We start from the raw sequence: 72089 nt of genomic DNA, 5'->3' as shown, positions 1-72089 counted from the left end.
ATTTGTTTTAGTTGCAATGCATGTTTGGGGATCTATTTATCTTTTCTTCTATTCCATTACACCTAGAGCTCTTCCTTAGCTCTGGAACTGTTTGCCTCTCTATTTATTCATTAGTTGCTGGGATCTTTGGCATGAATCTCTCATATACATGGAATCTAAACCATGGATATCTATTTAAATGGGTACATTTTCTCCTTTTTTTTCTTTCAAATAGACAATCTGTGCTTCACCAAACACATGATGTTTTCGTATATAAATCAAGTTTCTTCATGTGGTCCCAAATAGTCAACATGCATGTGGGACCAGCCTGAATTATGGGCCAGGGCATCTATACATATAGGGTTCATCTGATGCATGGATTGTGCTGATTTTTGCACAAGGTGCTCCTCATGGTAGGCCCACCTTTTGGACAAGTTGGATGTTGTATACACGACAGGTTAGAAGTTGTCCACTGGCTGGACAATAACCTACGGTCCAACTTAGCTGAACTTGATGCATTATCCCTGCTCATAAAAGAGTTTGGATTGTTGGGAAATAGGAATTTCCCAGTTCCTACACTTTCCTTTGGTCATGTCATTAGACACTAGTGCATTAAATGCAGATTGCATTGAACTGTTATGTATTGATTCCAACATCTAAAGATCCTTTCAAACTGTATTGTGCTCTCCTAGTGAATGCTATGAAGTTAAGAAACACTCTTACCTGAACCTCTAATGGCTAGGATGAATTCTAATATTTTATTATGTTAATTGGTTTCAGTTGATTAAACTATTCACATTTCATGGATTTGAGCTGGTTATTGGTAATATATGAAGGGTTGAATAAACTATTCTTTTCTTGGATTGAATCTGGTTGTTTGTAATATATGTAGGAAGGGCTTAAAAGAAGGTTAAATAAGAGCAAATACTAAGTAGCCAATTCAAGGCAAGGCATAGCCAACAGTTGAAGTTCCAGGTAATTTCTTTTGTATGGGTCCTAGTTTAAGAGGGGGAAGTGTTTAGTTAGGAGGGTTAAAGTCAATTTTTGTTGGAGTGGGCCACTTGGGTCATTTCCTCTTTTATTGAATTGAGTTACCAATTTTGTGAATAGGATTCTTATCAAACAATAGTGTGAATTATTTTTTGAATGACTATCAGGTGCAAGATTAAAAAAAATAATAATAATTTATCGATATTTTGTTTTATTTATAGATATTTTAGCGACGGACCAAATCCGTCGCTAATTTTTGAACATTGAAAACCAACAATGGATTTGAGGTTCGTTGTTTACTCATATTAGCGACGGACCCTATCCATCGCTAATTTCTGACCGTTGAAAATTAACGACGGATTTGAGGTCCGTCGCTTACTCATATTAGCGACGGACCTTATTCGTCGCTAATTTTTTAGTGACGACTAATTTTTTGAATTTTATCGACGAATTTTTTATTTTTTATGATGAATCTTATCCGTCGCTATGAAATGACGGACGTTATTCGTCGTAGATTAAATGACAGATTTTATCCGTCGAAAAAAATTTAACTTAGTAAACAGCGACGGACCGAGCGACGAACGAAATCCATTGTTTATTTGGTTTTACGACGGATTTGGTCTATCACAAATTGGCGATTTTGGCATAATGTAGGATGATATTTGATTGATCTTAGTTCAATATTGACTAGACTAGATGAGGAGTCAGGTTTCTCAATTACATTGACTTCATCGTCTTCTGAACTAGATGAGGGTGTGTTCAGGTGATCATCAATTACACATTAATAGATTCCTGAATTACACTTGTTCTCTTGTTAAGAACATGATATGCTCGACTATTTAGAGCATAACTTAGGAATATCCCTTAATCACTTTTGACTTTAAACTTCCCTAAATTTTCACGGTCACGTAAGATGAAGCACTTACTTCTAAAAATTTGAAAGTATTTAATAATTGGTTTCTTATTAAACCACAACTCATAAGTTGTTTTATCTTTAGATTTTCTTTTGTACACATAGTTTATAATATAGCATATAGTATTTACAGCTTCAGCCGACAAATTTTTGGGTAACTTCATGCTATTTAGCATAACATTGGCCATCTCTTGTAGCACTCTATTTATCTTTCAACAACCCCATTTTGTTGAGGTGTTTTAGGAGTGAAAAACTCATGCGATATACCATGATCGGTAGAGAATTTCTCGAAATTGCTATTTTTGAATTCAGTCCCTTGATCACTTCTGATCTTAATAACATTAATTTCTTTTTCAGTATGAATTCATTTTAGTATCCTTTTAACTTCATCGAGAGTCTTAGATTTTTCTCTCCTGAATGCTACCCAAGTAAATCTGGTAAAGTCATTAATATTAACTAGGAAATACTTCTTACCACCTCTACTCTCCATTCTGGTTGGTCCAACAAGATCCATATGGAGAAGTTCAAGGGGTTTGGATGTGGCAGAGGAGTTCACTTTCTTATGACTACTCTTTGTTTGTTTCCCAATTTGGCATGCCCACATATTTTACCCACTTTCTTTAGTTTGGGTAGACTTCTAATAAGATCAATTTTGCTCAGTCTATAGAGATTTTGGTAGTTAACATGTCCAAGGTGTTTGTGCCATAATTCAGTTTCATCAGTTTGGACCTTGTAACATGAGAATATAGACGAGAAAGACTCATTAATGATATAGCAATTTTCAGACGTTCTACGACCATTTAATATCACACAACCTTTCTCATTTGAAATCTCTCATCCTTAATTAGTAAATTTAACACTATGTATGTTATTGCAGATTTAAGATATACTTGAAAGATTGTGCTTAAGACCTTCAACATATAAGACATTTTTAAAAGGAGGAAGGTTAGAAATTTGTACAGTACCTTGGCCAATAATCTTGCAGTTGCTTCCATCACCAAAAGTAACTAAGCCATTAGTCATTTCATTGTAGTTGGTGAACATATCTTTGTTACCTGTCATGTGTCTTGAACAATTGCTATCTAGGTACTACTTTGAATGGCTAGAAGCCTTGAAGGTGGTGTAGGTAACAAGACAAGTAACTTTAGGAACCCATTTCATTGTTGTTCTGGGTTTAGGAGTAGTATTGGTTTTCCTTGACTTAGTAGAATTAAAATTTCTCTGTCTATCAACTCTGATATTAGAGTTAGATTTGAGAAACTCTTTAAGTCCACTATTTTTTCAGCTAGGGGGTTATAACTTTATTTTCTAAAGCTGATATTATTAGGATTGACTTTAGAAGCTTGAAAGGGTTTTGAATTTTTAAAGTTGTTTTTGTTATTATTTTTCAAGCTCTTTCCTTTTGAATTTGAGGATTCTCCTTTAACAAATGTAGGGGATACATTCTTATTTTTTAGAGGTGTATCTTTTATATAGTCCAGACCTATTTTATTGCCACATTTTCTGGATGCGGTTAATAATTTTTCATGCTTAGGGTCAACTTCAAGTTTTGGTTTCTCATTTTCTATTCTGAGTTTTCAAGTTCAGAAGTTTTGAAACTTAAATCACATTTAGCTTTTTCATAACAATCAGAAAGATGAGATTTTTTTGAAACAAAATTTTCATGTTCTGCTTTTAATTTAAGAAAATTTTCTTTTTGAAGCTTTAATTTGACAACAATCTTACAACTTTCCCTATGTAGGGCATTATAGGCATCCTGAAGATCTTCTTCATTTTCATTTTCAGGGTCATTCCTGAGATTCTCATAATCAGATAAATTGCAACTATTTGAGGAAGTGACTCTGACTATAGTTATTAGAGCCTTTACTTCATTTGAAGTTTCTTGTTCTGATTCATCTGACTTAGAAGAAACTTCAAAGCTGGGTGATTCATTCCAAGTAGCTAGCATGCCTTTTCTTTTTGGCTTGTCCCTTTTTGGACACTTATTTTCCAAATGCCCATATTCATGGCTGAAACATGGACTTTCTTTTAGAGATTTCTAATTTTTAGATTTTCCCTTTCTCTTTTCGGAAGGTTTTTGAAAATTAGCTCTTTTCTTACTTTTGAAAATCGTATAAAACTTTTTAGCAAGTAAAGTCATATCATCCTCGGTGTCTTCAAAATCAGAATTAACATCACTCTCTTTTGAAATAGATTTGGATGATTTAAGAGCTATGGACTTACCTTTGGGAGCTTTAAAATTTAACCCAAAGGTTTGAAGTGAACCAACTAACTCCTCAACCTCCATTTGATCTATGTCTCTTAGTTCCTGAATGACAGTAACTTTGGAATTAAACCTCTTAGGAAGAGATCACAATATTTTAGCACAAACTTTGCTTTCTGGGATATCATCTCCTAGACCCCACATATAATTGACTATCATTTAGTTTCGTATAGAAGTCCATGAAAGAATAATTTTCTTCCATACGAATTTCCTCAAACCTTGTAGTGAGGATCTGAACTTTAGACTTTTTGACAATAGTCGTTCCTTCGGGTGTCATTTCAAGAATGTCCCAGGCTTGTTTAGTTATAACACAAGAAATGATTCTTTTGAATTCATCAGGTGATAAAGCACATGTAATTGCATTTAAAGCCTTAGCATTTGCACTGCTTTCATTTTTTTGAGGTATAGTCCATAAATAAAAAGGAGTTTCTTTAATGGACTTTATTCCATCACTGCCTAGAACCTCAGACACTGGTGGTTTCCATTTGGTTACCGTGGCTTGCCATACACTTTGATCAATGGATTTCAAGAAAATTCTCATTCTGCCTTTCCAATAAGCATAATTTGAGCCATCAAAAGGTGGTTGCCTAGTAATAGACAAGATATCAAAATTTGACATAATAAAAGCTCTAGATCGATTAACTCAAGGAAATTAATTCAAGTAAATGAGCAACTTAGCTCTGATACCACTTGAAAAGGGTGAGCTCTCATCTTGGAGGGGGGGGGGGGGGGTGAATAGGACTCTACCAAAATAAAAATTGCTGAACAAAAATATTAAATATAACTGAATCAATCAAAGATCTCAATTGTAATAGTATTGAGAAATTGATTCAAACCTTGTTCAAAGGACAACCTTACACCAAACACAAATGTTTATGGTAGGACAACCTGATTTCTTGAACGTAGTAAGGATCAAGATCGCAAACTAAAACAAGAGGCAAATAAAGGAAGCTATCTATTACAAGCATTCACCACATGTACATGAATGAGAAGATTACAAACATTCAACACACATCCATCACATAAATCATCATCCACCACAAACACCAGGAGTTATAGTGGTTTAGTGTGTACACCAACTATTCTTAAATAGCCACACCTACTCCACTCCCAATAATCATAACTCACGTGATATTGACGTTCACTATAAAATAAGGTTTTCTCAGGTTCACCTTAAAACCTATACAGTTGTGTTTTCAATTGGTCTATCACAATCAAAATCCCTCGCTGAGATTTTCTGGCTGATCTCAGTCTAAACCAATATATAGATTTTCTGGCTAATCTCAAAAATTAAAAAGTAAATGAATAAAAGTACTTATCTTCTTCTTGAAGATGCTAGTTGATGTAGCCCGTAGAACTGCTTCACTTGATGTGTAGATGTTTAATGTCCAACAAATATAATCAAGGGTTATAAGTTCTAAACAAATGTTAAATTATCTCAAACCTTGGGCTACTTATTTGAATTCTTTGGATCTCAAAGGGTATAGTAAAAATTCCCTTTAAAAGAAAATTAAATTCACTATAAAGAGATCAAGGAATTACAAAAACAAATAAGTTATTAAAGGATCTAAATTTATCGGACTATAGCTTGATAATGACGGGGACTTTTTTCTCAAAGTGGAGGCTTTCTATGGCTTTTCTGAATCATTTAGAATGAGAAAAGACCTCTATTTATAGGATGAAAAATGGTTCCTTCAACTGGTCTAAGGTCTCCTTCGACTGGTCTAAGATTCAACCAAATTTCAAAATTTTTGGCGCGATCGGATAAAAGTAACCTTTGACTGGTCGAGTGGCCTGCTCGACTGGTCGTGGGAGCCAAAAATATGTTACTGAGGTTCGAGTCGAGCTCCCCACGACTGGTCGAGCAAGGTGCTCGACTGGTCGAGGATCTACTAGAAAATTTTTGAATGTGAGTTTGAAACTTGGACTGGTCGAAGCAATTCTTTCTAACAATCCAAAGTAATAAAACTTGTAAATAATATGCATAAGAAAGGACCTAAACCTAGGGTGTTTCTAGGGTCACTTATACCTGAAACATTGGACATTAAACTCAAATCTTCAGTAGCTTCAAATCTTCTGCGTGAAGTAGATTTACATTGGTAGCTTAATCTTGAAGTAGACTTGCATTAGTAGCTTGATCTTGAAGTAGACTTACATTAGTAGCTTGTTCTTGAAGTAGACTTTCCATCATGCTTCACTTGAAGGTGAACTTTCCATCATACTTCACTTGAAGGTGAACTGTCCATCATATGAACAAATCACACTCTAAATTGTTTTGTCTCATCAAAATTTGACAACAAAGGGTGCTTTATACATCATAACACTTACAACCTTGTCCTCTGACCCTCTAGAGACGTGCCTGGATCACTCCTATGATTTTGAGGATTATATGATTAAGGAGATGGGGACCATGCTGGATATCATGCTGGTACTTGAAGTTAAGTTAACTGGTGGAGGCCACAATTTGAAGAATTGCCCCAAACTGATGTAGTGTCTCTACTATTTAACCTCAAGGCACTGAAGCTTGACTTAAAAGTTTTGCTCTCTGATTTGAAATATGTTTATTGAGGTTAAGATGAGACATACCCGGTGGTGATTTCATCCCACCTTAAACAAGAACAAGAGAGTATGCTCATATCTACTCTCATTGAGCAAAAGGAAGCCCTTGGATGGTCGATTGCAGACCTCAAGGGAATTGATCCTTCGATTTGTACTCACTGCATTTATCTAGAGGATAATGTGAAGACCTCCCGACAACCACAATGTAGATTAAATCCAAGCATGAAGAAAGTGGTTAAGGCTGAGGTTCTTAAGCTATTTGATGTGGGTATCATATACCCTATATCTGATAGTCAATGGGTGAGTCCAACTCAGGTGGTTCCTAAGAAGTCCGGAAACACCATTGTAGCCAATGCTAACAATGAACTCGTGTCAACTAGAGTTACTGCTGGTCGGAGAATGTGCATTGAATATAGGAAGTTGAATACCGTCACAAGGAATGACCATTCCCCTTTGCCCTTCGTTGATCAAATCTTGGAAAGGCTAGCTGGTCACTCGTACTATTACTTCATTGATGGGTATTCGGGCTACAACTAGATAGACATAGCCCTTGAAGATTAGGAAAAAACCACATTCACATGTCCCTTTGGAACCTTTTCTTACCGAAGGATGCCATTCAAACTATGTAATGCCCCCGCCACTTTTCAGCAATGCATGATGAGTATTTCTTCTGACATGGTGGGGCAATATTTAGAGGTCTTCATGGATGGCTTCTCTATGTTTAGTCCATCCTTTAGTGATTGTTTGGAGAATCTTAAATGTGTGCTGAAGCGATGTGAGGAAAAGAATTTGGTACTAAATTAGGAGAAGTGCCATTTAATGGTTCGTAAGGGAATTGTCCTTGGACACATAATCTCGTTTAAGGGAATTGAGGTAGATAAGGCTAAGATTGATCTTCTTTCTAATTTACCTCCACCCAAGAACATATAAGACGTGCGATCCTTCTTACGACACGCCAGTTTTTACAGGAGATTTATAAAGGACTTTAGTCACCTCTCTCGTCCTTTATGCAATCTACTTCAAAAGGATGCACCATACGAGTAGACTGAGCAATGCCAGGAAGCTTTTACTAAGCTCAAGGGCATGTTAACCATTGCACCTATCATGCAGCCACTTGACTGGAGCCTTCCTTTTGAACTTATGTTCGATGCATCTGATTATGCTCTTGGGGCAGTTTTATGCCAGAGAAAAGAAAAGAAATCCTACATTATTCATTACAAAAGTAGAACTCTAAATCCTGCCCCAGTAAACTACTCTACTATAGAAAAGGAACTCTTAGCCGTAGTGTTCACTTTGGACAAATTTAGGTCCTACTTGATCGAATCCAAGATCGTCATTTACACAGATCATGTGGCGCTCAAGTATCTTCTTTCTAAGAATGATGCAAAGCCCCGCCTGATAAGATGGATCCTCCTACTCCAAGAATTTGATTTGGAAATAAAAGATAAAAATGGAGTAGAGAACGTAATGGTTGACCATCTTTCCCACCTTGATATCTCTGATTCCCTTAAGACCACACATATAAATGACATGTTCCCTGATGAATAATTGTTCAAAGTCTCCCATTTACCTTGGTTTGTGGATATTGCTAATTATCTTGCTACAGGTTTCATGCCAACACATTGGACTGCACAAGATAAGAAAAAATTCTTCACCGAGGTACGCAAATTCTTCTGAGATGATCCATATCTATTTAAATATTACCCAGACCAAATCTTAAGGAAATGTATGCTAGACAATGAACACTAAAGTATTAACTCCTTTTGTCATTCTCAGGCTTGTGGTGGTCACTTTTTCACCAAAAAGACTATGGTCAAAATTCTACAGTGTAGCTTTTACTGGCCCACTATGTTCAAGGACACTCATGAGTTTTATAATGCTTATGAACGTTGTCAGAAATTGGGAGCATTATCTCGTCAAAACATGATGCCTTTAAACCCCATTCTGATTATTGAAGCATTTGATTGCTGGGGCATTGATTTCATGGGACCATTCCCTCAATCTTTTAAAAATTTATATATTTTGCTTGCCATAGACCAAGTCACTAAATGGGTCAAAGCGATCCCGTGCCTGAACAATGATCATCAAACGGTCATTAAATTCTCAAAAGAGTATCCTTTTCCGGTTTGGAACGCCTCGAGCCATCATTAGTGATGGAGGTTCACCTTTTTGTAATAGGCCATTTGTGAACTTAATGAAGAAATATGGCATCTCCTACAAAGTGAGCAAGCTGAGATTTTCAATTGAAAAATTAAACACATATTGGAAAACACGGTTAACCCTGACCGTAAGGATTGGTCAATCCAATTGACCGATGCCCTATGGGCTTACCGTACCGTATTTAAGACCCTTATTAGAATGTCTCCCTTTAGACTTGTCTATGGGAGGGCTTGTCACTTGCTCGTGGAGTTGGAACATAGAGCCTACTGGGCTATTAAAAATCTAAATTTCAATTTGGACAACGCTGGCTCGCTACGCAAACTTCAGTAAAAAGAACTTGAAGAAATTTGAAACGATGCATACAAGAACTTGAGAATTTACAAGGATGGGATGAAAGTGTTTCATGATCAACACATTCTTCGAAAATCATTCACACCAGGTCAGAAAGTCATCTTGTACAATTCTAGGTTACATATCTTTCTGGGGAAGCTCCGATCTCGTTGGACTAGCCCTTTTGCTATTATTACGAATAGTTATGTTTACTGCTTTGCGCTGATAGTTTGCTTTTCACCGTTTTAGGATAGTTTACTTTTCGTTGTCTTAGGATAGTTTGCTTATCATTTGTCTGAGTCATTTGTGTTAACCCATCTTCACACTGAGATCATTGGAAAAGCCTCAAAATTTCTTCTTCAGGTATTATCTTTCCATCACTTCCCTTTTTCTTTTCATTTCCTCTTTTGCATTACATGCTTATTTCTTTTTCATTGAGGACAATGTATATTTTTCGGTTGGGGATGGGGGATTAGGTAACCTAATCAGTGTACAGTGTTTTCCTAGTTTTGAGCAAAATTTTTGAGAATTTTCAATGTTTCAAGTTGAAATTTGTTTGGGAAGCGATGAGTTGTGTACTTAAGAATGCTTTGAGTATGATAAGATAGAGATTAAATTTTGAATTACTAAAGTCTAGTCATCTAAGTAATTTATCACTTAAGTACTTGCGCTCAATTGATTAAGAGGAAGTTTGAATATCATGTTAAATCACAAAACACATTCAATTTGTCTTCTGTAAGATATACTAGAAGTTCTGATTGTTAGTATGTGAATCATTGATAGATGGTGAGAATCAGGTCTGGAGAATTTTATCCACCTTAAAAGAAGAAAAGAACCAGTTAAAAAACAGGAGATCGACAGATAGGTCATGAAAAAGAATGAAAAATCTGGAAAAGAATGTAAAAATAAAAAGAATGAATAAAAACTAATCGTCGATATAAAATAAAAACTGGAAAAAGAAGGAAAATGGGATAAGTTCGGAATCAGTACTTGAGTTTCAAGCTGATCTTGATGTGATGAGCGTAGCTAACATGATGAATTGATAATATTTGTACGGGAAGTAAATTGAGTTTCACTGAGCACATTAAAAAACTTGATATACAAATTATGCTTCAATTTTGTAGATAAAGAACTTATTTGATCGGTTTCTTATGTGATTGGGCTCTAGGTTTTCAAAATCTCACTTTCGTATCTTATTTCTACCCATCCTTGAGTGCATAAAAGATATTTTCTGAAAAAGATTTCTAACATTAAGCATTGAGATTTAGTTTTCACATACTTTGCTCGAGACTAGCAAAATGCTGGTTAGGAATTTTGTTAAGGGTTAAATATTGCATATTATATCCCATTTTTTACTTGGTTTCATGAACATGATAATGCTTAATGTTTTATTTTAATCATGTTTGTGTTGCAAGGTGAATTTAAGAGCTTGGATTGAAAAAGATGTTTAAAGCATAGATTTAACGCTCAAGAATCACTAAAGCAAGGATGGATCTTATGAGGCCAAAACTGAAGAATGCACATGGCAAAGATCCAAGAAAACCAAGTGAGGAATGAAGAGAATTGAAGACTTGAAGTGAAGAAAACGAACACTAAAAATCTGCCTGCTTCGACTAGTCTAAGCCATCCTTCGACCAGTTTAAGGCTCTTGTTCGACTAGTTGAAGAATCCTCGATTCGAACTCTAATAACAAAATCCTCTAATTTCCCATCATCATCAACCACTTGAAGGAAACCCTCGACCATTCGAAGGTTTTCCTTGACTTGTCTAAGGTTACACAGACAGCACACAGACTATGTAAATTTGAGGCAGTTTCTGAATTTTCTAACTCGGTGTGAAAGTTGGAGTTGTAAAACTATAAATAGGAGTCCCTAGGATGTTCTTAGGCATCTTCTAGGGTTTGAGGAGTGAAGCAAAAGGGTGGAGAAGCCATCACCAAGAGTTTTTCTTCATTTTTCATAGTTGTTTTTATGCTTTTCTTAAAAGATTTTAATTTAATCAAGTCTATGGTTGGCTAAACCTCTTAGTTAGGGCTAAGAGGTGAAGCTTGTAGCATGATGGGATGTTTCTTTTACTTTAATTCATGTTTATATTGAACCTTCTTTGATTCTAGTTTGATTTTAAAGGAATACTTTTAGTTCTTAATGGTTTATTGTGACTCAAATTACAATAGATCTGCAATAGCTTTGAGTATCTTCTTTTCCTGATTTTGAGATTGTGGGATTGGTAAATCTTGTTGTTAGCCATCATCCCAGGGCATCGTTCAGTGATGGAATCTCTTTCAATTATCACAATTCTCCTTCATTGAGAATTAGTTCAAGGAAAGTTCAGATTGATATTAATTATATATCTTCCAATTGGATAGGATAGGACTCCACTTCCAATCTTGTGACTTAAATCAAGTAAGAGGGCTCCTTGATCTCTACAAGTGGATCCTTGGAAACCCTAGTTACCACCTTTAAATTTGTTAGTTTTAATCACTTTAATCACAATAACTCTTTCAATTATTTAGATTTAGCTTTAGTTCTTCATCTAGTTCTAGTTCAAGTTAAATTCAGAAGAAACGTACAAGTTCAGTCCATGTGGATTCAACCTCAGTCTTACTAAGATTATTACTACATCGCGACCCTACACTTGGGATTGTGAACAATAACATCATCTCTGAGTGGTTGGCCTCCAAAGGGCTCGAGGTCAGTGACCGAGTCCGACCTCAAAGGCTTGGTAGTCGAGGTCCATGGTTAGTTTCAGATGACTGAGTCTGACCTCAAGGTCGAGCTGGTGGGGGTCCTACGAACTGAGTATAATTGTTGATTGTGGTTGCTATCCTCCTTCAAGGTCAAGTCGGTATTCAACTGTTCATTGGTCACGATAGTGGGTGTTAGTTGGACCTAAGGTCGCACCTTTTGAGCGCTCTTCGAAAGCTCAGGAAGTAAGCACGGACTAACACTCGTGCCGGAGCTCATGCGCAAGTGGTCAGTAGATCGAGAATGCTTGTCATTATGGCAGAAGGTGGAAAGATGGCAACTGCGGGAATTGAGGGGAATCCCCTGATGATCGCGATAGGTTGTACGAGGAGACATGTGCTATAAAAGTACCTGTTTGGCTTTCGATATATAAGGTGAAGACATGTGGTCCTTCCTTGGTAGCCGAGTCAGTTGGCGAACAAGTAGATGCCACGAGGAGGAAGGCGTGAGCTGTAACGCCTCTTTAGGTTGCGACTTTAAATGTGAACAATTAATGCACGCAGCATAGGAATCTATAAAAGGGGGGGAGGGGGGGGGGGAGGTAGCTTGAAACCAACTTCATTTGCAATTTCTGCTCTTGCTGCTCTTCCATACCACGGGAGCAAGCGATTTTCGGTAAGTTAGAAATCCTATCTTTGATAAGTTCTTTTTCTTCTCTCTGATTCTCTACTTCCATTCCCTTCTCCTTTTTACTCCTTTTCTTCTCATAATGTCATCAGATTAGTCTGATAGAGTATCCATTTTTAGGCCATTTCACGGTGAGTCCGTATTGAAAAGTATGGACTCTTAATTGGGCACCCATTTTGAGCCCCCTTCTTTGGTGCTATTAGGTTGGGAGGATGTAGTGGAGTCTACCCCAGTTGAAATGGCAACAACTCAACCTGTTGTGGAACAACCATTAGACATTGACACTTTTGGGTCATGGTTGTGAAGCGTTGATCTAACTCAAATCTAGGCGAAGTACCAGATTCTAGAATCGTTGGTACTTCAAGCTCTTGAGCTCGGTGAAGTTCCTGGCCATCCTTGAACTTGTGAGGTGTCTTGGGTTGCATGATCTTCTCTCTTTCGTGCTTGAATCAGCTCCCTGATTCTCCCCCGATTGCTATGCTATAGTTTACTTGTTGTTTCAGCTTCACGATCAAGAACCTTGCATATGACGTTCCTATTAAGGTAACCAAGGTAATGAGAGTTGGTTGTATTTGTAACAAAAGTTATGAATGGATTTCCTAAGAGATTCAACTGATGGATGCACTAGAGTATAGTTGAGATTGAGGATATACTTATAGGTTTGGTCTCAATACTCTAGTGAAGGCTTATATCATGTTCTTCATTAAAGTGAGCTTTAAATGCTTATTGAGATGATGGATTATAATGAAAAGAACATGAATCTTATGTGGATAGACTCTAGGATGAGTGATTAAAGCTTAAGACACCCTAAGGACTTTGAAATGCCTAAATCCACACTTTCCATAAAGTTTTGGATCTTATATTTATAAAGAAAAGACCCCAATGGATCTATAACGACTAGTTACCAGTGCTACTGAGTGAACCTTCGGTAGTACTGAAATATCACTCAGTGCTACCGAATTAAATCCTGAAGTTGCTAGATGATTTTTGACACTTTCAGTAGTACCAAAAATTGTTCTTTGGTAGGAGTCGGTGGTACTGAATTATCTTTGAAACCTTCTAGACTGCTTTGGGTACCTTCAGTAATACCAAAGGTATCTTCAGTGCTACCGAAGGTGCTATTCGGTGACAGCTACTCCTGCCGAATTTGGATAGATTTTCTTGTTTTATTATCTTATCCTTTAAATCATTCAACAACTTGGAACTTCCTAAAGACATATCTAGAAAGTTAGAAAATATGAACTTAGAATGACTTAAATAGATGATCTAAGTGGGTTTTCCTATTTGGGTTAGGATCCTTTATAGGCAAGATCCAGATCATAGCAGTTTCTTCGTATTCTGACTTTGTAGCTTAGGCTTCTGCTCCAGTTGCATTGTCGGTCTTCATTTGACATGGACTCATCTGACTACTTGACACAACTAGTCATGTGATTGATAAACATATGTGCAAATGTGTGCACTAACATATTTCAGGCCATCCTTGCCCTTCTAGCTACTTGCCAATCGTTCCGATGAGTGGGAGAGGCATGCCAGAAAGTGAAGGTGGAGCTCTAGGCCAGCAAAGCTACTGAGGTTGAGACCCTCTAATGGGCGTTATAGACATTTGGGGAGGAGCAAAATGCTCTGAAGATCTAGTTGGACGAAGCTTAATGGAAGGAGGTCGCTTCTTGGGCTGAAGCAGAGGGGCTAAGGTTGTGCCTTTCCAAGTCTGAGGCAGAGCAGGCTGAGGCAGAAGCCAAGGCTGCAAGGTCGAAGGTCGAGCTAGCCGAGCTATCGACCAGGTTGGTGAAAGTTGTGACCAAGCTAGCCGAAGTCAAGGCCTCCATCCTATCATTTCGGGCAGCAATGGTGGAGGAGTACATGGCCTCCAAGGAGGAGGTATACTATAGCCTTAGATATGAGCGCTGCCTCGAGGATGATAGGGGAAGGTGTCACAAGCTTAATCTGGAGGGCTTGTGCGAGGAAACTATTCACAACCTCAAGTTCAGGGTCACGATGTAGTAATAACTTAGTAAGACCGAGGTCGAATCCATAAGGACTAAACTTGTACGTATTATGAAAATAACTAGAACTATAACTATAAAAAGATCTAAATTAAAATCTGAATAATTAAGAGTAATGGTGAAAAATGTTGATTAAAACTTATGAATTTAAAAGTAGGAACTAGGGTGCCAAGGATCAACTTGTAGCTATCAAGATGCTACCTTACTTGATTCAAGGAACACAATTGGAATTGGAGTCCTATCCTATCCAATTGGAAGATAAAGTAATTTATATCAAATCTGAACTTTTTATTGACCTAATTATCAATGAAGGAGAATTGTGATGATTGGAAGGGATTCCATCACCCTACCATACCCAAGAGATGATGGTGAACAACAGGATTTACCAATCTCACAATCTCAAAACAAAAAAGAAGATATCCAAAGCTATCACAACATCTATTGTAATTTGAGTCACAATAAATCATAGAAAATTAAAAATATTCTTTTAATATCAAACTATAAATCAATGAGGTTCAATAAGAACAAGAATCAAAGTAAGATCATCGTCCAAACACGCTATAAGCTTCACCTCTTAGCCCTAGCTAAGAGGTTTAGCCAACCATAGACATGATTGAAACCAAATCTCTTAAACAAAGCATGAAAAATAAACTGGGGAAGAAGAAAAACTCTTTGGCGGCTGTTTCACCCTTGTGCTATGCTCATTGAAACATTTCCAAACCCTAAAAGATGTTTTGGAGCATCCTAGGGAGTCCTATTTATAGTTGTGGAACTCCAACTTTTACACCGAGTTGGAAAAATCTAGAAATCACCTCAAATTTATGCACTCTGCGTAGTTTTCCAAATAGATTTTTAGAACTTTCCTTTTTTAGACTCAGAGTTTCAGAATATATATTTTTCACGAATATGCTTTTTAAAATCTTCGATTATCTTCATTCCTAACTTGGTTTCTTTAGATCTTTGGCATGTGAATTATTCATTAATGACTTCTAAATCTCCAAATCTTCATTTAGTAATCTTTTGAGTACAAATCTTCCTTTTGGCTTCAATTTCACCTTTAACTCTTGAAATCACCTTGCACATGAAAACATGCATAATTAAATCGATTAAGCACTATCATGTTTATAAAACCAAGGCATATATAAGGGAAAATATGTAATATTTCACACTCGACACATCTCCCAACCAGCATTTTGCTAGTCCCGACCAAAACATGCGTGAAGTGATTTTCAATGTTCAATGTTCAAATCACTTTTAGAAAATAATCTTTTGTGCAATCAAGTATGAATGAGTACGGTCTAAAGAAGCGAGAGTGCAATTTTGAAAACCTAGAGCCAAATCATACGAGCAATCAATCAAAAAGTTTCTTTATCAATCATTTTAGAGCATAAGTTCATATATCAAAAATTTCCAATGTGCTTTGTGAATTCTATTTACTTTCCATATCATACTACTATTTCATAATGTTAGCCACGCTCATCACCTCAAGTTTTATTGAATAATCAAGTACTGATTTTGAACTTATTACATTTTTCTTTTTTTTCTAGTTTTAGATTTTATATGGACGGTCCCTTTTATTTATTCACTTTTTTAGACTTTTCACTCATTTCCAGTCTTTTCATCATACATGACCTTTTTATCAATCTCTCTATTTTTTAACTGGTTCTTTTCATCTTTTTAAGGTGGATAAAATTCTTCAGACTTAATTCTCAGTATCTATCAATGATACACATATTAACAATGAGAAATTCTAGTACAATTCATAGAAAGCAATTTGAATGTGGTTTGTGACTTAGATTAACATGATATTCAAACTTCCTCTCAATCGATTAAATGAAAGAACTTAAGCAATAGTCTTATTCAGTTGATCAAACTCTAACAATTTTAAATTCAATCTCTTATCTTGTAACTCCTTGTGTTGGAGCATAAAAAAGGAAGAAGGAAGATTAAAGATCAGAATATGGAGTGAAGAAATGAGTGTTTTGCAGTTGCACGGGTCGTGCAATCAGTTGTAGTTATGCAGATCATGCAATATGGTAGTTACGCTGCATGAATAAATTAATCCATTGCGCAGATCATGCAAATGATTTCATCGTTGCGCGGGTCGCGCAACCAATTTAACCATTGCGTGGGTGGCGCAATCAAGAGCAAACAGTAATTGAGATGAACGGTCAGATCTGATGCAAAGTGGGCCCCATGTCACAAAGATCGAGGGTTGACACGTGTGGAGGCCTATAAATACCCCACTCCCCCTCTCGTTTTGGACAGAAGAAGAATTTTGGAAGAGGAGAAGAGTTTTGAAGGAAGACTAAAGGTGAGAAGGAAGTAAGAGAATGGTTGCGCGGGCCACACAACCAGCGGATCAGTTGCGCGGGTCGCGCAACCAGGTCACTATGTGGCCAGTCATAAAAGGGGTCAAGATGCTGCTGAAATCATCCAGTTCGACCTGCATTGCTCCAAGCTCTCCTTTACATAAAGGACAAGCTCAAAAGGGGAAAAGTTAATCAACACTACATTCCTCATAAGGAGATGACTGAAGCGGCTGTCGAACTGCTTCTGGATTTAAGATTCGACATTTAAACTTTATTAATTTCAATTTATGTATTTCAAATGATTTATCTTAGAATCAAGGGATATTAGAGGGATGTAAATGAATGCAGTAGTTATAATATGATGATTGTTCTATATCTATTCTCTTCGTTACGTTCGAATAAGATAATTTTCCCAAATCGAATGCATTTGTTTCTTATTCGAAATAAAATGGCGACTCTGCTAGGGCCTATTATCGTTATTTTGATACTAACATTGAGAGTAATACAAAACTTTCATTGTAATTTGGCGTCTTTCGATGCCAAAATGGCGACTCTTAATGAGAACATCCCCCCCTTCATCTCTAAGATAGATTATTCGATTCTTCAAGTATTAACTACAACTATACTTTGAATTTAAAGGTTTTTGAATCCAACTACAAATTACAACTAATGACAATTTTTACAAGGAAAGTGAGCTTCCGTTTCACTCCAACCGGATTCATGATAGAATACGCACCGAACCAACCCTCGGAATACATGACTCGACTTCCTATAAGCAAAAAAAACTTGACTCGAGCAACAGCTAGGGTTGTATCTGCTTCACCTTAATCGCTGGAGGAAGATAAGGGCTGGACTGTTGTGATGTCTCGTAGATGAGAGCATTGAATACAAGAAGCCACAGAATGAATCCGCCTTCGCCAAGAGTTAGAGGGCCGATAACGCGTAATGCGGCTAGGAGGAATCCTGAACTAGCCCCTCCTGCAATATATCCCGGGCAAATAGTTCCACAGTTAATGTCGCGCAACTTCCCGACTTTGGTCACCCCAAGGGTTAGATGGACGAAAGAGCAAAAAGGTAAGGCATTATTAGCAAGTTCACCAATGTCTGTATTGCCCCAATTGATCAATGGCAATGGAAGCATAGAGAAGTCGAATGAAACTCTATCCTCCCCTCTCTTCGTAAGTCCTATTACGTCGACATATTCCCGTCCCACTCCCACCACAGCTTCGTCAAACAATGGAGAAGTTGTAGTACATATGGCCGGGACAAATCAGGAGAATATGCCAACTACGGAGGATGGCATGAACGAGATGGCAGAAGCATAAAGGGCACTAATGGAAGAGTGCAGAAATCTTAGAGAAGCCTTAGCGACTCTCATGTACAATGTAGCCCAGGTAGCAATGAATGGACAAGAAAACCAACCCAAAGGCTTTCAACCACATGGGGCAGGATTGCTGGGGTCTATCCCAACAGCAAGAACCATGACATAAGATGAGGTGATACAAGTCATAAAAGAAGCTGTCAGAGTAGAGAGAGAGCGTGAGAATACTGGCCATTTCAGATGCCGAACGCTATATCCAAGAGAGGTAGAAGACATCCCGTTTCTAGCCAACTTTAAACATCCAGATTTTCAGAAGTTTAATGAAGAAGGATCACCGAAGGAACACCTAATGCACTTCATTACTAGCATGGGGAATTTTTCTACAATACCGCAGTATTGTTTACGATTATTCGGATCATCCCTGATAAACAAAGCATTCCTATGGTATTCAAGCCTAACCCGGGGTCGATATGTACCTGGGAACAAATGCATGCTGCCTTCATGTTGAGCTTCTTCTCTTCAGAGCATGATGTTAGTATTACAAAATTGGCTTTCGTGTGGCAGAAGAGGAAGAACCAGTAGAAAAGTTTATAGATAGAAGGAAGATGTTGGGAGCTTCGTGTAGGTAGCTGCCGGAAGAAAAGAAACAGGTCAAGATGTGTCTGAACTCCATGGAAATGGGAATCACGTTTGGACTCACCAGTGCTGATATCAGAACTTTCCGTAACCTAGCCACTAAGGGTCTTGCTTTAGAGTTGATGACTCGAAAGATGCCAGTGTTTCACTTTGAGACACCTAGGAGGGCACCCAGCAGGATGGCTACAAATACCGTTGATTGCGAAAAGAGAAGTAAAGATGCAAGAGACTCAAGAGATAAAAGGCCAGAATGGAAAGAAGAATTGAATCAATCAAGAAATAGATACAATGGAAAAAGGCCTAAAATGCTCAATTCTCATGAAGGGTTCCCGTTCGATAGGGAAGATGTTGTTCCTATGATGAACCAATTACTGAAGGCCGGTACCATAGAATTACCAGAACCCAAATGCCCTGAAGATATGACAAGAACTAGAGAGAGATATTTTTGTTGCCATCATCGCCTAGTGGGACATCTGATGGAGAATTGTTATACGTTGAAATGTATAATACAACGAATGATAGACAGGGTGAAATAGTGATTGTCAAAGAAAAAGAGGGGTACAATGGTGACAGTAAATATGCTCACGACCCAAGAAAAGGCCTAAGAAATGAAAGAGAAAGAGGACTGTAAGACGACAAAGAAGGTAGCGGTGATTACGTTACGATTGGGAAAGAAGATAACAAGCCCTATGAAGCAAAAAGTAAGGATTATAAGAAAAGAAGTCATAGAAAGGCAGAGCGGTGATGATGAGAAGGAAAAGAAGAATGAGACAACAAAAGTGACCTATGATGTAGTAAATCATTTAAAGGGCATACTGGCTCGATTAAGCATCTATGATGCGCTTAAGTTATCAGAGGAATTTCGGCAGAGCTTAGTTTAAGCATTGTCCAATCATGATATCAGAGAAACCTTACTAGCAGATGTAAGACCCGTATCCTAGTCCGTACTGTTCCGTCGACTCTCGCGATCCTTCCCGGTGAATTCCGGCAACCTGCGACTTATAATCAACGTTTGCGCACGACCCTAAGTCGTATCCTATAGAATTGAGTCGGCTTAATCCGAGAATTGTAACATTGCGGCAGCACCGTCGCCGCAGTTCCAACGCCGCGACTCATGCACCGATGCGATACCCTGGCTGGAAGATGTGGGCCGGCGTTTATTTCGAAGAAAACACCACGCGTTGCAATCCCAAGAGAATCTCTACAACATGTCCGATCAATCAATCAATCCATCACCTCATGTCAAGTACAAGAGCACTCATGCTTTCTTTCTTCACAAGTTAAGCAACCACCAAAGTCAACCCATCACTCACCTCACCCATCACTCACCTCACATCCATCACCCTATCACCCATCACTCTCTCCTTACATCCTCTTTCTCTCTCTCTCTCTCTCTCTCTCTCTCTCTCTTTCTCTACACAATTTCCAAGCAACCAAAGAGAGAAAAAGTTGGACGTCCAAGCCATCCCAAGTGAGAAAAAAAGTGATTTTGGTGGCCCACCTTCCCATCCCATAGAACCTTCATCCTAGTCATCCATTTCCCATCACCCTCCATCAAGGTGGAGCACAAGGAGACTGGCTTTCTAAAGGACCAAGAAGATCGAACAGTGGGTGTTTATTAAGATAGATTTTTCATGCTTTGATGATGGGCCAAGTGAGGCCTACCGATTGATGGTATGGATCTCACTTTGGACCCTAGGTGTGGCCGATGGCCCACCTTGATGCTCATGATCATTCCATGATGGGGCCATTCTCCATGGACCCCATCATGATGTTTATTTTCTAGCTTGAAAAGGGGTCATCTAGACCTTCTATTTCGGTGGAGAAAGGATCTCCACCGTTGATTTTGATCGGTGGGCCCATATGAAATGGGACCCACTTGTTGTATGTTTTAAATCATGCAAGGGAGGGCCCATAATGTCGGGGTCCCTCCATCACGCGTGTGTCCCACCATTTCTTTCTCTCTCTCCCTCTCTCTTTCATTTTCTTTTATTATTGTGTGATGATATGGCCCTGTGGTCAACCCGGATGGACCCCACCATGAAGCATATATTTTAGCCAAGCCATTTAAAGGTGGGGCCCACTTTATATATGTGATGAACCCACACCATCCTCCATTTGGTGGCCCACCTGAGCAGGGCCCACCTTATGCACGTGGGTTGCCCAGACCGTCCAATGTCCCTGGACGCTGGACGTCAATTAAAAACACAAACATTAGCTTAGTTCTCAAGCCTTGGAGAGGGCTGTCCATATAGGCCCCACCTTGATATATATTTTTAATCCAAGCCGTTCATCCACTTTCGTATCTCATTTTAGGCGTTGAACTGAAAAATGGAGCCAATCCGAGGTTCTGTCGGGCCCTAGCATAGCAAATGGTGGTTTCCACCGTTAAAACTCACCCTGATGTTTTGGTACACCAAAACATGCCCAATATTGGGCTTGATGGGTCTGTCTTGAGCCCTGGAATCCAATGGCTGGGTCGGATTCCCCTGATGCGGACCCCACCTATGAAAAACCTTAAAAATTCATATTTTAAATAAAAATAATAAAATAAAATATTTAAGCAGCAGAGGCTGCTGCCGCTGCTGACAAGGAAGGACGCCCAGCAACGTCCTGGGCGTTGGAAGCAGCAGGGGTCTTATACGTGGGCCCCATCATGATGTGTGTTCAACATCCACACCATGCATCTTGTAGGGCCCTTTTTGAAGTGGGCCCCCTCCAAAAATCAACCCTATCTGACACTCAGGTGGCCCACATCATAGAAGATAGTGGGATTGAATCGTCTGCCATTGAAACCCTTTTTGGGGGGACAGAAGTTTTGGATCACAGTGAAATTTGTTTTCCCTCTTCACCTAGGTCTACGTGACCTTACCAACGGATTGGATGGCATATAAACATTATGGTGGGCCACACGTGGGACCCACAATGATGTATGTGTTTTATTCACACCGTCCACTGCCATGGACAGTGGACCTAGAATAGTGTGTGTGTTTTATTCACACCGTCCAGGCGGACGGTGGAACCCACCACACTGTATGTGTTGTATACACGCCGTCCACCCATTCTATAGGGACGATGGGTCCCACTGCTGTTGACATCAGCAAGGTCTGTGGGACCCATGTATGGTATATGTGTCCTCTCTATCCTTATGGGACCCACCATGATGCTTGTGTTGCATCCAATCTGTCCACCCATTTTGAAAGCTCATTTTATGACATGAGCTAAAGGATGAGTTAGATCTATAGTTCAAGTGGACCCCACCTTGATATATACAGCCCACATGAGGTATGTAAGTCCCATGTGCGAAGCCCGTCGTTACGGCCCACCTTGATATATGTATTTTATATACACGCCATCCATTTGGACGGTGCTGTACGGGCCGACCATGATGTATGTGCTTTGCAGCAACGCCGTCCATCTGTTTTGTGGGACGGTGGGCCCCTTGATGCATGCGTTCTATACCCAGCTGTCCATTTATTTTGTCATAGGATGGGTAGGGCCCACCTTGAGATGTGTTGTATATTCACACCGTCCATCCATGTGGACCCCATGTGACATATGTGCTTGATCCAAGCAGCCCGACGTGATGTATAAGGCCCATTGATGCGGCCCATTGCGATGGGTAAGACCCATACAATGCGTCCCACTTGATGTATATGATGCCCATGTTTGAGGCCCAATATGAGGTGTACTTGGCCCATGTGTTGGGGCCCGATGTGATGTATTTATGGCCCATGTGCAGGGCCCAGCTATTGCGTATTTTTGGCCCATTTAGCAAGGCCCATTGTGATGTATTCCCAGCCCATATGACAAGGCCCATTGTAATGTATTTTTGACCCATTTGGTAAGGCCATTTTGATGTATTAGGGCCCATGGGTTGAGGCCCATTGTGATGTATTCAAGGTCTGTTATTGGGGCCCGCCTTGGTATATGTATGAGGCCCATCTTGATTTATTTATGGCCATCCATTGAGGCCCACCTTGATATATACATGAGGCCCATGTGTGTAGGCCCATCTTGATGCATTTGTGGCCCGTTGTTGAGGCCCACCTTGATATATACATGAGGCCCATGTGTTTAGGCCCATCTTGATGCATTTGTGGCCCGTTGTTGAGGCCCACCTTGATATACATGAGGCCCATGCTGTGAGGCCCATTTGATGTATTGGAGGCCCATGGGTCGAGGCCCAATGGGATGTACCTAAGGTCCATTGAATGTGATTCCACCATGGTATATATGTTGACCTTTATGGCAGGTCATGCCTTGGGAGCAATGTTGGTTTAACGTCCACATTGTAAGAATAATGTTGGTTAAATGTCCGTATTATAACTCTCCCTAGGGCCCATTGATAGGCCCATATTTGTTGTGTGTAGGCCATCAAGGCCCATCTTCGTTGTGAGGATAGTTCATCACCATATAAAATGCTTAGTATAACTCCATGATTCATGCCCATACACATCATATGTATGCCTGATATGAAGAATGTTTGATCATAGCATACGCTATTCGACAGACTATTTACGGGACTCCTTATGAGATGGAGTGCCCGCATTATCGCGCCGTATGCGTAGGATTGCTGCATGATTGGATAGTGTGACTTATGCATCTCACATATATGTGACTTGATCATTATACGCCCTAGCGACATCAGGGCCATGGCCTCCACAGACACATCTTGGATGGCCAGATGGGGCACCGAAAATGCTTGGTTCTAGCACTATGGGCACGTAGGATGTCCTTGGGTGAAAATCACAGAACCTCCTTGGTACCAAGAGATGCTCCAATGTCTAAACCAAGTGGAATATGAGCGCCGGTGCCTATACCATGAGGTCGTGTCTCCCACTGTGTCGTGGTCGGTTGGAAGGGGGTGTGGCCTTATCCGCCCGAGTGAGGGGGCTGTAAGCTAGGCTGAGTATGACCGGCTCATAAATGGGTCCGCTATTGACGAGCCGGGCCAGATATTGGTAGGCAGATAGTGAGGTCTCTTCCACTCACTGGGCTGTGTAGCTAGGGAGGAGGCAGTCGGAGTGGAGTGTAATAGACCCCGGTGATTTCTCTAGAGAGCAACCGTATTGATATGTGGACCTATTGAGCAGGAATTGCATATCCATTCATTCGTTCATTCACTATCCACTCAGGCTAGTGGTGCGTAAATATTTGTTATGTGTACCTTCGCATGGCCAGGATTTCGGTTGGGCTCGTGACTAACCTGAGATCAGGAGTTTACCACATTGAGTCGGACTATCCAAATTTAAGTATGGGACTGGTTTGGATAGAAGTCCCTTGTGGTGGACCCCGTAGCCTGCGATACTATGTACTATCATCCCGACTTCACACTACAGCATGGTCATTTCATTCGCACTGCATATTACATTGCATCCACGGTACTTGACATTTTGGATTACTATGTTTTTGCACTTATATGGCCTAGATGAGGTTGATGGTATTCGTGGCTCGTCAGGATTTTTATATTGCATTATGTCCCTAGCATCTATTATTATCTTATTATGTTTTGCATCGCATAGACTTGGTACGACTGATAGCACTCATGGACTTACCAGTATATTTCTGCTTACTCTGATATCATATGATTCATGATCTTGTCAGTATTTCCTCTTATTCCGTTGATGTATGATTTATGGGCTTTATGGTATACTTGTCACTTATCTTGTGCACACACTTTCACCACCCTCTAAGCTTTTGTAAGCTTATGCACGATAGATGCGTGCAGGTGACGTTAGGTTGCAACAGCATTGAGCTTGGAGCATGCAGCTGTCCTCTGGAGCTTTGATTTCGATATATGTATTTCCCTTTCAGCATTGTACTTAAATGATTATATTAGTGGATATGTGATGATGATGTTGCCTTTATGACTTGGTTATACTTGTGGTTATGCTCCATTACAAAAAAAAATTCATACTGAAAATCCTCCTTGTAGGATCCCAGGATTGAAATCGGGCACGTGAGTGCTGGGATCCGATAATTGGGCACTACGGAGGCTGTTGGCACTAGATTCGGCGATCGGGAATTTTGTAAGCCCGTTTTCCGAGTTTGGGGCTTGACAGCAGAGATGGAACACAGAGAGTACGATGAGTAAGAGAATTGCCTACCAATCGTTTCCTTCTCCAATGATGATTTGATCTGCGATGCAGGGCATAAGAGGCCATTAATGATGGAATGCCATATCCGTGGAAAGAAGGTTAAACGGATTGTGATAGATAATGGCTCCGCGGTGAACCTCTTACCACTCTCGATGTTGAGTAAACTGAGTTATCGTTGTTCTGATCTACGCCCTAGTGGAATGATGATACAGGGCTTTAATCAAGATGGGCAATGTGCACTTGGTAAAATTACAGTGACCTTAGAGATTGGAGATTTGACTACTGATGTCGTGTGACACATTATAAATGCAGTGACAACATACAATCTTCTCTTAGGAAGGCCATGGATACATCAGTATAACATTGTACCCTCTACGCTGTATCAATGCTTTAAATACTGTACAGGTGGAGTACAGTACAAAATAATGGCTGATGCAAAGCCTTGTATAGAAGCTAAGGCCTTCTTTGCAGATGCCAATTATTATAAGGGGTTCGCTAATGAAGAAAGAAAGAATGATGAAAGCAAAGTCCTAAAGGACATTCGAGTGAAGGTGATGAAAGAAGACACAGAAAAAGCAGAATCATCCAGAGCTGTAAAAATAAAGAAGACATTCTATTTTGTGCGTAAACATTTGAGGCAACCAGGGCAAACGCTGCTAACCTTATTGTCACTTGAACAGTTGAAAATTTTACAGTCCAATTATACAGTACCGTTATCATATGTTGAAAGAAGTAAGCTATTTTCGGCTGTTTCGGGAAGATTTCAAGTCAGGGCTAGTGCAAAATACCCGAAACCAATAGAATTTTACACCTAAGCGGAGGTAAAGACAGGGGAAGAGGCCAAGAATAATTTGTACCACGGTACAGTGACACCGCAAGATCTTAAAAAATAGTCCAGCAAGCAAGAAAATCATGAGAAACATGGGTTTTGATTATGAAGAATCTACCGGCCTAAATCACGGGAGAGGAATTCAAATTCCTATTGGGGTCGGTCAGGAAAAGCGAAGAAAATTTTAAGGATTGGGGGCAGAGTCATCGGTGAATATGTTCACAACCGAGCAGTTATCAGAAGAAGATCCTAAAACAGTCAAGCATCCTGAAATGGCTCCAAAGCAGATGGAAGACAGGGGGCAGCCAACGATAGACAGTTTGTGAGAGATAAACCTGAGTATTGAGGAAGATCTGAGGAACACATTCGTTAGTACCAGTCTTTCTGAATAAGAGTCTGAGAAATACGTTCAACTTCTCAAAGAAAATAAAGACGTCTTCGCTTGGACATATGCAGAGATGCTGGGTTTGAAGCCTTTCGTAGCAATGCACCAATTAAATATTTCTAAAGAGAAAAGGCCGGTTAAACAAGTGCAAAGACGATTTCATCCAGACTTGGTTCCCCTGATAGAAGAAGAAGTGAATAAGTTGATAAAAGTTAGGTTTATCAGGGAGGTTAAATATCTCAAGTGGATATCGAACACTGTCCCCGTGAAGAAGATAAATGGACAAGTCAGGGTGTGCGTTGACTTTAGAGATCTGAACGAAACCTGTCCGAAAGATGATTTTCCTTCCTGATAACTAAATTACTGATTGACAGTATGACTCAGTATGCTATCCTGTCCTTCATGGATGGCTATGCAGGGTATAATCAGATTAGAATGACACCTGAAGATGAAGAAGCAACAACGTTTAGAACTTCGCTGGGGATTTATTATTATTATAAAGTCATGTCATTTGGTCTCAAAAATGTCAGAGCGACATATCAGAGGGCAATGCAGAATATCTTCCAAGACATGATGCACAAGCATGTTGAGTGTTATGTCGATCACTTGGTAGTCAGGTCAGGAAATCATCAGGAGCATCGCGAACACTTGACATCGGTTTTCCGTCGACTCAGAAGGAAACAACTAAAGATGAATCCAACTAAATGTGCATTTGGAGTGTCTTCAGGTAAATTTCTTAGTTTTGTTGTCCTACATAGGGGCATTGAGATCGATCCAGAGAAAGTTAGGGCCATTCAAAATATGCCGCCACCAAAGACATTAAAAGAATTGAAAAGTTTGCAAGGAAAGCTGGCGTACATTTGCCATTTTAATTCAAATTTGGTAGGGAGATGTCAGCCATTTTCCCATTTGATGAAGAAAGCTACAGAGTTTGTATGGGATCAAGCCTGTCAGAATGTGTTTGACTCAATAAAGGAATTGCTGAAACAACCGCCGGTATTGATATCCCCAATAAAAGGGAAGCCGCTTATTTTGTATATATCTGCAGCCGAGAATTCTTTAGGAGCTTTATTGGTACAGGTGAATGAATCTAGGAAAGAGACCGCTCTTTATTATTTAAGCAGATCTCTGATGGGTGCAGAATGCAATTACTCTCTATTCGAGAAAGAATGTCTGGTGCTAATATTCGCGGTACAAAAATTAAGACATTATTGCCTCTCCCATGACATAATTTTAATCTTAAGAGCAGATCTGATAAAGTTTTTGATGACAAGACCGATGTTGTTTAGGAGATTGGCCAAATGGATGTTGTTACTTTCAGAATATGCTATTACGTATGAGCTGGCAAAAGCAGTAAAAGGGCAAGCAGTGGCGGATTTCCTTGTAGCACACCTCGTGGCAGAGCGTGAGACCATCAGTGATGATTTTCCCAATGAACAGGTTATGTTGGCCGAGTCGCAAAGCCCATGGCAGATGTATTTTGATGGCGCTCCTCGAGCATTAGGAGTAGAAGTGATATTCATTACTCCTCAAGGTGACTTGTTACCTTACTCATTCACATTGGGAACTACATGCACAAATAATGAAGTCGAATACAGAGCCCTCATCATCGGAATGGAGATGGCTCAAGAAATGAAGATAAAAATGCTGCATATCTTCGAGGATTCTAAAATTAATCATAAATCAATTGACGACTAAGTTTGAGATAAGAAAGCAAGAGCTTTTACCATACTGCCAAAAAGCACAGCAGTTGCTAGAGCAGTTCTGTCATGTTGAAATCAAGCACGTACCGCGGTATGAAAATGCAAGTGCAGATGCTTTGGCCAGCATGACAACGGCTCTGTCCTGCCCAAATCAAAGCCCTCTCTGAATAACTATAGAAGAAAGAAGATTTTTGCCATCTTCAGAGGTCGTCGATGAAATTGTTGAGACACTTCCTATATCATGTTTAGAGGTAATGATAGAAGATTAGTGTCAGCCTTTCATAGATTATCTCAAATATGATATCCTGCCAGAAGATCCAGCGCAGAGACAGCAAATAAAGCGAGGGTCAAGCAGATTCATCATATGCAGGGAAGTGCTGTATAGAAAATCTCACAATGGAATGCTGCTACGTTACTTAAACAAACAAGAAGCAAGCCAGACATTGCGAGAAGCACACTCTAAAGAATGTGGGGCACATCAAGTTGGCTAAAATTTATTCCATTGAATATATCGAATGGGGTATTATTGGTCTACCATGTTCAAAGATGCAATAGATTATGCGAAGCAGTGTCATGAATGTCAGATTCATGGAGATGTTATACACATTCCTTCAGAAGACCTGCATCAGTCAGTTGCCTCTTAGCCCTTCTCTCCTTGGGGAGTTGACATCATTGGTCCTATAAATCTGCCTTTGTCCAAAGGAAAGCAGTATATCTTAGCAGCGACAGATTATTTCTCTAAGTGGATAAAAACAGTTGCATTATACAGAGTTAAGGAGAAAGATGTGGTTAATTTTATCCGACATGCAATAATATACCGCCATGGTATTTTGAAGAAAATTGTTACAGATAATGACACTCCCTTCAAAAATAGAGGCATGGAGAACCTATGTTAGAAATTCAGCATTCGTCATTCGTTTTCAACACCTTACTATCCACTGGCCAATGGATTAGCAGAGGCATTTAATAAAACGATAGTCAAGCTATTGAAGAAAACAGTGACAGGAAACAAGCGTGATTGGGATGAGAGGTTACAAGAAGCATTGTGGGCATACAGAACTATCCACTGGACAACAACAAAAGCAACACTGTACTCGCTGGTCTTTGGTGTAGAAGCAATGATCCTGATTGAAATACAAGTAGCCTCACTCAGAGTGGCAGTACATTAGTCCATTACAGATGATGAAAATGCAAAAATAAGACTGAAGGAGCTGAATTTGCTTGATGAGAAATGCCTGACAGCCCAACGGCGATTGCAATCGTATTAGGCAAGGATATCAGCTGCCTTTGATAAATGAGTTAAATATCGCTCTCTCAAAAAAGGGGATATAGTACTGATGTTGAAAAGACCTATAGTGGGCACCCATAGAACAGGGGGCAAATTCGAGCCTAAATGGGACGGGCCGTACATAATAAAAGAAGTATACCCCAATGGAGCATACAGAGTCATGGATCAAGATGGACAAGGTATTAGTATACCGGTCAATGCTCGCTTCATCAAAAGATATCGTCCCTGAAGATACTACTGATTTTGATTCAGAATATTATTAGAATAATGATTCTGTATCAAAAGGGGACAAGAATAAGCAAGACCACAGCTATGTACTGTCATATGAATGAATAAAGAAGAGATTTGCGAGCACATCAGGACTAGGTACCAACAAGTGTTACGAAAAGAAAGTGACCATCCTTATCATCATCAAGTAAGCTCTACAAAATTTTGATTGAAATTGATATCGTCACCAAGCTAATGTATTGTGAACAACACATATGAATATCGTTGAAGATATTAGCAGAAGTGGTGACATATCAATCTCAGGCAGAGATGTCTATCATCCTCGTGACAACGATGGCCACCTATTATTATCTTTTAAGGTAGCTTAGCCAAGCCCTAAAGATGGCCAGCTACGTGTAAGGCCTATCACTTTCGCCATTTGGGCAGCAGTGAGAAGCCGGTGGCCCTAAAAAGCCCGTGAAGGCCATCATATGCATATCCATGCTGGCAACGGACGGAGCCAGCGATTAAGAGCCTTGAAATGCCAAAAAGTCCTCAACAGCTAGTCACGCGTGAGACTAATGCTATCTGTATAGCTTTTCAACAGCGTCACGGGAAACGGATGAGAATGCCCTCCCGTGAATGTCCTACCTTGTAGATGAAGAAAATGCGAGCTGTAGTGTGAGCTCTTTGGCCATGTCCATAGATAGGCCAACCATGCATAAGACCCCCCAGATCTTTGGCTTGATTTCAGTATTAACTCATGAGGAAGGGCTTAAACCTACTCATTGATGGACTGGCGGCCCTAGATTTGGTACCCTAAAGGTCGCCTTACGAGCCCATGAACTCTAGAGAGTTACTGTGGCCAACCCTATGCGTAAATCCAATCGAGTTCACGGCCCCGGTAGCTTCACTAGGCCCCTCTAATGGATCACGATTTGTGAACTCACCAGGCTGTGAGGAGTCCAGTGAACTCCTAATAGTTAGACCATCACGTGAGACCCGACTCCACTACTCAAGAGTCTAAAAAACTGTGTGGCTCCACTACTCAAGAGCTTAAACTGTGTGTGATTATTTGACTAAATTAAAATCCAGCACTGCCAATTAAGACAGGGATCATATATGAGATCCCTTACTAACAAGTCATAAGAGGATAAAAAAAGAAGAGGCATAATACGTCAATCATAACGCATCAATCAAAACATCACGTGAACAAAATAAGAGCATCGTTATCAAGAATATCATGAGATACTGGTATAATTTGCAATTTTGAAAGTATTTATAGTAGAAAAAAGAGAAAATATGAAATTTATACATCCTATAGTTCTCTCGTAATGCCTAATGCTGCTAAGTATTGTTGCAAATTTTTTTGAAGATTAACTTGAGCAGCCGCATGTTCTAGTCTGGCATTTGAAATAATTCTAGTAGGATCCGAGATACCAGCTAGCTTTTCCTCCAAAGAGGCAATTAATTCTTCATTCTTAGCCAATTCAGATCTTTCAGAATCCACAGAGTGAAGGCTGTACTGTATCTTTTTCTATACTCTTTCAATGTTCAGATCTTCCTCCAAACTTTGCTTCTCCAACTGAGCGATTTCTTACTTCAAAAGAGTAATACGATCCTGAATAGATGTCTTGTTATCAGCAAAAGTCTTCAGTTGCTCTCTCAAAGATAACTGTTCTTGATCGTGGCGAGAGACAATGGGAGAAATCTGAGAAACTTTCTCCTTAGAGTACACAAGCTGCTTCCTATACTCCAAAATTTTAGGCGGGACAATCGCAGTTTCATCAGATGATAGAACAGTTATCGAATTATGGAATCTTAAGAGAGCATCGCGTACAGAAGAAACATTGACTTTAGCCATCCGTGCAACACTGTCTAAGACATCTAAAGCGATAGCCAGATCTGACCATTGATCAAGATCTTTAAACATCTCAATGATAGCTAATATGGAATTCCTGATCAGTGCCAATTTGTATGCAGAAACCTTCTTAAAGGACAACACATTTGATGAAGTCCCAATAGAGCCAGAACTTGCCATACCACTTTGGGGTAAGTTCCCTATTAAGAAATAAGAAATATAAAGTTATAGTAAAACTATATGTGTAGGTAGTATGGAAAGTATGAATGAGGAAAAGGATATACCTTTTGCTGGTGCCGAAACAGCGAGCAGTTGTGTCTCTCTAACGAGAGAAGGATCAGGTTCCGCCATCTCAGCAAAAGATGGAGCCCTAGGTTCAGTACTTGAATCGACAGTGGTGGGAGTTGGTAAATCAGTTGACTCCACCAGAAAAGCAATTTCACATGCCACTACTCGTGGATGCATCGAGAATCTCGGTGAAGTCGCTGGTACGACGGGAGGTAAATCTATGGGAGAAGTGTTATCTGCCTTCGTATTCACAACATGATCGCTTGAAATAAAATATATAAGATAGGAAAGGAGAAAAGAACAAAAGTAAATAAAGAGAATAAGGTTCTCTTACATGGTGAATAACCATATTCCCCATAGTCTAGGGGTTCATCTTCTTCTTCTCCCGAAATGGGTGAAGTCTTTGTAGGAACAACTTCGAAGGTTGGGAGAGTATGTCCTTCATCGGCAGGAACATCTTCTACAATTATATCATCTTCACCGCTAATATCGACTTCTCCTTCCTCATAATCATTGCCTTGATTTTCTCTTTCTGTCTCGTTTTCATCAGAGATAGTATATCTAGACAAAGAAGTTGAACTTTCATCGTACGAATCTCCTTCCCTAGACTCTTTAACAATAACTTGTTTCCCTTTAGAAGGAGTAGACTGGTGGTTCTCCAGTTGAGGATCTGCTGTGACTAAAATCGAAGAAGTAGTAGCAGTGGTCCCTTCTTGGGGAGAAGCTTGGGTGCATGTTCGAGATCTTTTCATTGGCGAAGGACTAGGATGGACAGTCTTGAGGGTAGGAGAAGAAGTTGGCTAATGTTGAGGATGGGTAGAAGAGGTTGGCCGATCTTGAGGACTAGTGATATTCTCTGGCAAAGGGGTAGCATCTTCTGTAACTTCTTCTCTTTGTGGACGATGAAGAGGAAACTTTTCAAACTCGCGAATGTCACCATAGGCTATCCACCCTTTGAGAGTGTTGTCAGGCTTCCTCTCATGAATAGGTTCATCTATACATATCTTAACATAGTGATGGCCAACAAAAGGAGCATGACTGGTCTCCGCTATGAAACCGACTCCCTCTTCAATTGTGCAACCCTTGAGCCTGGGAGGTGGAAGCCATATGGGCTTAGTTACTGGCAGACCTTTCCTTACCAGATATGATTGGTGCACCCACTATCTCATATGATTATATGAAGCCCTAGGAGTACGATCACAGCCCAGGATAATGAAGGAAGAATTGGCTCGGCCTAACAGTTGCTTCCAAACCATTGCCCAATTGAATGGGCCAGTGCCGTAGCTCCGCATTCTTCGAGTAACAAGTCCACAATCTTCTGGAACTACTTGATTGAAGCCGAATTGATGGGAAAAATAGCTAGGATAGTATGGTTCTCTCTAGAATTTTGTCCCTTCCCTCGATGGGAGACTGCAAGACCTAATTGACAGAAAGAATCCCCTTTCTCCTGTGGTGTGCGATTCTGTGTATGATTTCTCTATGTCCACAGTGTAACAAGGTAGACAGAAATGAAAGTAATTTATCTTGGAATTAGAAGAGATGGCATCTTTTGCCTAGTCATAGGACCTCTTTGCCATGGTTCTCTTTTAAAAAAAATAGAGAGGGACTTGAGAAGGATAGACGTAAGCTTTTTCTGGCACTTCGAAAGTCCACCGGAAATAGACACCAAGCTAGCCAAGAAAGTAATGCCATGGCATATAAGTCGAAGCAGAGCTGACAGAGGGGCTTTTTATATGAGAAGTGATCTCTCCAAAACCTCTGTAAATCAAGCATAGAGCGAGAGGAGCAAGAGAATATTTGACTCCCTCAGCCATGACATCTGCTACTACAAACAACGAAGGGTGGATGGCGTCTACTGACTTAGAGTTTAGGAAGACCACTATGCTTAGCCAGTAAGCAATGAATGCTGCGAGCTCCCCATAAATAGAATACTCATCACGATCTTTCATACCCTTCTGAAGACATTCAAGCTCTCGTGAATGGTTGTCATTAAACCTGGAAGAAAAAGAGATAAGCAAATGAAATCGAGATTATGTATCAAGGTGTAATAGAGGCGTTAATTGAAGAAGAAGGAAAATTACCGAAGAGCTCTACTGAAGTGAGCCAGCCATTGCATAAGCTGAATCTTGTAGATGTTTAGAAATTTGGACATTTCCTTAAAAAGTTCGGTGGTTGATTCTGAGATAGAGGGGATGCGGTCAGGCGAAGAGACGAAGGCAAGTTCCTCATTGATGGGGACAAATTCATCAAAGAAATTTCCAATTATCGACAAACCAGTGATCCTGTGAATATCCCATAGCGTAATGCTCATTTCACCTTCGTGGAGGTGGAAAGAATTAATAGAAGGGCACTAGTAGTTGAGAAAAGCTTTGAAAATGGAAGACTCCTTGTAAAAGGGATGTGACGTTGCTTCAATCGCGGTGAAGATATTAATCTTTGACAAAGTCCCCGCATGTTTCGATAGAATTACTGTGACCCATTCGGAATAATAATTGCAAGGAGTTAGGAGACCTCTTGTTCTAAATTCCTCTGGGCTCCAGATGAGGTGACGACTGCCGAAACGTTGCTGAAGTGTTTCATAAAAATAGGTTGGATACAGGCTGTGAAGATCATAGGTGGGACAAAGAAAATCATAGAGTGAATGCCACCAATCTGTTATCTTGGTTTCGGTGGCTGTAGGATGCCTTCTAATAATCTTAGTTCCATGAACGACCAAGACTCTGTGTAAGCTAATCTTTCTACAGTCCGATGATCCTTAGGCTCATAAATCAGCATAAAGTGGTGGCAATGGATATTGACTAGAATCACTATGATGCCCTGCTTGTAGGGGTTGTCAAATTTTATGACACCCTGAATTGCACGGATCGATTCCCAAGAATTATGGAGTTTCTTTCTATTGTGTTCCTTGATTTTCTCTTGAGACTCTTGAGCCTTGTTTCGACGATTCTTCTTTGGTCTAGAGGGGGAGGAGTATCTTCTCTGGCGGGAGGCCTTTGGTTGATCGTCTGATGATGCGCCGTTGTCTTCAACCATTCTTCCCAGTCGTATTCACGACTGTGTTTTGGAGGTCTTTCGAGATCGCCCATCGTGATGACTCTGTGGATGGGAGATGGTAGTGTCTCAATGCATTAGGGCAACTAATTTAACTATTGTACGGGTGGCGCAATCAAGAGCAAACAATAATTGAGATGAACAGTTAGATCTAATGCAAAGTGGGCCCCATGGCACAAAGATCGAGGGTTAACACGTGTAGAGGCTTATAAATACCCCACTCCCCCTCTCATTTGGGACAGAAGAAGAATTTTAGAAGAGGAGCAAGCTCTGAAGGAAGATTGAAGGTGAGAAGGGAAGTAAGAGAATGGTTGTGCGGGCCACACAACCAACAGATCAGTTGCACGGGTCGCGTAACCAACAAGCTGGTTGCGCGGGTCGTTAACCAGGTCACTATGTGGCCAGTCATAAAAGGGGTTAAGATGTTATTGAAATCGTCCAATTCGACCTTCATTGCTCCAAGCTCTCCTTTACATAAAGGATAAGCTCAAAATGGGAAAAGTTAATTAACACAACATTCCTCCTAAGGTGTGACTGAAGTGGCTGTCGAACTGCTGCCGGATTCAAGATTCGACATTTGAACTTTATTAATTTTAATTTATGTATTTCAAATGATTTATCTTAGAATAAAGGGATATTAGAGGGATGCAAATGAATTCAGTAGTCATAATATAATGATTATTCTATATCTATTCTCTTTGTTACGTTCGAATAAGATAATTTTTCCAAATCGAATGCATTTGTTTCTTGTTTAAAACACCTCGAAACCTCTACAATTAGCATCAGAACATCACCACAAAAGAACCATCAAACAAAAATAATAATAATAAACAAACTCAAAGGAAAAAAGAAGAAGAAAATACATAGGTAACAAACTACTAATTAAGCAACCAAACAAGAAAAGGTATAATCCATCCTCAAAGAAGGGATCCCATGCTTTGAAGGGACGGAGCGGATCTATCGGGATCACCATCGAAAATCCTGCCACAAGGTGCGTGCGCACCTGTATGTGTATAACCGCAATACACTGACAACACAGGTCGGTCAAAACTGTTTTGACCTGATTGTTTGTAAAGAAAGAGGATTCCTCTTTCTTTCCCGCTTACGTAGTGTGGAATAGGGAGATCCGTGACCAGATCTGGAGTGGGCCACCATCACGAACAGTCGTAAGATCAGGACCGTCCAGCAACCCCTAATCAAATTCCAACCGTGATGGGCCACATTGAGGGAGAAGCGAGTCGCCCCAGCAAAAATGCCGCACCGATCGGATCAAGTTCGCCCTCTACGTGCATTTGAATCAAACCTCCACCTTGCGTATGCACCTAGCCAAGAAGATCGGCTAGACACTCTCCGAATTCAAGAGGAAATTCCAGCCACAATTTATGCTGTTTTTCATGGCAGAACTTTCGCTTTCCACAACCTTCCAGAAACGTGCTCTCCACACAGTCTACTCACAAGGCCCACCTTCATCACAGATCCGGTGGCCAGGTTGATCTGAAAGTTCAATCTGATCCAACTAGAGATGTCCAAATGGGGCGTTAGCGCACTGGGATCAATCTGCCATCGAAACCGGTGCCAACCTTCCATCCAAACAGCACCGTCCGATCAAGAAATTCAACAAAGATCTGTTAATGATCATTGGGCGATCAGTGGCCGGACAAGATGAAAAAGAGGAAGAGGAGTAGAAGTCGGGACTCCTATCACATGACCAGTCCCAGTTACACATTACACATCCAGAGTTTCGCAAGAACCTATTACATGATGCGCATCCGGAGTTTCATAAGAAGCTTCCAGATCCAAACCGCATAGGAAATCTTAGGATCGGACGACTATAAAAAGCTTTGTCCCTTCCACCAGAAAGAAAGGTAAGAAATACATAGAGGGAAAAAGTGTAGAGAGTGAAGAAAGAAGAGAGATCACGTACGTTTAAGAAGAGAGAGGAAGATATGCATAAGCCTTCGGTTGGAAAGTACCGAGTCCACCCAACAACTCGGTTAGATCAATCTTTTCCTTTCTTCCTCTTCTTTCCTTTCATTCTTTTTTTTTTTTTTTTCCTTCAAACTTCCTTGCAATAGGAGCCATCGCACCCGACTTAGTCGAGTCAATGGTGGGATGGACCCGTGCATAGCAAATTAAAGACTACTAATGCGCAGCTTGTCTTTGCATAACCTAAATAGATATATTAAACCTAATTAAAGTTCGACTTAAAACAGGTAATTAGAGTAGGACCTACCATAAGAAATATCTCTGAAGGGCAATAAGCTAAGGCGAGGATCCTTCCTTTAGATTATGCAAGTTATTTGATCATGCCCTTTACCTGTTTTTCTTTAAATGTATTGCACTATTTGAATTTCCTCATGAATCATCACCATAGATATTCACATCATTCTCCTACATGCAAGTATCATGTCGGACATCCCATCTCTAATAGTCATCATAAAATCGTGGACGTAATACGACCCTCCTGGTCCGTACGTAATTCTGTGGGTTGGTTAGCGTGGTGCACAATCGATGTAAGTAAAACGCCATGCGTGTTACATCACTTCTTGGGATTGCATGTTGCAAATAGTTGCTCCAGGAACACATCATGTTACATAAATCCCCTAACCACATTGTTGTGTCGCCTTGAGTTATTCGTGTAAAGCCACGATAGCGTGGGACACACCGACGAATCTCCATAGTGTAAGAATGCGGGGCGAGCCGGATATAATAAACTACCTTCCACAATGTGAATATGACTATGGAGTATGATGGATCACACATATTTTTCTAGGCATGCATATCATATAGAACCCTGTGCATATTGATGCCCTTATATGAGGAGTGTCAATGCCCCTTCATCCTTGTGATTCATGTCAAATATATTGTAAATTGTAAAGGAACGACCATCACTATGAGTAAGGTGTTGACCCTCTCCAACCATATAGATGATGCAGGTGATGAACATATTGAAGACCTAGAAGGCTACTTTCCCGAGGAAGACTATGCTGAATAAACAAGAAATTAGTTTCTTGATTTAGCTTATTTACGTTTCCGTTGCAACTTGATTTTGTAATAAGCTCCCATCTGAGTGAGCATTTATTGATTCATTGAACTTTCTTTCCCTTTAAATTTGGAATAATAAATACAGAAAGTTTCTTTTTCATGAGTTGATACTTGAATACTCAGAATGTATGAATTTAATCACACTATCTGAAAGATGTGTGAATAGAATTAACGCCAGGATTCCCAAGATGAGCCAAGACTTAGACATTGGAAATTCGGGGCGTTACAGTTGGTATTAGGGCATGAAAATGAGTTTAACTGGGCCTGTAGGTTATAGGATCCACGAAAACCTTACACCACCATAGTCTAACAAGAAACTAGGAGCGATAAACCTAGAAGCCTTGAATTAAACTCCCAAAATCCTTAGGGTAACTAACCAGAAAAAAAAAATCTTAAAGAATTCATGACTGCCTGAGGAATTTGTATTTACCACATTAGAAATTTCCCCAAAGCACTAACATCACCCTAACCAAATCATCCATATCTACAGAAGGTATGGCCCCCATGAGAAAGACTATCTAAGCACCACTAGAATCCACGACCGAGAACGGGACCCGTCAGGGAACCACACTTCCATGATTGCCCCCAAGATTGGGGCCCCCTGAAACTCAAGTGTGGGCACCATTCTACTCCATTATGGGACAGATAGAAGCATTCATGGAGAAGACCCAACAAACCACGGATGATTTACAACAACAAGCTCACCATACTGCCCCAAGGGCTGCCTCACCATCTGTATCACCCACTCGTGCTCCCTCACCATCCATATCACCCATTCGCGCTTACTCACTGGCCCCACCATGTCTAGAATACTATGATGAGTTCGCCTAGCTAGAAAGATTCTTGAAACTATGGCCTCATGAATTCTCAGGCACTCCAAATCTAGTAGTGGCAGAATAGTGGGAAAAGTAGATTAAGAGAACGTTGAAGACTATGGGATGCCCTAAATGTTAAAGTTTTCCCTAGCCACTTTTAAGTTCGAAGGAGAGGTCGTCATCTTATGGGAAGCAATGGGAAGGACTAAACCTGAGGATCACACTTGGACATGGAAGGAATTCCAAAGAAAATTCTTCAAAAAATATTTCCCTAAGTCATACCGAGTTGAACAACCGTCTGAATTCCTAAAACTCACCCAAGGTGCAACAAGTGTCGCATAATATGAGGCCCGATTTATGAAATTATTGCGATATGTGCCTAAATTGGTCGAAGACGAGGACTTCAAAATCAAACAATTCAAGGATGGACTCAGACCCTCAATCTACTCCAAAATATGCTACGTGGATTTGACATGCTACGACGACATGGTTGATAAAGCCACTGAAGCCGAGAGCGACGATGATTGTAGAACACGGGCTAGACTACAGCTCGAAGAAAAAAGATGGTTTAAGACCGACCCAACTGTGACACATACAACAGATAGAAGGCTAAGGACCACCCCACAACAGAATATCACCCCCGAAGAGAAGAAACAACTGGACGACCTCCCTAGTTGTGGTTACTGCAAGAAAATGGGTCACGATGCGAAGGACTGCTATAAGAAGATGAAAGACGAAGGCTGCCTCATCCTAACTCCAGTGCACCAAAACACCACATCCGGTCGCTTCTTCGCCATGATATCACCCGGAGACCCCGAGACTACTCCTGGCCTAATAGAAGGTACGACTTTCATTAAGGGTACCCTAGTTGTGCTTTTATTTGACTGTGGGGCTACCTTATCGTTTATATCAACTGCCATAGTAGAGCATTTGGGTTTAGAATTGAAATGCTTGAAAAAACCCATTATAGTAGCTTCACTGTTAGGCAAGATAATAGAACTAACCAAATACTATGAAAATTGCCCCATCACTATAACAAACATCAAGCTTTCAGCCAACCTAATACAAATGAACATGAAGAGATTTGACATCATTCTCAGAATGGATTGGCTTGATGAAACAAGGGCGATTATAGGAACTAAGGCCATACAAATCACTTTCACTTTACCTAGGCGCGGTCCCATTACAATACAGGGTAGAAGAAAAAGGAACCCCTGACATGGGTAATGGGCTTAGAAGGAATCTTTGTAGATCAAATTCCAGTAGTCAAACAATTCCTTGAGGTGTTTCAAGCGATACCAAGATTATCAGGAGAGAGGTAGACTTCGACATTGACCTAATACCAGAAACCTCCCTAATAGCCCTACCCGCTTTTCGAATGGCGCCAGTTGAGTTGGAAGAACTCAAGAAATAGATAGAAGAATTACTAAGTCAAGGATTTATCCAACCAAGAGTGTCTACTTGGGGTGCACTAGTGTTGTTCGTCAAGAAGAAGGATGAAACCTTAAGGTTGTGAATCAATTACCATTGCCTAAATCAAGCAATGATAAAGAACAAATATCCCCTGCCTCGCATCGACGACCTATTTGACCAACTTAAAGGAGCACAATTCTTTTCAAAGATTGATATGTGATCGGGGTACCATTAGCTGAGAATCAAAGATGCGGATATACAAAAGACCACATTCAGGATAAGGTACGAACATTATGAATTTCTATTAATGCCCTTTGTCCTCACAAATGTGCCCGCCATCATTATGGATCTTATGAACCACATATTTAAACCATATCTAAACCAATTCATTATAGTCTTTATCAATGATATCCTCATCAACTCACAAAGCAAGGAAGAACACGAAGTTCACCTGCCGATGGTCCTGGACATTCTAAGGAGGAATCAACTATTCGCCTAACTCTTAAAATGTGAATTGTGGAAGGAAGAAGTGAAGTTCCTAGGACATGTAGTGAACCGCCAAGGAATAACAGTCGATCCAGCTAAAGTAGAACCCATACTTCAATGGGCCAGGACCGATACCATTACCGAAGTCAGAAGCTTTCTAGGACTTGAGGGATACTATCGACGCTTTATCAAAGAATTCTCTAAGATAGCTTGGCCACTAACTAGCATGACAAAGAAGAATTCATGCTTTCAATAGAATAAAATGACTGAAGAAGCTTTTCAGGAACTTAAAAGCAAGTTAGCCTCGTCACCTATGCTTACGATGCTCAAAGAGAGAGTGGAATTTATAGTACACATGGACGCCTCACACAAAGGACTGGTGTGTGTACTTATGCAGAATAATAAAGTAATTGCATACGCGTCGTGACAACTAAAGGTTCACGGGTAGAATTATCCGACGCATGATTTAGAACTGGCAGTGGTAGTATTTGCTCTTAAAATGTGGAGATATTACTTATATGGTGAACAATTCAAACTTAACACAAATCACAAGAGCCTCAAATACCTATTTGACTAGAAGGACCTGAATATGCGCCAGCGTCGATGGATGGTGACCCTTAAGGACTATAAATTTGAGATACAACACCATCCTGAAAAAGAAAACGTAGTAGTCGATGCACTCAGCCGCAAGAAGTCTCACACATCAGCAGCCTCATTCGCACTAGAGGAATGGAGAATGATGGACCTCATAAAGGACTTCAACGTCCAATAAAACATCGAAGGAGGGAATTGTAAGTGCTATGGTTTCTAGCTCTTATAATTGTCAAATTTTGTAGTGCCAAAATCTTTTTGAATCTGTGTCTTATCCAGCGCATCTACATATTCAAGACAATGCATCTCTCAAGAACAAAGATTTTTACTTCAAGAAATGCAAGTTTACTTGGTCATGTTTGAATACAACATCAAGTGTGAATTCAAGGTCAAGCTTCAAGTTAAGATAAAGTTCTTAACTTTGAACCTCAAGCTCAAGTTTCAAGATGTTTTAAGTTCAAAGGTTATAAATTCAAGTTTCAATATACTTCAAGTTGAAGCCTCAAAAGGTCTCAAGATTGAGCTTCATCATGTGTAAAGATCTCAAACTTCATGAACTGATCAACTTTCAACAAAAGGAAAAAAAGTTTTAATGTTCATACATTATGTATAAGGTATGAATGACCTTAGATTGACCATAGGGTAGGTCCTTTTGAATACATAATTTAAATTGGATCACTTTATAAGTGCATTAACTGTTTCTCGACTAGTCTTGGACTTTGTTCGACTAGTCCTAGCACTGGCTCGACCAATCCAAAAATTCCTCGACCAGCCCTAAGGTTGTTACTGATTTTTGAGAATTTTTGTTAAAGACTCGACCAGTCCTGGAGATTGCTCGACCGGTCCTGTGAATAGTGCTCGACCTATACTCGACCAGTCTGCAGCCTAGACTCAAAGTCCAACAACTAAATCGGGTTCCACACGACCAGTCGTGGAGGTCACTTGATCGGTCGAGCAAAGCCTACGACTAGTCGTGGAACGACTTTATTCTATCGCGCTCAAAATTTTAAAAATCTGTTAGTCCTACGACCAGTCATGCCAACCTCAGGACCAGTCGAGAATGCAATTTCTGCAACTTTAAATAGAGCACGAATTTCAGAGTTTCATATTCAATTCAAGCTAAATCAATACACCACTTGAAGAGATAAGTTAGTCATCTTTTTAAGCTATATTGTGCTCATTTAATATTCTCTTAATTTAGCTTTGTTATATTTGATTTTGTATTATTTATTCCAATCATATTTGAAGAAGGGATTGAGACTTGCCCTTTTCTTAGAATCAAAATCAAATAGAGCTAGCCCAACTTGATTTAATTTAAAATCAATTTAGAACCTAAAACATTTCATAAGTGAGTGTAGACATTGAACTTCTACTCTGATTTGGTTCTTCTGGGGTGCATCTAAAGGAGAATATCCAGGTATTTTACATTATAGTAAATTTCTATCTTTTGATTTCATTAAGATTATGCCAGAAAAATCTCTTTGTTTTGGTTTGTCTGAGGTGATCCAGAAAATTCAAAGTGTGGGGTTTTTTGAATTGTGTAAGCCCACTTGAAAGACACAATTGTGAGGGTTTTAGGTGAACTGGAAAAACCTATTTTTATAGTGAACGATAATATCCATTGTGTGAGGATATTAGGAGTGGAGTAGTTGTGTGGCTATTTTTCTAAATAGTTGGTGTACAACAAGTAAACCACTATAATTTTTGGTCTTGTAGTTTGATTATTTATTCCTTTTTGTGGATGGTTGTAATTTTCCTTTTTATATTTTTGGAGAATGTTGTAATTTTTTTATACAAGTGTGGAAATGTTTGTTAAACTTAAACATTAGAAAAAAAAAGTTTTCAAAACTTAAAGAAAATTTTAATTCTCTTGTTATAGAAAAATCTCACATTTTAGATTGTTTTGAAAAAACTAAGTGCAACTTAGATTTCAAAAACTCTCAAGTTGAAAATTTAAAATCTGAAAATGAAAAACTAAAACTTGAAATCTCTTTACTTTTAAGTTTAAAGGACACATGAAAGTATACCCAAGGTGATCCTAAGTTAGAAAAACTATTATCCGGATTCAGAAAATGTGGCGACCGATATGGATTGGGCTACGACAAAGTACTCCTTCCAAAATTAAGAATACTCCTCCTAAGTTTGTGAAAGGAGAGTCTTCAAACTCAAAAGGGAAAAGCCTAAATCAAAATTATTCTAAAAATGATAAAACTTTTCGATCCTTAAAACGTAGAAGCAACCATATCAACTATAAAAATCAGAATCGTAATCCTTTAGCTGAGAAAATTGTTGACTTACTTAAGGAGTTATTAAAATCTAACTCAATGGGTCGGTCTTATATCAACTACAAAAATAAGAAGACCAACTATACTTCTAAACCTAAGACTGTAATGAAATGGGTTCCTAAGGTTACCTGCTTGGTTGCCCACACCACTTTCAAAGCTTTAAGTCATTCAAAGTGGTACCTAGACAGTGGTTGCTCTAGACGCATGACAGGTGACAAAGGTCTGTTCACCAATCTTAAAGCCATGACTGATGGTTCAGTCACAATCGGTGATGGTAGCAACTGTAGGATTGTTGGCCAAGGTACGGTCCAATCTTTTAACCTCCCTTTATTTGAGAATGTTTTATATGTAGAAGGGTTAAAACACAACTTATTAAGCATTTCTCAAATATGCGATAAGAATCATAACATAAAATTTAGCAACCTAGGGTGCGAAATATTAAATAAAAATGGTTCTATAATATTAACTGGTCGCAGAACTTCTGAAAACTGCTACATAGTAAGTGATTCTAGCTCATCTAATCTATTGTGTTACATGGTCCATACTGATGAGACTGAGTTATGGCATAAACGCCTCAGACATGTACACTACCGCAACTTGTATAGATTGAGCAAAAGAGAGTTAGTAAGAGGCTTACCCAAAATACAGAAAATAGTTAAAATATGTGGCAAATGACAGATTGGCAAGCAAATTAGGAGCTCTCGCAAAAAGGTGGACTCCAATACCACATCTAAACCGCTCGAACTCCTCTACATGGATCTTATTAGACCAACTAGAATAGAGAGTCGAGGTGGCAAGAAGTACATACTGGTAATTGTTGATGACTTTACCAGATATACTTGGGCAGTCTTCTTAAAAGACAAATCAGAAACTTTCGATGAAGTAAAAAGGGTACTTAGATGTATCCAAACTGAAAAAGAGTCTCAAGTCTATGAGATCCTTAGCAATCATGGATCAGAATTTGAGAATAGCGGTTTTGAGAAGTTTTGCAGTGATCAGGGAATATCACATGAATTCTCTACGGATAAAACTCCACAACAAAATTGTATTGTAGAAAGAAAAAATAGAGTGCTTCAAGAAATGACAAATGTAATGTTAAACAATATGAAGCTCCCTAAAAATCTTTCGGCTGAAGCCATAAATACTACGTGTTATATAATTAACCGTATTTATACTAGAAAATCAAATTGTAAAATGGCTTATAAAACGTAGTTTGATAAGAAGCCTACTGTCAAATACTTTCGAGTTTTTGGCAGCAAGTGCTACATTTTATGTGACCAAGAAAATCTGGGTAAGTTTGACACCAAAAGTGATGAAGGAATATTTTTAGCGTATGATCTGAATAGTTGAGCGTATCGGGTTCTTAATAAGAGGACCGGTGTTATTCAAGAGTCTATTAATGTAGTTATTGGCGATCACTTGAATACACCTATTTCAAGTTCAGAAAATGATAAAGTACTTCTAATTGATAAACCAGATACTTCATCAAGTCAAAATAACTCTGAACTAAGGACTGTAAAAGATCATCCAACTAATCAGATTCTTGAAAACCCTCTCACTGGTGTGCGCACTCGTAGACAACTAGAAGATATGTATAATTACGTGTGCTTTACATCTCAGATAGAACCGACTAACGTAAAAGAAGCTCTTACTGACGAAAACTAGATTGTTGCGATGCAAGAAGAGCTTAATCAATTTGTTAGAAATGATATTTGGTATTTAGTTCGAAGACCTAAAGATAAATACATTATCGAAATTAAATGGATTTTTAAAAATAAGTCTGATGAACTTGATAATATCATTAGAAATAAGGTTAGGCTGGTTGTACAAGGGTACACTCAAATTGAAGGCATCAATTATGATGAGACCTTTGCCCCAGTAGCTCGTCTTGAATCAATCAAACTATTTATATCCATTGCATGCTTTAGAAAGTTTAAAATACCAAATTGATGTAAAGAGTGCTTTCTTAAATGGCGATTTGCATGAAGAAGTGTATGTTGAATAACCAACGGGTTTTGGAGACCCTAAGAATGCTGATCATGTCTATTGCCTAAAAAAGGCTCTATACGGTTTGAAACAAGCTCCCAGTGCATGGTACGAAAAGTTGACTAAGTTTTTACTGAGTCATAATTTTCTAATGGGAAGTGTTGATAAAACTTTATTTGTTAAGAAATATAATGATCACATTTTAATAGTGTAAATTTATGTTGATGATATAATTTATGGATCTACTTGTGCTAACATGACTATTGAGTTTGCAGATCTCATGAAATCTGAGTTCAAAGTGAGCGTGGTTGGGGAATTGAATTATTTCCTAGGGTTGCAAGTTAAACAACAACCTGATAGTTTCTTTATTTCTCAAACCAAATATGCTCTGAACTTAGCTAAAAAGTTAGGATTTGAGAATGAAAAATATTTTGATACTCCTATGAGTACTACTTTGAAACTCTCAAAAGACTCTACAGGTAAGAGTGTGGATCCTAAACTATATCGAAGTATGATTGGAAGCTTGCTTTATTTAACTACAAGTAGACTTGATATTGCATTTAGCGTAGGAATTTGCGCTAGATATCAATCTAACCCTAAAGAGTCACATTTAACTACTGTTAAGCGGATTATGCGATATGTCGCAAGCTCTACTAATCTGGGTCTTTGGTATCCACATGATACGAATGTTCAATTAGCTGGTCACACTGACGCTGATTGGGCTGGTAACATTGATGATAGGAAATCAACTAGTGGTGGTTGTTTCTATGTTGGGAACTGTTTAGTTTCTTGGCAAAGTAAGAAACAAAGTTTCGTATCGCTCTTAACTGCTGAGGCTGAATATATTGCAGCAGGGAATGCATGTACTCAGCTTGTATGGATGAAAAGAATGTTAAACGATTACGGAATTGCATAGGACTCTATGGTTTTATATTGTGATAATTCCAGTGTAATTAATATATCTAAAAATTCAATCCAGCATACACGAACTAAGCACATTGACATTAGATATCACTACATTCGTGAATTAGTGGAAGAAAAGACAATTTCTGTAGAATACATTAATTCCGACCGAGACTCAACTTGCTGATATTTTCACAAAATCATTCGACAAAACCAGGTTTTCTAAATTGAAATTTGATCTTGGTATGTGCTATTTGAATTGATTATTCATGCATTTCTGTATCATAATGTATATATATTTGTTATTTTATGTTTAAAATTTAAAATTATATGAAAATTGCACATTTTTAGCTGTCATGACCAGTCAAGTACATACTCAACCAGTCATGGCACGACCGGTCAAGTATGTACTCGACCAGTCGTGTAGCGTGGGTTTGATCTTTATTTGGGAGGGAAAATCCCTTTTTCTTCATTTTGGGCTTCTTCTCCAACGGGTCCTAGGTCGACCGGTCGAACCCATCTCCTAGTTCTTCAAGATTAGTGTTTTATTTCCATTTTTCCTATAGATTCAAGTTCATATCACTTCCTTTTCATCTTTGGAGTGATTTATTTCTTGTTTCTTTGAGGTTTTTGGGAATTTCTTCTCCAAAATCTAATCTTGAGAAAACCCACTCTACTTCTTTTGCAACCACTTGGTTCCTTGATTTCCTAGTTGCAAACGGAAGGTAGAGGGAAAAAGAAAATTTCTCATGGTCCTTCAATGTCTAGATCGACACCTATCACAAGGTGCCACCTTCGGTTACCCGAAGATGATCCCTCCTATGTGCGGGATATAAGGTTGCACAATGTAATAGTTGAATGACCTATTCTTGTTGAACATCTAGGTTCATTTGAAATCCCTCCTCTTCTCCAATCTATAGGATGAGATAACATTCTACATTGGGGTGGGCTGGCATACCGGTACATTACGTAAGCTATGTATGCATGTATTTCTAATTTTTCAACTAAAAATTTAACTTTTATTATTGCTACTAGAGAAGATCCAGTTGAAATAGACCGACATTTGATCTCTGGTCTAATGGACATACCTGTTAATGATGAAGGTATTCCTATTAGCACTTTAGTAGCTAAACTACCTGAATCAGAAAAACATATGCTTACTAGAGAATTGTGCAATATAGATGCCCAAAGGTATACTAATGAAAATGCGCTTGCTTCAAAGTATTTGTTACCCAGATACAGAGTCCGTCATAGGATATTCATTTCCAATGTGTATCCTCATTCTAGTAACAAAACCGAACTCACTACTTTCATGGTTCGGATTCTTCATGCCATTGTTTCTAGAACCAATGTATGTCTTCCTTCTTTAATCTATCACTGCATCATTCAATTCCGTCTCCATCCTTGACACAGTGATATCCCTTTTGCTTATCTAATGATTGTGTTAGCCACGCATTTATTAGTGGTTATGCCTGTTAGAGAGGCTCTAATTCAATACCCAATATTCAACAACGTCAATATAAACAAAATGAATCTGAGGTTGGCCGCAGGCCAAGTCAATGTGGGTGTTGGAGGAGTTGCTGCAGTGAATGAAGAAAAAGGTGATTTACCTCCAGATGACATTAACATGGATGATATTTTTGATGAGATCAAATCCGACTCAGCAGATGATCCTGACTATCAGCTGCTTGACTTTGATTCGCAGTTGCGCTCTCTTGAGGAGAAGGTAGAGAATATGAATGTGTCCTATGATTTGTAGTTCAAATATATGCGTAAATATCTTAAGAGCCTGAACAAGGGATTTCATAAACTTGATCCCACCATACCTGCTCCTTCTTCGGGATCTATTTAGTGTTTTCTTATATAGCTTGTAATAACTCTTATGATACTTAGCTTTCTTTCGGTTTGTGGGATTGAATTTGGTTCAACTCTGTTGATGTTGGTTGATTATGCTTGAGCATTATTTGCTTATAAATTTAATATCTTGACTATCTTGATCCATTATTCCTTATTGCTTGACTTATTTTTCCTTACTTATCTATGTCCTATTTCATGTATTGATTTCTTCCTTTGTCATATTGTGACAAAAAGGGAGAGAATTTTGTCATGCTTGATATATGGTGTTTATGATATATGGCATGTGGATTGTGGACATGTAGACATATATCCTTCTTTGTGTAAGGGGGAGGAGTAAGTAAGGGGGAGTATGATGCGAATTTTTGCGACCTGTTTATAACTGGTGCATGATTCTTTAACCAGGTTGACTGGTTTATATGGATAACTGATGCATGATTTTTTTTTTGTGCGTATAATGTTTATATTATTATGAAGTATGTTCTGTCACAAATTTGACAAAGGGAGAGATTGTAAGTGCTATGGTTTCTAGTTCCTATAATTGTCAAATTTTATAGTGCCAAAACCTTTTTGAATCTGTGTCTTATCCAGCACATCTACATATTCAAGACAATGTATCTCCCAAGAATAAAGATTTTTACTTCAAGAAATGCAAGTTTACTTGGTCATGTTCGAATACAACATTAAGTGTGAATTCAAGGTTAAGCTTCAAGTCAAGACAAAGTTCTTTACTTTGAAACTCAAGCTCAAGTTTCAAGATGTTTTAAGTTCAAAGGTTATAAATTCAAGTTTCAATATACTTCAATTTGAAGCCTCAAAAGGTCTCAAGATGAAGCTTCATCATGTGTAAAGATCTTAAACTTCGTGAACTTTAAAGTTCAACTTTCAACAGAAGGAAAACAAGTTTCAATGTTCATACATTATGTATAAGGTATGAATGACCTTAGATTGACCATAAGGTAGATCATTTTGAATACATAATTTAAATTGGATCACTTTATAAGTGCATTGACTGTTTCTCGACTAGTCTTGGACTTTGTTCAACCAGTTGAGTCCAACAATTCCTCGACTAGTCCTAAGGTTGTTACTGATTTTTGAGAATTTTTATTAAAGACTCGACCAGTCCTAGAGACTGCTCGACTGGTCGTGTGAACAGTGCTTGACCTGTGCTCGACCAGTCCTGCAGCCTCGACTCAAAGTCCAGCAACTAAATCGGGTTCCACACGGCCAGTCGTGGAGGTCACTCGACCGGTCGAGCAAAGCCTATGACCAGTCGTGGAACGACTTTATCCTATCACGCTCAAAATTTTAAAAATCTATTGGTCCTACGACTAGTCGTGCAGACCTCAGGACCAGTCGAGAATGTGATTTCTGCAACTATAAATAGATCATGAATTTTAGAGTTTCATATTCAATTCAATCTAAATCAATACGCCACTCTAAGAGATAAGTTAGTTATCTTTTTAAGCTATATTGTGTTCATTTAATATTCTCTTAATTTAGCTTTGTTATATTTGATTTTGTATTCTTTATTCCAATCATATTTGACGAAGGGATTGAAACTTGCCCTTTTCTTGGAATCAAAATCAAATAGAGATATCCCAACTTGATTTAATTTAAAATCAATTTAGAACTTAGAACCATTTCATAAGTGAGTGTAGACATTAAACTTCTATATTGAACTTCTACTCCGATTTGGTTCTTCCGGGCTGCATCTAAAGAAGAATATCCAGGTATTTTATATTATTGTAAATTTCTATATTTTGGTTTCATTGAGATTGTGACAGAAAAATCTCTTTGTTTTGGTTTGTCTGAGGTGATCTAGAAAACTCAGAGTGTGGGGTTTTTTGAATTGTGTAAGCCCACTTGAAAGACACAATTGTAAGGGTTTTAGGTGAACCTGGGAAAACCTATTTTCATAGTGAACTCTAATATCCACTGTGTGAGGATATTATGAGTGGAGTAGTTGTGTGGCTATTTTTCTAAACAGTTGGTGTACACACAAGTAAACCACTATAATTTCTGGTCTTGTGGTTTGATTGTTTATTCCTTTTTGTGGATGGTTGTAATTTTTCTTTTTGCATTTGTGGAGAATGTTGTAATTTCTTTTATGCAAGTGTGAGAATGTTATAATAGCTTAGATTTCATTCCTTGTTATTTATATCTTTATTCCTCTGTATCAGTTTGAGTTTTTGATACACAAACCTTTCTAGGAATTAGGTTGTCCTACCATAAACCTTTGGTTTTTGGTGTAATGCTGTCCTTAGAACAACATCTGTATCAATCTCTCAATACTCGTACATTTGAGGTTGTATTTATTTTCAGCATTGTGAGATTGTTTAGTGCTATCAGTATTTATATTTTGATTAAATTCCATTATTAATTTTTAATTTGGCATAGTCCTATTCACCCCCCCTCTAGGACTTAATAGCTCGGCCTTTTCAGGAATGCACTCCTAGGCAATTTGTCCGTTGAACCATCTCTATTTCGCCAAATCATCGATGCGCGAGGACAGCACGAAGAAATATAAGAGCGGTATCTGAAGGCCCAAGAAACTAAGGATCCTAAATGACATGTCGGCTCAGACGGCATGATTAGGTGTCATAATAAAGTATGTGTACCTAAGATACCTGAACTGAGAAAAGTAGTACTAGACGAGGGCCATCGATCCAAATTAACCATCCACCCTGGGAGTACCAAGACGTACAAAGATGTAAAACGTCGCTATTGGTGGGACAATTTGAAGCGAGAAATAGCCGTGTATGTGGCTAAATGCCTCACCTGCCAACAAGTGAAAGCAGAACACCAAAGGCCAACAGGATTACTTCAACCCCTCAACATACCCCCATGGAAGTGGGAATCCGTATCCATGGACTTTATAGTAGGGCTCCCCAAGACACGAAGGAATCATGATGTATTATGGGTGATAGTAGACTGACTAACAAAATCAGCTCACTTCATTCCCAAATGGATCACCACCTCGATGAATGAGCTGGCAGAAACCTACTTAAAGTACGTGGTTCGGGTTCACGGAATTCCAACGACTATCATATCAGATAGAGATGCTCGCTTCACATCGAATCTTTGGACCAAACTACAAACTGCACTAGGGACTTCCCTGAATCATAACATCGCATTCCACCCTTAGACAAAATGGACAAATAGAAAGGGTAAACCAGGTGCTTGAACATATGTTAAGGGCCTGCGTTCTAGACTTCAAGGGCAGCCGGGACGATTACCTCCACCTTGCCGAATTCATCTATAATAACAGCTTTCAGGTAAGCATTGGTATGGCCCCATTTGAGGCCCTATACGGACGGCCCTGCCGCACCCCACATTGCTGGGCAGAGGTGGGAGAAAAGAGCATTCTGAGACCCGAAATTGTTCAGATCACTTCTAAGAAGATTGACATAATAACTAAGCACCTCTAAGCCACACAAAGTAGACAGAAAAGTTACATGGATACGCAACGAAAAATGGAAAGAAGGGCAAACTCACACCACGGTACATTGGCCCATTCAAAGTACTCGAAAGGGTAGGAGAAGTAGCCTACCGCCTCACATTGCCCCCACAACTGGCCAATGTACACGAAATCTTCCACATTTCAATGCTAAAGGAATATGAACCCGGCCTATTGCGTGTCATCAACTGGGAACAAATAGAGCTAAGGGATAATGCCACCTATTTGGAAGAACCCGTACCAATCCTTGATTGCAAAGAACAAGTTCTTCTAACAAAGGTTATCCTGCTCGTGAAAATTCTGTGGGCACATCATGACAAGGAAGAAACAACTTGGGAGCGTGAAGAAGAAATAAGGGAGAAGTACCCTGACCTTTTTAGCAGAGAATAATACGTAAGGTGAGGGTAGAATGTAACACCCCGAAACCTCTACAATTAACATCAGAACACCAACACAAAAGAGCCATCAAACAAAAACAATAATAAAAACAAACTCAAAGGAAAAAAGAAGAAGAAGAAAATACATAGGTTACAAACTACTAATTAAGAAACCAAACGAGAAGAGGTTTAATCCATCCTCAAAGAAGGGACCCCATGCTTTGAAGGGACGCAGCGGATCCATCAGGATCACCATCGAAAATCCTGCCACAAGGTGCGTGTGCACTTGTATGTGTATAACCTCAACACACGGTCAACCCAGGTCGGTCAAAACTGTTTTGATCCGACTGTTTGTAAAGAAGAGGATTCTTCGTCTTTCTTTCCCGCCTGCGTAGTTTGAAACAGGGAGATCTGCGACCGGATCTGGAATGGGCCACCATCACGGACAGTCGTAAGATCAGGACTGTTCAGCGACCCCCTAATCAAATTCCAACCGTGATGGGCCACATTGAAGGAGAAGTGAGTCACCCTGGCAAAAATGCCGCACCGATCGGATCAAGTTCGGCCTCTACGTGCATCCGAATCAAACCTCCACCTTGCATACGTTCCTAGCCAAGAAGATCGGCTAGACACTCTCCGAATTCAAGAGGAAATTCCGGCCACAATTCAAGCTATTTTTCACGGCAAAAATTTCGCTTTACAACACCTTGCGGAAATGTGGTCTCCACATAGTATACTCACAAGGCCCACCTTCATCACAGGTCAGGTTGCCAGGAGGATCCAGACATTCAATCCGATCCAACTGGAGATGTCCAAATGGGGCGTTATTGCACCGGGATCAATCTGCCATTGAAATCAGCGCCAACCAGCCATCCAAACAGCACCGTCCGATCAAGAAATTCAACAAAGATCTGTTAATGATCATCGGGCGATCAGTGGTCGGACAAGATGAAAAAGAGGAAGAGGAGTAGAAGTCGGGACTCCTATCACACGACCAGTCCCTGTTACACATTACACATCCAGAGTTTTGCAAGAACTTGTTACACGTTACGCATCTGGAGTTTCGCAAGAAGCTTCCAGATCCAAACCACGTAGGAAATGTTGGGATTGGACTGGCTATAAAAAACCCTGTCCCTTCCACCCAAGAAAGGTAAGAAATACATAGAGGGAAGAAAGTGTAGAGGGAGAAGTAAGAAGAGAGATCACGTACAGTTTAAGAAGAGAAAGAGGAAGATAGGCATAAGCCTTCGGCTGGGAAGTACCGAGTCCACCCAACAACTCGGTTTGATCAATCTTTTCCTTTCTTGCTCTTCTTTCCTTTCATTCTTTTTTTTCTTCACACTTCCATGCAACAGGAGCCATCGCACCTGACTGTGTCAACTCAGTGGTGGGATGGACCCGAGCATAGCAAATTAAAGACTACTAATGCGCAGCTTGTCTTAGCATAACCTAAATAGATATATTAAACCTGATTAAAGTTCGACTTAAAACAGGTAATTAGAGTAGGAACTACCATAAGAAATATCTCTAAAAAGCAATAAGCTAAGGTGAGGATCCTTCCTTCAGATTACGCAAGTTATTTGATCATGCCCTTTACCTGTTTTTCTTTAAATGTATTGCACTATTTGAATTTCCTCATGAATCATCACCATAGATATTCACATCATTCTCCTACACGCAAGTATTGTGTCAGACATCCCATCTCTAATAGTCATCATAAAATCGTGGACGTAATGCGCTACGTGTAGCGGCCCTCTTGGTCAGCACGTAATTCCGTGGGTTGGTTGGCGTGGTGCACAATCGATGTAAGTAAAACACCATACGTGTTACATCACTTCTTGGGATTGGATGTTGCAAATAGTTGCTCTATGAAGACATTGTGTTATGTAAATTCCCCAACCGTGTTGTTGTGTCTCCGTGAGATGTTTGCGTAAAGCCATGATACTGTGGGGCACGCCGGCGAATCTCCGTAGTGTGAGAATGCGGAGCGAGCTGGATATAATAAATTGCCTTCCACAATGTGAATATGACTGTGGAGTGTGATGGATCACACATATTTTGCTAGGCATGCATATCATATAGAACCCTGTGCATATTGATGCCCTTATATATGTGGAGTACGAGGAGTGTCAATGCCCCTTCATCCTTGTGATTCATGTCAAATATATTGTAAATTGTAAAGGAACGACTATCACTATGAGTAGGGCGTTGACCCTCTCCAACTGTATAAATGATGCAGGTGACGAACAAATTAAAGACCCAGAAGGCCACTTTCCTGAGGAAGACTATGCTGAATAAACAATAAATTAGTTTCTTGATTTAGCTTATTTACGTTTTTGCCACAACTTGATTTTGTAATAAGCTCCCATCTGAGTGAGCATTTATTGATTCGTTGAACTTTCTTTCCCTTTAAATTTAGAATAATAAATACAGAGAGTTTCTTTTTCATGAGTTGATACTTGAATACTCAGAATGTATGAATTTAATCATGCTATTTGAATGACATGTGAATGGAATTAATGCAGGATTCCTAAGATGAGCCAAGACTCAGGCGTTGGAAATTCGCGGCATTACATATCTTATTATGATACTCAAAGAATTCTTAATTCCATAAATTATCATTTCCCAAACATGTTTTTAGCTTAAAAAAAATGAAAATTTTCACAATTTTTGCTTAAAACTAAGAAAACACTGATTAATTTACCTAATCTACACACCCAACCTAAAACCTACATTGTCCTCAATGTAAAAGATATGAGCGAGCAGTGGACATGAGATAACAAAAAGAAATGGGAAGTTATGGGAAGATAATACCTGAAGAAGGAGAATTGAAGCTTTTCCAAAGTTCTTAACATGTAAATGGGTTAACACGAATACTAAATAAACTGAAATCAAACTATCATAATCCTAAATCCTATGAAAATAATAAACCTAACTACACCTCTGTCAGACTAGGAGGTCAATCCTGGTATACAAGATCAATAAGAGGAATGGACATGTCCTCTAATCAAACTTCTCAACAAATGGCTTGAGACGATGTCCATTCACTTTGAAAACATTTCCATTCATTGAATTCTTTATCTCGACGACCCCATGTAGATAGACATTAGTAACAATGAAGAGATTGGTCCAACAAGATTGAAGTTTACTCGGAAAAAGATTTAATCGAGAATTGTACAGAAGGACTTGTTAGCCGGTTATGTATGATTTTTGAAGGATGTTCCTGTCATGGAATACCTTCATCTGGTCCTTGTAAATTCTCGAGTTCTCATAAGTGTCGTTCTAGATTTCTTCAAGTTCATTCAATTAAAGTTTGCACAGCAAGTCAACATTGTCTAAATTAAAGTTCAGATTTTTGATAGCCTAGTAGGGTTTATGCTCTAGCTCCACAGGTAGGTGGCAAGCTTTTCCATAGACAAGTCAAGCGAATTGACTAATTCTTATGGTCAGTTTAACATTTTTTTTAGAATTTGTTTAATTTTTCTATTGAAAATCTCGACTTGCCTGCATGTCTGCGGGTGGTATGGAGTGCTCACTTTATGAGAGATGCCATATTTCTTCATTAAGTTCTCAGATGACCTATTACAAGAGTGTGAACCTCCATCACTAATGATGGCTCGAGGCATTCCGAACTGGGAAATGATATTTTCTTTTAAGAATCAAATGACCGTTTTATGATCATTATTCTGGCACATGATTTCTTTGACCCACTTAGTGACATAGTCTACTGCTAACAAAATGTAAATATTTCTAAAGTATTGGGGGAATGGTCCCATGAAATCAATGCCCCAACAATCAAATGCTTTAATGATAAGAATGCGGTTCATAGGCATCATATTTCGATGAGACAACCCTCATAATTTCTGACAATGCTTAGAAGCTTTGGAAAACTTATGAGTATCTTTGAACATCATGGACCAGTCAAAGCCACACTGCAAAATTTTGGCCGTGGTCTTTTTAATAGAAAAGTGACCACTATAGGCCTGAGAATGACAAAAGGAGATGACACTCTGATGTACATTGTCTGACACACATCTCCTTGGAATTTGGTATAGGCAATATTTAAATAAATAAGGATCATCCTAGAAAAACTTACGTACCTCGGCGAAGAATTTTTTCTTATCTTGCGTAGTCCAATATGTCGGTGTGAAACCTGTGGCAAGATAATTCGCAATATCAGCAAACTAAGGTAGTTGAGAGAGTTTAAACAATTGTTCATTAGGGAACATATCGTTTATCGATGTTAGCTCAAGGGAATTAGGGAGGTCAAGTCAAGAAAGGTGGTCATTCACTACGTTTTTTACTCCTTTTTTTGTCTCATATTTCAATATCAAATTCTTGGAGTAAGAGGATCCATCTTATCAGGTGGGGCTTGGCATCCGTCTTAGAAAGAAGATACTTTAACGCCTCATGGTCTGTGTAGATGATGATCGTGAATCCGATCAGGTAGGACCTAAATTTATCTAAATCGAGCACTACGGCTAAGAGTTCCTTCTCCGTAGTAGAGTAGTTCACTTTGACAGAATTTAGAGTTCTACTTGCATAGTGAATAACGTAGGGCTTCTTTTCTTTTCTTTAGCCTAACACAGCCCCAATAACATAGTTAGATGCATCATACATAATCTCAAAAGGGATGCTCCAATCGGGTGGCTGCATGATAGGAGTGGTAGTCAACATGCCCTTGAGCTTAATGAAAGCTTCATGGCATTGTTCAGTCCACTCGTATGGTACATCCTTTTGAAGTAGATTACATAAAGGACGAGAGAGATGACTAAAGTCCCTTGGGAACCATGAAATGACATTTCTCCTAATTTAGAACCAAATTCTTTTCCTTGCATCACTTTAGCACACAATTAAGATTTTCTAAACACTTACTGAAGGATGGACTAACGACAGAGAAGTTGTCCATGAAGACCTCTAAATGTTGTCCCACCATGTCAAAAAAAATACTCAACATACATCGCTGAAAAGTGGCAGGCGTATTACACAGCCTTAATGGCATCCTTTGGTAAGCAAAGGTGCCAAATGGACATGTGAATATTGTCTTTTCTTGATCTTCAAGGGCTATCTCAATCTGGTTGTAGTCGGAATAGTCGTCAAGGAAGCAATAGTATGAGTGACCAGCTAGCCTTTCTAAAATTTGATCAATAAAGGACAAAGAAAAGTGGTCCTTCCTTATGACGGTATTCAATTTTCTGTAGTCAATACACATTCTCCAACCAGTAGTAACTCTAGTTGGTACAAGTTCATTGTCGGCATTGGTTGCGATGGTGATTCCGAACTTCTTAAGAACTACCTGAGTTGGACTCACCCATTGACTGTTGGATATAGGGTATATTATACCCACATCTAACAACTTAAGTATCTCAGCCTTAACCACTTCTTTCATATTTGGATTGATTTGACATTGTGGTTGTCAGGAGATTTTTGCATTATCCTTAATATGAATGCGATGAGTACAAATCAAAGGATCAATTCCCTTGAGGTCCAAATTGACCATCTAAGGGCTCCTTTATGCTCAATGAGAGTAGAAATAATCATACTCTCTTGTTCTTTCTCTAGGTGAGAAGAAATCACCATCAGGTATGTCTCATATTGACCTAAGTAGACATATTTAAGATCAGTGGGCAAATGTTTTAGGTCAAACTTTGGTGCTTTGAGGCTAGACAGTAGATGCACTACATCGATTTGAGGCAATTTCTCAAATTGTGGCCTCCACCGGTTAACTTCAAGTATCGGCGTAGCATCAAGCAAGGCATCTATCTCCCTAATAATGTCATCATCTAAATCAAGGGACTGGGCAAGCATGTCCATAGAGTGTCAGAATATAGAGTCAAAAGTGCTTTATATTCCACGAAAGAATCGATCATGTTAATGTTGTGGGTATCGCCATCATCCTCTGACTGTTTTTTCATATTGAAAAAGATGTTGAGCTCCAATGTCATATTTCTAAAAGATAAATTCATAATTCCATTCTTACAATTAATGATAGCATTTGATGTAGCAAGGAATGGGCGACCAAGAATGATGGGTATTTGAGTACTCATATCTATGATGGGTGGAGTATCTAGGGCAATAAAATCTACTAGATAGTAGAATTAATCAACTTAGACCAACACATTCTCAATCATCCCTCTCGGTATACAAACTGATTGATCAACAAGTTGTAATGTGGTCCAGGTGGGTTTCAATTCTTGTAACGACCTTGGAATATTTGTGCTAATCTTTCCTTAAGTAGTTGTTTTTGGGGTAATTAGCGCTATACTTGATTGCTTGTGAAATTCGCATCAATCACTTTAAATTGTATCTGCTTGGCTCTAAACCTGTAGATTAGTTAGCGCTACGTTACTCTGAAACCTGAGATCCATCGCTAAATCCAGTTGTTCTGGAAAATTTTTGGAAGATCTGGATCGGACCTGGACCGCGCGTCGGAAGTCCGATGGCGATGATCTTAGGCTGTTGCGGTCACCGAGTTGGGCTTGACCATCACCTCGAAAATCAAGTCCATCTGATGTTCTGGGTCGATTTGATTGAGTTCAGAGTGAAGAGTGTGAGAACGGTTGGAATTTAATAAGTTTTTATGGAATCTGAGTCGTGTCGCTTGCGCGACGATTTTAAGCTATCTGACCGTTGGATTCTGACCCAATTTCACCCTCTGATCGGGATAGTTGGCCCAGGCATATCCTAGTGCTTGTGGACCTGATTGAGATTCCGTGACCGTTGAATTGAGTGTGGTCCGCCACGGCTGATCTGAAGAGCCGGTCGGTATGAAAACTCAGCTTGACCTAGATCCATGGTCAAAGAGCTTAAGTCCGACCTTTCGTGGTTATAGGCCCACCAGAAGTGCTTCATTGGATCGAGAAAGGCATGCTTACCTAAGTATACCTTGTCCCTAGGGTTATTTCCATCATTCTGAGGCCTATATATAGTCCTTAAACCCTAGCTCTCTTTTCCATACGAATTTTCTCTAACCCTAGCTTGGAAAGAGAGTGGAAAAGAGAGAGAAAGTGAGAGAGATAAGTTGGTGAATCATCTTGGATTCTTCCTTGTTCATCTTCATCTTTGAACCTTCACTTTGAATCATTCTTCTGACGATTCTGAGTTCATTTTGGGGTAAGTTAATCTAACCCTAACCTGTGTTAGAGCTTAGATTAGTCTTGGTGTTGTTGTATCTCATTTCTATCCTTGTTTTAGGGTATCCTATCGCCGTTGACGAAGACAACTCGTCTAAATCAGTTCGGTGTTTCTTTTCTGGCTTAAGGTGCGGACTTTAAGTGTATAGGTTATGGTTTTCAAGGCTTTCAATCCCAGTGAATGATTTATTCTTGTTATGGATGAGATTTCGCATGCCAAATGTTGTGTTTACGTTGCTTTCTTGATATGCATGCGTTATATTGAGATTTGTGTATTCTATGTGTATTTATAAAGTACCATATACGTATAAAATATGCACTTATGTTTGCCATGATTATTTGTCATGTATGTATGCTAGATGCATGTATGATAACTCCTTGGTAAAAGGAATTGTCAAAATGCATGTATTTCAACATACATCATGTATGTTGTTCCATGTATGCTAAGTGTTTGTAGAAATGCATGAATGATCTAAAGTGTAATTTATTACACTAATTGCGGGCGTTGAGAAGTGATTCTTAACACTCCTATTGATGTGCATGATTTCCTTAATGCAAGTTACATTCCATGTTATTTAAATTCAAGCACTACTTGTGCTTACATTTATGTTAAGTTGATATTCCTCAAGTGCTTATGTACCATGATTTAAGTTGTTGTTCCATTACTGTTTTACATTCCATATTAATATCTGTTGTAGTGTAAGGTGTGTGGGACTATGCATTAGTCCAGGAAATCGGTAACCAACTCTATATTCATGGTTGAGGTTACTTTCGCCACGTAGGACGTATTACACGAACCCGAGCCGTATTAGAGTTGTCGGCAGTGGTTTGGTCACGCGGAGTGTTTGCGCACTCTATGTCGCTCAATTCAACGTGCGCTCGTGCTGGTCGAGTTCGTCAAGTAACCCGATTGTCCGATGTATGTTCACCATGTATGGACGCTGCTGCTTGAATCTAGGGTACCAAACTTACCAGTGAAATCCTATTAACTATGGTACTCGATCCGCTAAGACTCATTAGCCAGACATGGTGGTATGGGACACCGTGGTCGAGTTGTCGGCCTACGCTGGGGTGACGAGCCTCCCCGTAGTGACCAGTGAGCAACTAAACTCGTGAGCCGATTATGGTGGTATGGGACACTATATTCGTGCTGTTGGCCTACATTGATTGGTGACGAGCCCTTTGTAGTGACCTCGAGCATACCTGGATACCGCAAGGAGGTGACGAGCCGAATTGTGGTAGTAAAGGCATGAAAGGCGTGCATTGATTGGTGACGAGCCCTTTGCTACGACCTCAAACATATGATCGTATGAGATGACTAGGATTGACGACCCTAGAATGGATCACTGTTTGGATGGTGACATGAGGAAGGTATCTTAGCTTCCCAATCCGGCTGTGTGAAATGGACTAATAACAACTTGGTAATCATATCCATGCACCGCATTTGCATGTGCTTTGTAGATGTGGCGCACTTTGAGGCGATGTCATGCGTAACGTAAGATGAAGACGCTGAGGGTGTACACGTGAGGGCACGCATCATATTGCATACATCCTTGCATTAACAAGAGTACTTAAGATTTATTTAATTGTTTTGCTTTATCATTACTGTTTGATTGAACTGATAACATGTTAACCAGTGCCTTATTGTTCCACTGAGTTGATCACTTACTCCCACATTTCTGGGGCGGTGTTAAACACCCACCAGACTCTGTCTTAGGCTCTGATGATGCAGATGTGGATGCGACTTCTGAGGCAGAGCGGGAGCTGGATGATGATAAGGCTGCGTTCTCTTATATGCAGTTTTCAGACGGGTTCTAGCGAGCCTTGGTCTGATGCGCGGGATCTCTGGGATTATTTTTGGGAATTTAAATGATGTAACTTGATACTTATAATTTTGTTAAATAACACTTTCATACGATCTGGCTTGTATATGTATTTCAGGGATTTACACTTGTACACATACTTTTCTATAAGTCTTCCGCTTGCTTTATTCACTTATCCCTGAATCATATCTGTGTTTTGGCTTAATCTATTCCATGTTTTATGCACTAATATAGTCAACATACATCCATCATTAAATATGTTGCATAAGTGATGTTTTGGAACTCGGGAGTTGAGTTATGCTCGACCCCCGAATTTCAGGGTGTTACAAGTTGGTATCAGAGCATGATCTGGATTAAACCAGACCTGGGTTATGTTCACACACCGCACGTTGTTGTCACTTTAGTGTATTTGGGTGCGGGTCTATCATCGATTTGGTGTTTGTGCTCCGTAGTTCTTATCGGCGAAAGTTTCCTGAAAACCTTCGCCGAGATCGAGTCTGTACTCTCACCTGATCACACACAGCGACCCAAAACCTTTCCTAGACCCTCTATTAAGGATTTTAGACAGTCTATCTTCCTTTTTTCACCTTTAAACCTTCAAGAAATCTTTATTTTAATCATATTTCTGCCAGAATGACCCGATAGGCGTCAAACTATGCAAGGGGCCGATTGGGGCATTTCCAGTGGGGCCCGGGGGGGGGGGGGGGCACACTTTTCTGAGCATGGGGGACCAGGAGGGCCTCACCAAAATGGTGAGGTATCGCCGGGATGTCCAGAGACCGGCGATGCCATCGCCGGTTCGGCGAGGGATCGCCGGTCAGAGGGACAAGCGGGCCGGGCAGACACGGGCCGATCACTCCTAGGGCTAATGTGGACCACCTCTCCATGGTTTTCCCTTAAAACCTTTTTCTTTTACCTATTTCCTTCACAAATCCCTCTCCCAAGCTCTCTCTTTCTTGAAAAACCCTCTCCAAATCCTCTCAAATCCCTCCCAAATCATCTTCTCCTTCCCTTTTTCGTGCAAACCCATCACCCCATCTCTAAATCCTCCCTCCCATCACTGATTTCTTTTTCTTTCCTTCTCATTTGAGCTCTTGCATTCCCTTTTTTTTGGCTAATAGTTGTGTGGAAGCTTCACTATCTTCCTATTTCTCTCTTTCTCTCATTTCTCATGGCCCTCTTTGAGATTGTGACGGCCATCTTTTCCATTTCTTTCCTTCTTTCCTTGATGGGGAAGAAGAGAGCACCCGTGGATGAAGCCGGGCAGAGCCACCCAACCCATGCACGGAGGCCGAGAGGTGCTGCCGCGAGCACGTCCGCCACGAGTGAATTTCAGACGAAGTGGGACCTTGATCCTCGAGCTCCCGTTAGTAGGACTTTGTTAGCGGAGTTGTCGCATGGAGTCTATGAAGGCTGTAGAGTCCTTTTTGAGGCTCATGTTGATCCGCGGTTCTTTGGTGAGTTTTTCTTGTTGGAGCGCCTAGAAGGGGCTGGTTGGGGTCCCTTGTTCGAAGGCGAGTATCGCGCGAATGCTAGCACTGTTCGGGCCTTTTATGCCAACATTCTGGAGCCTTCGTTGGAGCCTCTGCAGTTCAAGATTCCTTATGGCAGTGGTCGTGTGGGTATCGTCGATGTTGCTTTGATATCCCGCCTCCTGAGAGTGCCACTTAGTGAAGTGCATGCCAGCGAGAAGAATGTGGACAGTGTGCGCGAGAGGGATCGTCGCACTCGATCCTTGTGTGGTCGTCTGGTCGAATGGCAGCCGAATATGAGTCTTCTGGCTTCCTTCATGACGGACAACTTCCGTTTGCTTCACCACATATTTACGTTCAATGTATATCCAAGGTGGAGTAACCGCAGCGAGTGTACGCGCCTGATGGTGGATTTCCTTTATCAGGTGGGGTAGGAAGCGAAGTTGTGTGTGCCGACATACGTCCTGCGCCAGATTATTCTCATTGCTTGTTCGAGTAGAAGGACCGAGTCGCTTCCCTTTGGCCGCCTCATTTGCAAGATTGCACATGAGTTTGGCTATAGGCTTGGAGCTGAGAAGCCGGTTCCTGTTCGTCATATCAATCTGAGGACTCTTAAGCTGATGGAGGTTGGTTCTGGTCGGCTTGCCTCAGAGGGTGAGGCTGAGTCTGAGAGGGGTGATGAAGAGAGTTATGCTGAAGGTGGTGCAGAGTCTGAGGAAGAAACAGAGCAAGACGAGGAAGAGATGAGGCACAAGATTCGAGTGATAGCTCTCCTCCTGTGCGCCAGAGCAGGGCGCAGAGCAGACTGCCAGAGATGCCCGTCTTACAAGGCTTGAAGAAGGGCAGGCTATTTTACGCCAGGATATGGTTGATCTTCGAGGCCTTGTTAAACATAAGTTTAAGAAGGTGACTCGGACTCTGAAGTCTATCCTGTGTTGCTTGCAAGATAAGGGTGCTCCGCCTCCATCTCCTGATTCCGACGAGTAGCTGTCGTCGTGGCCATCTTTGCTTTGTTTGGTGTTTTCTTTCAGTGTGTAGCCATTGTTGGCTTGTAGTTGGAGTGTTGTAGTGTTGTAGTTGTGGTAGTTGTTTGTGGTTGTTGTAGTTGCTGTGGTTGTTTGAAGTGTTAGATGTTGTTGTTTTCATGCTTTCCTAGTCGTGATTCATGTATTGCTGCACTACTTGTATTGCGACAATTTTGATTAATGGAATGCATGTTGTTTGCCTTTGGAGTTGTGCTGTGTTGTTGTGTGGATGGATTATGTGACTTAGAATCTGACAGGTTGCATCCTCTGTTGAATGTAGGGATGCCTCCTAAGGGTTCGAAGACCTCGGCCCGTCTCTCTTTGATTGAGTCGCTTGCTAGCGTTCCTCCCTTGAGCGATAGCCAGTCAGATCTGCAGGCGGGTCCATCTCGAGCCGGTGTTGGGTTGACACCGATGGCTCCTCCAGTCACACCCTCAGTTCCTGAGCCGAGCCGTGCACCTTTGTCTGCTTCGCCTGTTGATAGGTTTGAGCAGATGATGCTGTTGATGCAGCAGCAGCAGATTCAGCAGTAGCAGCAGCAGCAGCACCACCACCACCAGCAGCAGGAGTTCCTCTCTTCCATGGCTGGCATCTTTGCTCAGTCTGTGGGGGCGACTCCACCTGTTTCACCTATGCCTCCATCTGGGAGCGCCAGTGCTAGCGGCACTTTCGAGCGATTCCAGCGCTTGCGATCTCCTACTTTTGCAGGTTCTCATAGACCCGAGGAGGCCGAGTATTGGATAGACCGCATCTCTAAGATGCTGAGACCGCTGCACTGCTCTGAGGTCGAGCAGGTTGAGCTTGTCACCTTCATGTTTGAGAAGGAGGCCATTCTGTGGTGGGACAGTGTGCTTCACACTGTCGAGGAAGGCTTTGAGTGGTTGTGGCAGGCGTTTGAGGCGCGCTTCCACGAGAAGTATTTTCCGGTTACGTACCGACATGAGAAGGAGAGTGAGTTCCTTCACCTCTGCCAGGGAGGGTTGTCGGTGACGGAGTATGAGAACCGGTTTACTGAGTTGGGCGGTATGTTCCTTTGATCCTGGGTGATCAGCTGATGAGGATGCGGCGTTTCTCTGAGGGATTGAGACCTGAGATCCGATCGAAGATTTGCTGTGCTAGCATTTCTTCTTATGTGGAGCTAGTGAGCATGTCCTTGCGAGCAGAGCAGGACGGAGATAGAGCGTCCCGCATGCGAGCACCGATGGTTCTTAGACCGCGACCGGATTTCCAGGGTACACCTTTCCTTGGCAAGAGGCCGTGAGCAGATTCTCCTCCTAGGTGTTCAGCGCCGCCCGCTCAGCAGATGAGAGCTGATCTTCGATGTTCCTATTGTGGGAAGGTGGGGCACTTGCACCGTTTTTGCTTCTCCTGTATGCGAGCCGGTGGTTTTACTCCACCGCAGAGGGTTAGCCGTCCGATGCCTCAGGTTATTTCTCCTCCTCCTCTTCGATCAGCGCCAGCTCATCCATCCTTCAGACCTGCAGTTCCTGGTTTCAGGCCACCTCAGCGGCCCATGGTTCCTCCGCCGAATCGTCAGCAGCAGGATCGAGTTCATGCGCTTTCAGCTGAAGCGCCTATGTCTGACTTAGTGCCGAGGTCCTTTGAGGTGACAGCGCACATTGAAGGTATTCCCATTTCTATGTTAGTGGATACAGGGTCCACTACTTCTCTTATTTCTTATGCGGCAGTTAGGCGTTTGGGTTTGAGATCTGTTCCTATGCAAGGAGTGACGCTTACTACCGCTACGGGGATTTCCTCTGCTTTGAGCAAGCGTTGTATGGATTGTTTGGTCGATCTGGGAAGTGGATCGATCTATGTTGATTTGCTAGTCGCACCGCTTTATCACTACGATGTTATTATGGGTATGGATTGGCTCACGAGGATGTGAGCTGAGATTGATTGTGAAGCTAGATCAGTGACGATCCATGGACCTGAGGGCGAGATTGTTACTTTCCCAGTTCAGGTCAGTTACCATCTTCGTATTGATTTTTATTCTTCTCTGTTGGAGAGTTCGGCCGAATCGGTGTTGGTTAGTACGCCGGTAGTTCAAGAGTTTGAAGATGTGTTTGAGTCGATTCCTGGATTACCTCCTCAGCGTGAGATTGATTTTGCTGTCGATCTTATGCCTGGTGCGGCGCCCATTTCTTTACCCACCTATCGTATGCCTCCGAGTAAAATGGAGGAGTTGAGGAAGCAGATAGATGGTTTACTGGAATTGGGTTTTATTCAGCCCAGTGTGTCTCCTTGGGGAGCACCTGTTTTGTTTGTGAAGAAGAAGGATGGTTCCTTGCGATTGTGTATTGATTATCGCAGGTTGAACTTGGTAACTGTGAAGAATAAGTACCCTTTGTCCAGGATTGATGATCTGTTTGATCAGTTGAAGGGGGCACGGTACTTTTCGAAGGTTGATCTGTTGTCAGGGTATCATCAGTTGCGCGTCAAGGATGGGGACGTGCAGAAGACCGCTTTTAGGACCAGCTTCGGTCATTATGAGTTCCTTGTGATGTCGTTCGGTCTGACGAACGCACCGGCTGTGTTCATGGATTTGATGAACAGGGTGTTTCGGCCATTCCTGTTCCGATTCGTCATTGTCTTTATTGATGACATCTTAATTTATTCGGCAAGCCGGGCAGAGAACGAGGAGCACTTAAGAGCGATTTTGGATACTCTTAGGGAGCATCAGCTTTTCGCACAGTTCAAGAAGTGTGATTTTTGGAAAAAGAAAGTCAAGTTCCTGGGACATGTGGTGTCCAAGGAAGGAATAGCCGTCGACCTTGCCAAGGTAGCTGCAGTGCAGGACTAGAAGCAGCCTGGTTCAGTTACTGAGGTAAGGAGTTTTCTGGGTCTTGCAGGCTATTATCGACGCTTTATTTAGGACTTCTCGAAGATTGCCAGACCGTTGTCGCAGCTGACACGGAAAGATTTGAAGTTTGCTTGGAATGAGCAGGCGGAGTTAGCTTTTCAGGAGCTGAAGGACAAGTTGACGTCCGCCCCTGTGCTAGTATTGCCAGAGCAAGGGGTTAAGTATATTATATATACTGACGCCTCTCGCGTTGGCCTGGGTTGTGTCCTTATACAGAAGGACAGGGTGATTGCTTATGCTTCGCGTCAGTTGAGGAAACACGAAGAGAATTACCCTACGCACGACCTGGAATTAGCAGCTGTCATCTTTGCATTAAAGCTTTGGAGACATTACCTCTATGGTGAGGAGTTCGAGCTCTTTTGCGACCACAAGTGCCTTAAGTATATTTTCACGCAGCGTGATTTGAATATGAGGCAGCGCAGATGGATAGAAACATTAAAGGACTTTAAGTTCGATGTTTCTTACCATCCGGGCAAGGCGAACCTTGTGGCAGATGCGTTGAGTCGCAAGAAGGCTATTGAGTTTGCGGCTCCGCTGATGATAGCAGAGTGTGATATGTTGGAGTTCATGCGTGATTTTGAGCAGAAGCTTACGGTGGTTGAGCCGTATGAGGTTATCGCACACATTCGTGTACAACCCCTTATCGACGAGAGGATCGTTGCAGCTCAGGTAGATGATTAGCTTTTGGTGAAGATGAGGCAGCGGGTTGGTACAGATGAGAACTCTGACTAGAGTGTTAGTTCTGATGGGGGCCTACGTTTTCGTGGCCGGTTATGTGTTCCTGACATCCCTGACTTGAGACGTGAGGTTCTCGAGTTAGCCCATAGTTCTAAACTTACGATGCATCCAGGTAGCACGAAGATGTATCAGGATATGAAGAGGTCTTATTGGTGGGACAATATGAAGGTCCAGATTGCTGAATTTATTTCTCGTTGTTTCACGTGCCAGCAGGTCAAGGCAGAGCATCGCCGACCTCCTGGGTTGTTGCAACCCATGCCCATAGCTGAATGGAAGTGGGATTTCATCTCTATGGATTTTATTTCTGGGTTGCCGAGGACGAGGAAGGGATTTGACTCTATTTGGGTGATCGTCGATCGATTAACGAAGTCGGCGCATTTCTTACTGATCAAAGTCACTTACTCTGCAGACGAGTTGGCTAGGTTGTATATCAAGGAGATAGTGCGTCTGCATGGAGTTCCCCTAGAGATTGTGTCTGATAGAGACACGCATTTTACATCTATCTTCTGGACTCGTATCCAGGAAGCAATGGGTGTGAAACTGAAGTTCAGCACCGCGTTTCATCCGCAAACAGATGGGCAGATGGAGCGCGTGAATTAAGTCCTGGAAGATATGTTGCGAGCTGGTGTTTTGGATTTCAAAGACAGTTGGGATGATTGTCTTCAGTATGCAGAGTTCGCGTATAATAATAGTTTCCACGCGAGTATCGGCATGGCTCCCTATGAGGCGTTGTATGGTCGCCCGTGCAGAGCACCACATTGTTGGGCAGAAATTGGTGAGCATAGTTTGCTTGGCCCGGAGTTGGTGCAGGTGACTTCAGAGAAGGTTGACATCATTCGATGTCGACTTTTGACAGCACAGAGTAGGCAGAAGAGTTATGCTGATACGAGGCGTCGACCTCTTGAGTTTGAGGTGGGAGACCATGTGTTTCTGAAGGTCTCTCCTATGAAGGGAGTTCTGCGGTTCGGTAAGAAGGGGAAGCTGACGCCGAGATTTATTGGTCCATTTCAAGTTCTGGATCGAGTGGGAGCGGTAGCATACCGCCTTGCTTTGCCCACACCTCTTGCGGGCGTGCATAACGTATTTCATGTTTTTATGCTGAAGAAGTACGTTCCTGATCCTTCGCATATTATCAGTTGGGAGCAAGTGCAGTTGAGTGAGGATGCCACTTATGTACTGCGACAGACGCGTATTCTCGATAGGAAGGAGTAGGTATTGCGTAGCAAGGTTATCCCTCTTGTGAAGGTGCTATGGACGCATCATGGTGTGGAAGAGGCTACTTGGGAATCTGAAGCTAAGGTCAGGAAGACCTACCCTTTGATCCTTGAGGCTTATATGAAGGTATGAATTTCGAGGACGAAATTTTCTTTAAGGGGGGTAGATTGTAACGACCTTGGAATTTTTGTGCTAATCTTTCCTTAAGTAGTTGTTTTTGGGGTAATTAGCGCTATACTTGATTGCTTGTGAAATTCGCATCAATCACTTTAAATTGTATCTGCTTAGCTCTAAACCTGTAGATTAGTTAGCGCTACGTTACTCTGAAACCTGAGATCCATCGCTAAATCCAGTTGTTCTGGAGAATTTTTGGAAGATCTGGACCGCGCATCGGATGTCCACATTGGTAGTCCTAAGGTAGGCCCATGGGTTTCTATGAGTGGTTAAAGGCCCACCATAGACCCTTGCTAGGACCGTTCATCTATTTAGGCCCATGTTATTGTTGTCCTTAGCCTTGTGGGCTACCCCAAACTATTTGGCCCCCACTAGAGGATGACTCCTTAGAGAATTTGTTTAAGTACCTAGACTTAGTCTCTCTATAGAAAGGAGGCGTATGCTTTGACATCATCGCTGTATGGTGCACCTAGTTCATCCTCATGACCCATATGCATCATTGTATGGTTGGATTTACATTGTGTGTGGTCATTGGGTATATGTGGTAGAGGGATGGAGTTTCCCCTCCTGTGCACATTGAGTGCTTGAGCTGGTACATGATTAGTGTGCATGATTCATGCATCTGGCATTGCATCTCATGGATATTATTGCCCTTGCTTCATCAGGGCCGATGCCTCCCCTGGTATATCGTGGATGGCCATTTGTGGATACCAAAAATACTATTCAAGCATTTGGGGTGCACAGGATGCCCATGGGTAAAAGCCCCTAAACCTTTAAAGTACCTAGAAGACGCCTCAACGCCGTGACCAAGTGGAAATCATGAGCGCCCAAGTGCCTTACACCGTTAGGCCGCATCTCCCACTATCGTGTAGTCGGTTGAGATGGGGTATGGGCTTACCCGCCTGAGAGAGAGGGTAATAGCCAGGCTAAGTCTGACCAGCTCGTGAATGGGTCCGCTACTGTCGAGCCCCGCTAGTGATTGGCTGTCCACAAGTGGGTAGTGAGGTCTCCTACCCTCGTTTGACCGTGAGGGTCTATAAAGTGGCAGTCGTCATGCAGTGTACTTGACCCTGGTGGATTCCTTATGATGGAACTATACTTTATATGTGGATTGGATATGAGGGCTGACATTACTTCGCATTGCATTTGTATCAGCTGTATAAGCCTTATATTGCATCGCCATGGTATGACACCCAATACTCATGTATTGCATTACATATCCTTGGTACGACTTACTGCATTCATAGCTTAGCTCGGTACGGCTAGTGCCATTGGTATCATTCGTGTTTCCTTTTGCATTCTCCCCTACCTTCTTCTGAGCACCATTGTAACACACCTTATACCACCCTCTAAGATTTTTATAAGCCTATACATGATTGATGCGTGTAGGAGATCCTAAGTTAGTGTAGTAGCAGAGGAGCTGTGGATTTGTTTGGCGCGAGCTGAGGATCTGTTGCAGACCTTTCCTTCCCTCTTTCTATATTATGTATTTTATCACACCCTAAACTCGGAGACCAGGCTCACAAAATTTTCAATTGCCGAATCCGGCGCCGACAGCCTCTATAGTGCCCCATTCTCGGATTCCGACACTCATATGCTAGATTCCGATCCTGGGATCCAACAAGGAGGATTTTCCAACGTACATTTATCTCATAAGAAGCATAACCACAAGTATACCCAAATCATAAAGGCAACATCATCACTGCATATCCACTAATATAATCATTTAAATACAATGTTAAAAAGGAAATACATATGTCAAAATCAAAGCTCCAGAGGACAGCTGCATGCTCCAAGCTCAGCGCTGCTGCAACCTAACGCCACCTGCAAGCATCTATCATGCATAAGCTTACAAAAGCTTAGAGGGTGGTGAAAGTGTGTGCATAAGATAAGTGCCAAGTATACCATAAAGTCCATAAATCATACATCATCGGAATAAGCAGAAATACTGATAAGATCTTGAATTATACGATATCAAAGTAAGCAGAAATATACTGGTAAGTCCATGAGTGCTATCAGTCGTACAATGGCTATGCGTGCAAGACATGAAAGAGACAATAACAAATGATGAGGATGCAATGCAATATGTAAATCCTGACGAGCCACAAATACCATCAACCTCATCTAGGCCATATAAGTGCAAAAAAACATAGTAAACCAAAATGCTAAGTACTGCAGATGCATTGTAATATGCGGTGCGAATGAAATGACCATGTTGGGATGTGAAGTCAGGATGATAGTACGTAGTATCGCAGGCTATAGGGTCCACCACAAGGGACTTCTATCCAAACCAGTCCCATACCTAAATTTGGATAGTCTGACTCAATGTGGTAAGCTCCTGATCTCAAGTTAGTTGCGCGCCCAATCGAAATCCTTACCGTGCGGGGTACATGTAACAAATAGTTACTCACCACCAGTCCGAGTGAATAATGAATGAATAAATGAATGGATATGCAATTCCTGCTTAATAAGTCCACAAATCAGTGCGGTTGCTCTCTAGGGAAATCACTGGGGTCTATTACACTCGATACCGACTGCCTCCTCCCTAGTTACAGAGCCCAGCGAGCGGAATAGACCTCACTATTCGCCTGACCAGTAGTCTGCCAATACCTACCCGGCTTGTCGATAGCAGACCCATTTACAAGCTGGTCATACTCAGCCCAGCTTATAACCCCCTCACTCGGGCGGATAAGGCCACACCCCCTTCCAACCGACCACGACACAGTGGAAGACACGGCCTCATGGTATAGGCACCGGCGCTCATATTTCACTCGGTCTAGACGTTGGAGCATCTCCTAGTACCAAGGAGGTTCTAGGATTTTCACCCAAGGACATCCTACGTGCCCACAGTGCTAGAATCAAGCATTTTCGGTGTCCCATCTGGCCATCCACAATGTGTCTGTGGAGGCCACAACCCTGATGTCGCTAGGGTGTACAATGATCAAGTCACATATATGCAAGATGCATGAGTCATACTATCCAGTCATGCAGCAATCCTTCGCATATGGCGCGATAATGTAGGCACTCCGTCTCATAAGGAGTTCCGAAAATAGTCTGCCCAATGGCGTATGCTATGATCAAACATTCTTCATATTAGGCATACATATGATGCGTATGGGCAAGAATCATAGAGTTATACTAAGTATTTTATATGGTGATGAACTATCCTCACAATGAAGATGGGCCTTGACGGCCTATACATAACAAGTATGGGCCTATCAATGGGCCTTAGGGAGAGTTATAATGCGGACATTTAACCAACTTATTCTTACAATGTGGACGTCAAACCAACATTGCTCCCAAGGCATGGCCCGCCATAAATGTTATTACATAACCCATGGTGGAATCACACAATGTAATAGACCTTGTATACAACCCATTCGGCCTCGACCCATGGGCCTCAAATACATCAAATGGGCCTCATCATATGGTCCCCATATATGTCAAGGTGGGCCTCAACAACAGGCCTCATACACATCACGGTGGGCCTCAATAACGGGCCTCATACACATCGAGGTGGGCCTCAATGGATGGCCACAAATAAATCAAGATGGGCCTCATACACATCACGGTGGGCCTCAATAACGGGCCTCATACCATCACGGTGGGCCTCAATAATGGGCCTCATACACATCGAGGTGGGCCTCAATGGATGACCACAAATAAATCAAGACGTGCCTCATCGCATGGGCCATATGTATATTAAATGGGCCACACTAATTGGGCCCCATGCATATCAAATGGGCCATACCCAAAGATAAGTGGCGATAATGATTTCCACTATGAAAATTCCCAAGGCCCACGATAACATTTATTTCCCATCCAATCTGATCATAAGGTCACACTGGCCTAAAAGGGGTTCTAATGGTGGACGGTCAAA

At 40.7% G+C, this 72089-nt stretch overlaps 1 protein-coding gene across 1 annotated transcript; it reads right to left on the bottom strand.

The window, feature by feature from the left end:
- Positions 1-30682: 30682 nt before the first annotated feature.
- LOC131247347 (uncharacterized) lies at positions 30683-32251 on the bottom strand. Its single transcript, XM_058247689.1, has 3 exons — positions 31916-32251; positions 31496-31826; positions 30683-31411 (listed from the first exon to the last, which is right to left on the bottom strand). The coding sequence occupies exons 1-3, from the start codon at positions 32249-32251 to the stop codon at positions 30948-30950; spliced, it is 1131 nt and encodes a 376-aa protein (XP_058103672.1). The 3' UTR covers positions 30683-30947.
- Positions 32252-72089: the final 39838 nt, after the last annotated feature.

Source organism: Magnolia sinica, chromosome 1, assembly GCF_029962835.1.
Source record: "Magnolia sinica isolate HGM2019 chromosome 1, MsV1, whole genome shotgun sequence".
Classification (NCBI taxonomy): domain Eukaryota; kingdom Viridiplantae; phylum Streptophyta; class Magnoliopsida; order Magnoliales; family Magnoliaceae; genus Magnolia; species Magnolia sinica.
Note: the sequence above shows the minus strand (reverse complement) of the source record. Positions and strands in the feature narration are given on the sequence as shown.

What these genes read in the sequence shown, in the direction of transcription:
- LOC131247347 (XM_058247689.1), bottom strand. Translation starts at nt 32,251, where the DNA reads ATGAAAAGATCTCGAACATGCACCCAAGCTTCTCCCCAAGAAGGGACC. An exon ending in ATACTCTCCCAACCTTCGAA is followed by an intron (nt 31,827 to 31,915) that starts GTTGTTCCTACA and finishes ACCATGTAAGAG; the next exon opens with AACCTTATTCTCTTTATTTA. An exon ending in TGTTTCGGCACCAGCAAAAG is followed by an intron (nt 31,412 to 31,495) that starts GTATATCCTTTT and finishes ATTTCTTAATAG; the next exon opens with GGAACTTACCCCAAAGTGGT.